The sequence below is a fragment of the Haliotis rufescens genome, unplaced genomic scaffold (genome assembly GCF_023055435.1).
Source record: "Haliotis rufescens isolate VD_foot unplaced genomic scaffold, xgHalRufe1.0.p SCAF_11, whole genome shotgun sequence".
In the NCBI taxonomy this organism is placed as follows: Eukaryota; Metazoa; Mollusca; class Gastropoda; order Lepetellida; family Haliotidae; genus Haliotis; species Haliotis rufescens.
The window spans coordinates 44,113,447-44,164,285 of record NW_025963791.1 but is presented as its reverse complement, the minus strand read 5'-3'; the positions used below and the strand labels follow the sequence as shown (position 1 = coordinate 44,164,285).

Here is a 50,839-nt window from a genome sequence, read left to right as displayed (position 1 = left end):
AAATTTGTTGAAAACTGACGACCCTTATTTATTTGGTGGCATTTCTTTTGCCCACGAGTTTATATGCTTTTCGAGCTCTTCTTGTTTGGCAATGTTATTGATGAGTGATCCCCGCTTTGTTTGCATTACCGTGTCAAGACATCGTAATTCTCTATAACCATACTCAAAAAGGATGGTGCCTGTGATATAGACTTATCAAAGGCAGCCAAGATTTCCTCAAGTCCATCCGAAGCCTCCTTGGCATGTTGTGGTATGTCTTCCAGTGATCTTTATCTATGACAGCCGCTTTTGCAACAAATTCAGTCTGCACTGTTTGAAGAACCTTAGTGGTCTTTGCAGAAAGTTTAAATCCACAGCGTAGACTGCAGGATCCATTAGGAGTCAAAGCAATTCGCCAGTCTGTTACTATACCATTCATCAGACACTTCTGTTTCATTTTCCTAATCTCAGTGCCCATAATGTCATAGTTCCAGGAACTGCTTGACTAGCTTTTACAATTAGTTTGGCTTCTACAAATGTTAACAGCGAGCTTGTACATAACATAGGCCATGCAATTGTACAGAAAACCACAATCAAAATTAATGGCAATGAGGTCTTGAGTATTGAAGACAATGATGCATAATAATCTGATATGGATCTCTGGCGAACAGCAAAACACCCGGGGAAAACTGACATTATCAAGGAATTCATACAAACATTAATCGGAATCCAAGGAGACGTGTAGGTTCTGCTAGTGATGGTAATACCATTGCAGAAGATAAGACTATAGCTGATGAATGGTTCTTTATTCCACTTGACTTTGAATGACTCGAGTCACAAGTCCTTCTACAAAGCATCAATAGGTGATAGGTAAGAATATGAACTCACTTTTAATGACTACAACAGAGTAATCAAAGCCACTGATGAAGCTAGCTATTCCAGTGACATTCATTCACTTGGTAACAGATGCCGAATGAGCAAGACAAATTCATAACCAGTATACTGGAAGCTTAGCCATTTTGTATGATCGTGTGCTTCTCAATCTCAAGATCACCAGGGAAAAAGTGGGACATCCATCTGAATGTGCCTGCTAGATCATTGAAGGGTATTTTAATGTTGTTCAAGGACCCTTCCGACCCATGCTCTAGGGAATCAGAGGCATTCTCCAACCCTAAGATTACAAAAGTAGAAGTGACTATCGATGCCTAATCAACTATTTAGTCAAGGTATGCGAGCATATCAATAATAGGATGAGGTTAAAAAAATCTCTTCCGTAAGACGTAGTCCGGAACTTTAGGCGTTTTCATAAGATCTGGCTCTTGAGGATGTATCACTGGCTGAATTCTTAACCTCTAAGTATAATGAAAGACAGAAGATGACCAACTACACAGTAGTCGTCGGAGAATAGAGAATGCTAGTGAGGGTGTCACTATACAGTTAACTTTAAGTCTGAAACAGCTGGTAAATTAAGCTTATATTTGTATGTGATTATAGATGCTTAACTTACTATGCATAATGGATGATTCTTACAAAAAGAACCTCACTGCGCTGTCATCTGCTGACAAACGGGTTGTAGTAAAACAGAATATATTCTTGATATTTTACAAGGCCACTATTACAATTTGTCACACATGTTATTATTCTGTGTCCAACTATAAACATACCTATTATGAAACTGGGTAATGAATGATCCCAAGGTTTCACAAAGTTGATCCATGTGAATATTTGCAAGACTGTTTGCGAGTGTGCCATGACAAATTCAATGGAATACCAACACTTTTCACAATAGACGACTGCAGTGAGAGTAAAGAACTTACCAAAAAGAAAGATATGCTTTCTTATTGAGCATTCTCAGGTCGATAGATGGAACATAGCGTTTGGGAGCTTACTCAAAACTACAACTCACTCCTGGAAGATCTGAGAGAGCATAAATGATGGATTGCCATGTTTCATTGCAAGGACCAAGATTCATTTGAGGAATGTCTATTTGAAAATGATGATGATATTCCTACCAAGAGTGAGCGAGATCAAGTTTGAAAACTGTAAGCTGAAACTAACCACTCTAAACTCATATTAAAAACTGATCAACCAGCTGCTTATGCAATTGCTTAGCAACTGCTTAGCAAAATGTAGAAACTGCTCAGCAACATGTAGCAACTGCTTAGCAAAATGTAGCAAAATGCAGCATATTGAACACTAACAGTCATTTGTGTATACAATAATGTGGTGGCAATTACTTATTCTTTTGCAATCAGTTTGTGTTAAGTATTATATATTTTATTATTTTAGACTTAAATATAGGCTAGTGTGTACAAGATGGAATGTGATGAACTTCTTGACCAACTGCTCCCAGATGAGACACAACCTATAGTTGATAAATCTATAGAACAACACAGGGGAAAAGTATACCACTGAAAAAATTGACATAATGACCAACAAAGAAATTAAAAAAAGGTAACAAACATTATGAGTTTAGGCTAGGAGCTACAATGGCTGAAACAATAGGTTCAGCTATGTTACAACTATACATAGCTGTAGCTAGTATGTTTCTTCCTATCTCACCAGAAATGGCCCATATCTATGAGAATACCCATTTGTCTCACATGTTTAAAGTACAGTAAACTGTGGGTTTTATCATAGATACAGAATGTTCTTAGTGCCATTTAGTACTGCTATAATAATGGCTAGGTATTGTCAATATAAACATAAGTGCCCTCCTGATAATATACAGAATGCAGTTCAAATATATAATGGAAGCTGAAACGCAACTAGTTGTGGAAACAGACACCACAAATTGTAGAGAGGGTGACTAAGAATCCCCAAAAGGTAACAGCGGCTAAAAAGGGGACTTTTGCTAGAAAGACAATACTACTACACCACAGTGAATGCAATTCAAATACTGAACAGATTAATGATTGGGCTCCATCTGCACTAGCTACTCTGGTTATAGCAGCGGTATGGTTTCTTAAAGGAGAGAAAAGACCGCCAGTTCAAGAAGAGACAAAATACCAATTACAGGTAAATCCCAATGTTATGTTATATGATAAAATGACTACTCCAGTTACAGACGTTATTGTTAATGCTCTAGCTTTTTCAGGGAGTAATTATTCATTCTCTACTATGAAAACATCAAACGTAAGAGAAATTAAAGACGAACAGAAACGTCACAATAAAGCTTGAGAACAACTTGAGGCTGCCCAGTCTCAATGGACCAGGAAAAGAACACAGAGCTTGATTTTATTAATGAACAGAATCATAAGCAAAATCTTTCAAAACAAACTTTTAATGGTGCATGAATACGATGTTATTTACGTAAAACTACTTGACCAGTTTGCCCCAGAACAGATGTGAGATAACATTAATTGTGCTGGGCTTGACAGTGACTACCCTTATCAGCTATGATCTCGTGACACACATTTAGACACATGTTCCTGGAAGTGTATGTTATGCAATGGTAAAGGGGTCAGCCACAGATCATGCCATTGGTATATATCTAGGAGGTGTGGAGATGGATATTAATTAACATGGATGTTAATGATAATAAACCCATCATATCGAGCACAACTATTGAGAAGTTAGATGATAAAATACCAGCTAACATTTAAAATGTCTTTAAGTGAAAATAACAAAGTTGATAGTGTTGAATATACTGAACCTTATTTCAGTGGCAAGCAAGTATTAACTGAATCGAGTTCTATAAGTTTATTAGATATATCATTTCAACAGATACAAGAAACTTTTGGGCGATGGACTAAGAGAGGTTCAAGTTGGGTTTTTGATAGAACTGATACTTTATGTTTAAATATAGCAAATTATATGCATTTGAAAAGTTGATCTTATATAGATTTAACCCAATATTATAAGAACAAACAAGACATTAACGTTAAAAAAAATGATAACTGTTCAAGAGTGGCAGTAAGATGTGCCTTATTTCCTGCAGATTCTAGTGCAAAAAGGCCTTCAAGCTCAATACCATTATACATGGGTAAAGAGTTTAAGTAGGCTATTATATTATCATGCAACTCCTAAGGGAAAGAAATATTTCTGTGAAAGACGTCTGCATGGATACAGCAGACAAGATCTTTAAGAAGCACATAAAGAAGACTGTCGAGGTGTCGGACAGACTGATAACAGGATCGATATGCCTAAAGATGATAACAATATATTAAAATTTGGCCATTATTGTAGTCATATGCCAGTGCCATACATAATTTAGGCCAACATTGAAGTTCATATAACACTGATTAAAAATAAGAACCTAAGGCTTGTTGATTTGGACTTATAGTTGTATATGGCGGAAAAAACAAATGCTCCTGTTATTTAAAGAGGCTCCGATGCACCAGAAAAAAGTTTCTACAATCTCTACAAAAATAAAGAGAGGATAATCAGGGAAAATTTATTGTATAACGTTATGTGTACCGCAAAGGATGATTGGAGAGCCTATAAGAAGGGAAAGAGTTGTCAAGTTTGTAATAAACCCTTGAATGGGAATTCTGTAAGAGATCACTTCCACGTCACAGGTAAACTTAGAGGAGTCGGACATAATGAGTGTTCCTTAAAATAAATGGTTGATGGTGGTTTAATATGCAAGATATATATAATTCTCTTTGACTATAACTATACATTATACAGACATGGAAGGGAAAGCGACAACAAAAAAAGTAATTGAATTAGATTCATAGATAGCGTACTATTTCTGTTATCTTCTTTGGACAGATTAGCTAATCCCCATGAATTTGCTATAACAAATCAATATACTGATCAGTTAACTCGACATTTGTTGCTGAGAAAGGGTATATATCCTAATGAATATATGGATGATTGGTCCAGATTTGATGAAACCATTCTATTGTAACTTAACAGAATCTTAAATAACTGATGCTGATTATAAACATGCTCTCAATGTAGGGATAAATTAGATTGTAAGAATTAAGGCGATTATCATGATTATCAATACTAAAAAAACTCGCCGATGTATTTGAGATATTTAGACAGACCTGTTTAAACCAATATGGTTTGGATTGACCATGGCACTATTCCAGTCCCGGACTCTTGTAAGATGCGCTGTTAAAGAGGTCTGTGCAGAACAATATTGAGAAAGGGTTAATAGGTGATGTATCAATGACAGTGTAAAGATATTCTAAGGCCAAAAATAAATTAGTAGACGGATACAATTTGTCTTTATGGGCTATGAGTCCACTGGTGGTTTTGAGTGGGTAGACAATATTGATGTGAATGATATTCCCAAAGATTCGGATGAAGAGTATATATTAGAAATTGACTGAGAATACCCCATAAATATGCACAAACACCATAATAGTTAACCGCTAGCTCCTGAAAGATTAATGATCAATGGAGATTGGATGTCTGAATATCAACATAACTTCATGGGCAATACTAAGTTAGCTAACATAGAAAAAAAAAATTGTACCAAATTTGATGGATAAGACACAATATATAGTCCACTACAGAAACATCGAGTTCTATCCTTCATTAGGCTAGAAACTAAAGAAAATACATGGAGTTTTTAAGTTGATCAAAGTCCTTGGATGGAGCTCAAAATAGGACTGAACACAGATTTAAGAAAGATGGCTACTAGTTATTTCGCAAGGAAACTACATGAGCTCATGAATAACTCAGTTCTTGGTAAAACTATGGAGAATCTAAGGAAACGTGTTGATGTTAAATTTGTCAGATCTAACGAGGAAGAAAGACTAAGGAAACTAATAGTTAGTCCAGCTTTTAACAGAAGTAAGATATTTGATAATGACTTAGTGACTGCACATATGAGGTAGAGTAATGTAAATTCAACAGACAGTATATGTTGGTGTCAGTATTCTTGATTTAATGCCTGAGTTACAATGAACTTAAGGAGCAATATGGTGATAGATGCGAGGTATTGTATACAGATACAAAGTCGTTGTTAATACAAACCGATGATGTGTATAAAGATATGGCAGAAAACATAGATTATGTTACAAGCGATTACCCGAAAGATAACCAATCCATTGCACAGCACAGTAAATAAAAAGGTATTAGGTAAGAAGGAGGATGAGTTGCTGGAACTCCTATTGCGGAGTATGTTGGATTAAGACTGATTATATATTCTATAAAGAAGTCTGATAATGTGGAGATAAGAAAAGCTAAAGGCGTTAAGAAGTATGTGGTAAGAGTGAGTGAGCTTTTAACATTATTCCAGTTATATCATGGCGTGTCAGCTTAATGTGGGAGTAAACCTAGAAGTGATGCAGGACTCAGACGTTTAGCACTTTGGTGAAACCCACAAACACGGGTATGGTGCTGACAAACCTAGAAACATAATCAGGGCGAACCGCGATTCGAACCCACAATCATATGTTTCTGGCGTGCCCAAGGGACGCAACTCTGCACAGCGAATCGCGGCGCCTTCGACGACTGGGACACCTGTGCCCCTGTATGTGGTAAGAAAACATATGAAACATGAACAATATAACAAGGCATTAGTCAATGGTAGAGGGAGTGAGTGAGTGAGTATGGTTTTACGCGCATTTAGCAATATTCCAGCAATGTCATAGCGGGGACACCAGAAATGGGCTTCACACATTGTACCAATGTCAGGAATCAAAGCCACGTCTTCAGCATGACGAGCGAACGCTTTAACCACTAGGCTACCCGACCTCCCCTTCAATGGTAGAACATTCAAACATGAGATGAATATTTTCAGAAGTGATAAGCACAAGATATATGGATAAAGAATGAATGAGACATTATTATCCAATTAGATATAAAGAGATAGATTGATAAGGATAGAATAACTACCGATGGGTTAGTCTACTTAGGGAGGCAACACAGTATCGCTTGAAACTACAAGCAACTCTTCTCGTGCAAAAACTCTGCCATGCCCATCTTTAAGATGATATAAACAAGGCTCACCTCTTTCACAACCACTCGACTAATATTATATGTCTTAGGTGACCAAACTGGATCAGTTGCATAACGTTGGCCTCCTTCGAATTCACCGGGCTGGTATAGATATCTTACACTTACCTTTCCGTTATGCTGAAGATTTGGCAGTCACAGATTCAATTTTAATAGAATCGGATGTTTTTTCCCCAATTAATCTTGTAACCTTGGGTACTATTTAGTGCTGATACAACAGCTGATAATAGTGTTACCAATTCCGTGGACCTTAATTGATCAGATTTTATTTTAATCCCATACTCATACCCATATCCAAAAAAGCGTTCTACTAATGTTCGGTTAAATCTGTCACCAATAGCTTGGCTACGGTGGCCCTCTGATTGTAACTTTATGCTTTGTTAATAGTTTAGTTACTGATCCCATAAACTCGCGTCAGGGTGTGGAGGGTTGGAGTAACAATATGTAATCTAAGGAGTAGTATACAGACTTCACAGTGTAGCAGGGTGCATCCCCTATTGGCCTACGTCCCATTTGGCCCATGTCCCATATGGCCTAAAGAAACAGAAATGACCTTTCCCATTTGGCCTACCACAGATTATTTTAAACAACCTACACCCCTATTGACACGAATGGTTTGGTTTCAACTTGATTAGCTCTTGTTATTTCACACAGGCTTCTTCTGTGAAGTTGATTAATGTAACTATCTCACAATTAATTAATCCTTTTCTTATGTCTTCTTTGCCTGTTGTGTATTTAGTCAATAGGATTAACTATTATTGGTTTTATTTCTTAGATCACATACCATTGTATACGGGTAATGATAACGAAGTTAATTTAATAACAAAACATTGTTCTTAGTATTCATAGTATAAAAGTACTAACGGTTATCTTAGGACGATAAAGCAGCTAAACTATCCCTTAAAATCCCAGAAATAAGCTTAAACTTACCCATCTCAAAATCAGAAATTAAAAACGTAAACAAGCAAAAAATCACCAAAAAATGGCATAACCTATATCTAAACTCAAATAGCCAAATCAAAAAAGTACTCAGCAAACCACTAACCAAACCAAAAATTCTCCATCCATCAAAACAAATCGACAGAGTAATCACTAAACTCCAAACAGGACACACCAACCTAAATAACCACCTAAATTTTTTAAAAAAAAACACTACAGGTAACTGCCCACACTGCAAACAACTAGAAACCCCAGAACACGCACTCGTCCACTGCACACACTACCTAACACATCGAACCGCATTACAAACCACCCTCAATCTAAGCAACCCCTAAACCCCCCTCTTGGGTTGCACAGACCACTTTCGCCCCTTTCGGAAACAAATTAAATGGTCTGGCCGGGCCAGTGTGCGAAATACGCATCAGTCGGAAAGCGCATGTTAAATCTCCAAAGTAAGTAAGTAAGTTTTAGGACTTAGGACTTAGGACTAGTGCGACTCTACAAGCAGAATGCCGACGTCAAGCAATGGGTGAGACGAGCTGCTGCTCTGCCTATTGAGGCTTTAGAACAGGCTGAGGTTGAGAATCCTGCATTTCAACTGTTAAATGATTATGTCGTGTCAAACTGGGTTGGGGATGATGCTAGATTTGTTGAAATCACCATGACAATGTTGGTCCAAGAACTAATAATAATCTGGAAGGTTGGCACAGCCACTTGAATGCCAAGATGAACTCTGCCCATCCAACAATGGTCAGCTTCCTGGATGTCTTGAAATCACTTGAAGCTAGCCACATCTAGCCCAGCTGGCCCATGGTGCAAAGCCTCCACCCCGGAAGAGAAAATATGTGTACCTCGATGGTCAGCTGTCCAGAATCCGAGACAGACACCAGCAAGTAGAAAAATCTTCCTTGGCATTAGCAGATGCAGTAGGAATCCTTATTAAATTACATTAAAAAGATTCTGTTAGTTTGTATTTCTCTGTGGTTGGACTGGTTCATTTTCATCAGTCTGGGGGAAACGGGTAATTAGTGAGTGATCAATCAACCGATAACTTACCGTAATTAAATCCTCTAAAAGCGTAGGCCAAATGGGAAGTAGGCCAATGGGGAGGACATCTGTAGCAGTAGCAGGTAGTTATAGCACTGGTCACGTGTGAACAAAGGACTTTAGGTCACGTGTTACTGTAGACCGTCCAGCCCTCGGGGGCCAATAACTCACCACTTTGATTTTCACAGAAACTTATAGAAAAACGCAATATGGACTCGGCGTTGTCAGATGGTAGTGACTAGATTAAGTTGTGACAGGTAGACCTGGTCTTACAACGTTAAGTCGTGAAGCTCTGTCTACATGTTTCACTTCCGTGAGGTCGTCCACATCACGACTGACCTTTCGTCCTGATTCTGCGCTTCTGCACAATGACAATATTTAAGAAATAAAGTTTTGCTCTGCCCCCTTGTGTAGTGTAATAAAGTATAGTTTTGACCCGAACTCTTATAGTTAAAGCATGAGGGCTTGACTTTATAATTGTTTCGAGGCAAAACTATAAATTATTACACTATACATGGGGTTGGAGCAAACTTTATTACTTTTCTTATTTTATGTTTTATTGCAGCTGGGTTTAAAATCAAATCTGTAATGACCTGTGACATTAGTTGAAAATCTTCGAACACGGCTAACTGACGGGCTCTTCCAATTATTGCCGGCAGCCCTATGTTAAAGGAGATATTTACCTTTGGAACATAATACAACACCTCTAAGATTGGTAGTTTGTTATTTGAATACGTCATATTTCTGTTCAGTGTACGGTAAGCCATAACCCCATGCAGCTATAAGTTGGATTTTTAAATGTATGTTTTATATTAATTTGCTTCAAATTCATCACGTGACTCGAAACATTCCACAAGTGCATTGTGGGGCCGAGCTAAGAAATAAACAAAGCCGAAGTTCGGTGCGGTTGGAGATTGAGTTGAGCTGTGGTACAAGTTACGACTTTACTTCCACCACTTCTGTTTGCAGACTGCAGCAACCGTAAGCCATGAAATAGTGTGCTTACCGAGTTAGTTGCACTACATGATATGGCAAACCACTTGAATCGACGGTCTGGCACGTGATATGACGTCGCCATGGGACGAACACGGCGGAAGAAGTGCAATTTAGCGGCGGTTTTGTTTGACTGGAGTATGTTGCTAAATGACGTACGCTGAGGAACAGGTGTACCTGTGGTCATGAAACTTCTCAAGGATTGCTCATTTTCTGGGGTAAATTGCAGTTGACACATTCCTTTGTCCAGAGACAGACATAATTAGGAGGTACCATTGCCTGCCTTTTGTGGCTGCAGTGGCATGGACACAATGGTTTGAATATGTTTGCGTTGCAGCATAATATTTTAATATGTCAATATTATCTTGCCGTATTTTTCCCAAAGTAATACTTTTCAAATATCAGACAAGTTTAAAGAATCTTTTTCACTGAAAATTTATGTGGATGCACCATCGTGCTTGACTGTAATGAGAGAATATGTTAACAAGTAAACGTTAGTTCACGGGGAGGTAATTTTAACAGTGCCATGACGTCGCTCTATTATGATGTAACTCAAATAGTGTACTTTGTCGCAGGATAAATGGACATTCAAACGGTACTATTAGTTGTATACAATTTATTGCATGCTTCACATTGCATCCGTGAACAGGCAAGTCGGGCCAACTTTTGACGTATGCAACTTATTTGACGTGAGTTGTACGAAATGGAACAAGCTCTATTCTTATGCGACAAGTTATACGTATCAGCCAATGATGATCGCGTGATATTTACACGTCAATTTGTAAACAAAAATGGTGACTCTGATTAGCATAGGTTACTTCTGCTTTTCGGTATCATAAGTGTCACTACTCAATAAAGGGCCTATGAAAGTAGGTACGTAGAGTAACCCTGTCACAAATTATGTATTTGACATTTGTATCAGGCTAATTCTCTAGCTTACATTTTTCATAGTGTTATTTCAAACGACAGGCTATGTGACTGTAGATACACTGCATGCAGACTTAGATGAGATCAGGTCCATCATATGTTTCTAAAACTAAAAAAAATACATCCGGCACACAAATACACGTCACAGTTTTAAAGTTTGCAGTAAAGTATCTATTATGCGATGCCATTAACATCTATTTTAGGCAAAGCATATGTACCATAATCCACATCTGAATATAATGTACAGCGCAAAATCGCCATTTTCACATTTTACCAATTCCCAATTTTCAATGTAATTATTTTTTCGAATAACGCATATCTACATGGGAAGTTCAATTAGAAATTATCGGGTGTCTGCTCTATGTCCTAATAATCATTCTGAAAAGACTCTAATAACCCTATATTCGTTTTCGAAACGTCGTTAACACTCTGAATCGAACCTCTTGTCGAGATGCCTGGCACATCACATATACTTCACACTCAACAACAATACATACATCCCTGAAGTCATCATTCCATTAACAATGAATTGACACACTGTCTAAGTTACTGATACAAACAGTCCAAATGAAATCAACCGAAACAAGTGTGAAAGCAAACCCTATGCTCTGAAACCTACCAGTGGGCCTTCTCGTCTGAAAATGTACACAAAGCAAACTTTTAGTTTTACGTGTTAACCTGTTATACTATTTCGAGAGATTCAGTCGTCAATTTGTTGCATACATTAGCTTAGATTATTGCGAATATCCAAGGGACGATAATCGTTGCAAGAATCGAGTCAACAGAAACCGTTTCACGTAACGCCATGACTGACACCAAATCATCACACTGACGACTGTATTGTTGTGCCTTTCCACGTAGTAACAAGGCTACAATGGAAATGTTGATTTTAGATTGATTCTGATTACTTAACTAACATGACTTATTATGTACAAACGTTCCATGTATCACGGAACAATGTAACTTTTAGAGGAAGCAAAACAGAAAGCATTTTTTGTCCTAATGTTTCATCGTGGGGTATAAATAATATACAACTCCATTACCTTTCAAAATCAGAGGTTGGCCCAGTACCAACATTCTCGCACAGCGTTGATTTTTTGAAAACTGTGAGTCTGAATATTAACTCGGCAACCAGGATTCCAAAGGTAATGTAGTGAATCACAAGCTTTGGGCCATGTGAATGTCGAGTTGTATACAACAGTTCGTACAAGTTACTGCCTACAACAAGTTGTACCAACTAGCTGCGCCGTGTGTATAGTACAGTCGGTGCCATTGTTCTTTCAGCAAATCGTCTTAGAAAATGTAGTTGATCAACCTCTTCAGTCTTGACAAACCCCACAGCGAAATATATGTTTCCTCTCAACATCGTACAAAAGCAAATTCTTTAGCCGGCTGAACTCTCTTTGTCATGCACTAGGTATTCCCTGTGTATTTTCCGAAACATGCTACGGATCCAGATCCGAGTGAGTTGGGCTAAACCCCACTTTGAACAGTATATCACTCACATCACATACCCTAGCTTAATCCTCATTTGTGCATATACCTACCAATTACAGCCAGTTGTCCCAGGACACATACAATCTGAAATATGTCTCCTGTAGGTCTTGTATTTCTCAAACAGATCATATGTTTCCTATTATATAAGGTATTTCAAGACAAAACATTTTAAGTGAAAATATAGGTAATAGGTGGCTAATTCTCTCTAAATCCAGCTCGACATTCAGATATCTTCTCATGGAAGCTCATTAGGTTTACCCCTGTGTAAATATCAGGAGAATTAAATCTCCCGTGTGTTGAAAACCCATGCCTAACATGTGCTTACCATTCACATTTAGATACATGGCACTTGGGTTTGACTTTAGTATTAAAACCGCTCTCCAGATCTAGAGTTATATCGCAGCATGAGGTGCTTGCCTTACCTTCACGAATCTGTTGTTATGCATCCTATTCCCATTAGGATAATTTCGTTCCCAGGTTCTCCACATCTTTGATTAACGTGTAACTATTCTACCCTTGTTGGGGCTGGTACATATTTCTTCTATATCTTCCTACATATGCTGAGGCTACGAGTAGATCAACGCTGTTTTCCTGGAGATAGTTTGCTCTTTGATCCAGACAAAGGTTATGCTGGAGACCTTCGAAGAAACTGTAGCTCAGAATTCACTCCAAAACTACTGTATAAAACTATCCTGAGTGAGAGTGAGTTTATTTCAGTAAAGGCGCCACTGGCCCATTATACAGTACAATGCCATGATTAGGTTCAACGTGTGAAGCGTCGTACAATTATTAAGACACATCACTTCATCATACCAGTGAAAACATATTCAGCTGACCAGATTTAACAAATATACTGCATGACGATTAGCAGCTGTTGAAATCTAACTTTCAGAAATACGTTGGCAGAAGGTAACAAGTCGTGATTTAAAGAACATTCGAGACAAAAATGACGGTCAGATTCGATTACTGGTATTATGGATAGTGGACAAAGACGCTTATTTCTTGGTATTCCAAACTTGTCATAAGAATATGAACACCGGAATATCGTTAATGCTATTCTATTCACAGGTATAGTCGCTGCAGCTACTTTTTATGTATATATATTTACAATGTGCATACAGATTTCCATATCTTATGCGCATAAAGAAATATAAAGTTGGAAGTTAAATTATTAAAGTAAAACCTTATCGTCTAGCACAGTCAACGTACTGACGTCACACAACAAAGTTCTATAAGATAATTAAGTGTCATTGCTTGGCCTCTCCGTCCTTGGTGACGTCCGTCATTTGTAATCAAAGATTGCCGACTAACACCCTAATCGACATGGCACCTGTCATGCATGTTAGGTCTCAGCTTTTATTATAGATAGATAAGCATAAATGTCAATCAGGAAAAGTAAATTTATTCATGTTCATACAAATAAAATTGTATAAAATTCATTGCTTTTATTGTCCAATCCGAATGTGGTACGTGCTTCTGTAAATGCATTCATTATTATGTATAGAACTGTATGTTTGTTCTGGTGTGAGGGAGGGACACGTGCGCAGTGTCAGTGGACACACGGGACTCAGGACTCACGGTGCCGGGAACCCCGTCTCATTCTTGGTCGACACCTACCACTCTCCATGTAATAAGATTCGATTACACTGAGACTTCATATTTAAATCTTACATGGGATCCGCTATCGCCAGCTGATTGTTACTCACTCAATACTTATGGATGACGATCCCCTAGCACCAATTAGGTGACGACTATAAGTAACAAGCATACGTCAGCGATACACCAATAAGTAACAATGACGTAGATAGTGACTGGGGCCCACCCAGAAGTAACACCAGAAGTAACAATCACGCTTAAGTCACAACTGGTATGAGACCCGAACTTCCCAATCACCTCTCATTTACCTGCAGAAGATAACTAGATCTCCAGAGCAATCACTGGACCTCAAGCCACCGCTCATGCAAGCAGTAAGATGATATGCATAGACAACAGCTACAACCTAAAGAATGACGACAAATCTCCCTTTTAAGAAATCTGCATGACCTAAGTTTCGGATGTATTCTTTTCGGGAAACCCAACGAAGTCACTGAACCGAGCTCTCCAACATCACGTCGAGGTCATCACGTCAACATCAAAATGTCCACCTCTCACTTGTCGCCCAGCTGATGATGGTTTCACTTTGCTCCTTTTCGCGAGACAGAGACTGTTCAGACAACCTCGATCCAAGGATGAGGATCTTCTGCTCGCTGACTTATGATACATATGTAGCAGTGTGAATGGTCATTAGGTACCAATGATGAAACTGCGTCTGACGTCTAACCGTCCTGTGAACAGTATACGACTAGAGTAGAACTACCATGAAACATGGCTGCAATCATGTGAGTAAAATGGATATTTAAAGTCCTGTGATAACTGTTTTATTCATGAAAATTGCTTTGAGATTATTTCACTTCAAATGTTTGTAAGTATTATCATTTTGAAACCTTTTTATAATAACTTATCAGTTAAATTTATGCAATCCCCTTATAATTGCAAAACAAAATATAAAAGGTTTAATCTGTTTACTGATGAAGAGTCAAAATAATTTTTATTTCAAGACATTGACGTAATACTATTTTTGTGATTCTCAGCTACGTTAAGCAGATAGCCACGTTAGATAAGCTTTCAATTTTTTAACAAAGCTAGTTCTACTTACATCAAAGAGCTACAATAACTTCACTTCCAAATTTAGTTTGCAGATCAGTAACCCCCATTTTTTATCAAGTATAAATTGCTGTTACTACTATTGCAATAGCCCACCACCGTACACTTGATAGCAGAGATTATACTGGCCAAATACTGTCTTTGTTTCAGCGAATTAGATGGTCTACTGTGGCCATTCTGTTCAATGATTGAGCACTTCTTAAAAAAAAACTGCAAGGAGGCCGTGTCAAGTAGTACAGCATTTGTCCATTAAGTTTGCAGAAACGTCGGAGGTACGAATAACAAGTAGAGTATGTTATATGGCAGTGTATTTTATTGTTGAACAAAGATTGTCACTACTTTACATTGTTTTTGATGAAGATGAGGTAGAAGTTACTACATTTTGTATGCTTGTGTGGGGTTGGGGAGGGCTGGGATTTTATTAAGATATTAGATATTATGGCGAGAATGCAATTTTAGTGGCAAACAATTTCTTTTTCTTTCACCAGTCTGGAGCATAATTTCTTTTTTCGCAAATTTTCAAGGACAATTTCTTTTTTCCGACAAAATCCAAGAAGATCAAATGGTCCGTCCCTAATCGGTCGGTCCCCTTGGTCAAGAGTGTGTGTGTTTCATAATGTAATCAAACTAGAAGTCAAATATCGTCGGAATGTTTATTTCAACAGTTTTTCAGTACTCCGGATTGTTTCCACCAGCGATCCTATCCACCCCTGAAACAAACAAGGAATGTACAAAGCTTTCATAGCACACTCAACATGGTAGGACGTCTAGGTATTGATAGGATGATGTTAACAGGCTTCTATCCTCAGCCAAAGTGACACTTTCCTCATACACTGTTGAGTTGTACACTTAAGATTGGTAGCAAGAGTGACACTGTCCGCCAATACAGTATAGGTTGTATACTTACGAGGGGTAGCCACAGTGACACTGTCCGCCAATACAGTATAGGTTGTATACTTACGAGGGGTAGCCACAGTGACACTGTCCGCCAATACTGTATAGGTTGTATACTTACGATGGGTAGCCACAGTGACACTGACCGTCAATACAGTATAGGTTGTATACTTACCAGACTTAGCCAGAGTGACACTGTCCGCCAATACTGTATAGGTTGTATACTTACGAGGGGTAGCCACAGTGACACTGTCCACCAATACAGTATAGGTTGTATACTTACGATGGGTAGCCACAGTGACACTGTCCACCAATACTGTATAGGTTGTATACTTACGAGGGGTAGCCACAGTGACACTGTCCGCCAATACAGTATAGGTTGTATACTTACGAAGGGTAGCCACAGTGACACTGTCCACCAATACTGTATAGGTTGTATACTTACGAGGGGTAGCCACAGTGACACTGTCCACCAATACAGTATGGGTGGTATACTTACGAAGGGTAGCCACAGTGACACTGTCCGCCAATACAGTATAGGTTGTATACTTACGAGGGGTAGTCACAGTGACACTGACAGTCAATACAGTGCAGGTTGTATACTTACGAGGGGTAGCCACAGTGACACTGACAGTCAATAAAGTGATGGTTGTATACTTGCGATGGATAGCCACAGTGACACTGACCGTTAATACAGTGATGGTTGTATACTTACGTTGGGTAGCCACAGTGACACTGTCCGCCAATACTGTATAAGTTGTATACTTACGAGGGGTAGCCACAGTGACACTGTCCGCCAATACTGTATAGGTTGTATACTTACGAGGGGTAGCCACAGTGACACTGTCCACCAATACAGTATAGGTTGTATACTTACGAGGGGTAGCCAGAAGTGACACTGTCCGCCAATACAGTATAGGTTGTATACTTACGAGGGGTAGCCACAGTGATACTGTCCACCAATACAGTATAGGTTGTATACTTACGAGGGGTAGCCACAGTGACACTGTCCGCCAATACTGTATAGGTTGTATACTTACGAGGGGTAGCCACAGTGACACTGTCCACCGATACAGTATAGGTTGTATACTTACGAGGGGTAGCCACAGTGACACTGTCCACCAATACAGTATAGGTTGTATACTTACGAGGGGTAGCCACAGTGACACTGTCCACCAATACAGTATAGGTTGTATACTTACGAGGGGTAGCCACAGTGACACTGTCCACCAATACAGTATAGGTTGTATACTTACGATGGGTAGCCACAGTGACACTGTCCATCAATACAGTATAGGTTGTATACTTACGAGGGGTAGCCACAGTGACACTGTCCACCAATACAGTATAGGTGGTATACTTACGAAGGGTAGCCACAGTGACACTGTCCGCCAATACAGTATAGGTTGTATACTTACTAGGGGTAGCCACAGTGACACTGACAGTCAATACAGTGCAGGTTGTATACTTACGTTGGGTAGCCACAGTGACACTGACAGTCAATAAAGTGATGGTTGTATACTTGCGATGGATAGCCACAGTGACACTGACCGTTAATACAGTGATGGTTGTATACTTACGTTGGGTAGCCACAGTGACACTGTCCGTTAATACAGTGATGGTTGTATACTGACGTTGGGTAGCCACAGTGACACTGACCGTTAATACAGTGATGGTTGTATACTTACGTTGGGTAGCCACAGTGACAATTGCCGTCAATACAGTGGAGGTCGGAGAGAGGCTGGCAGGTGCAGGCTATCTGACCATTGTTGTAATCGTTACGGCAGTCATCCTGGTTTCTGCATCTGGCTGTAGGTGTCGTGTTAGGTATAATTATGCATGATGAACACAGTTACATCAACAATCATGGGGAAGGCACACATTAATACATACAATACTCTAGTATTTATGTGCACATGATTACTTTAATGTTTGATACATGTTTAACTCCCTATGATGAAAATTATGAACACTGCATTTAGTAAATCAATAATTGTCAGAAACCCTTGTCATATCTTCAGTGATTAATATTAACATTTTTAATATCTACACTATTCCGAGAGATATGACACCCCGCCTACCTAGGTTAGGTTCCGGAGCACACAGACTGGTGCACGTGCAGGTTCCCGCCACACATGTGATAGTTCCACCAGAGCTACACTGAGTGATGGTGCAGTCACGGACATTGCTACACACTTCTCCCTGCACGGAGACCACTGCAACACAAATATCACAATTAGGTTTTGCCGAGTAAAATTTGTAGGAAGACAAATCGTGTTTGTAGAGAGGTCGTCAGAGAACAACCAACGAGAAATAATTAGTATGTCCAGAATGAATAGCTAACTGATTTAAAGCCTTCGCTGAAGAGGAGCAGATAATCTGCTTTTCCGAGTTTCAAGTAGTCTCTTGCCTGTTGTTACCTATTAAACAAACATGTGTTTAACACGGCTGATACGTACGCTGAAAATGGTTGTAAAAATTGGAATAGTAGGTTAAGGAAGACGTTTAGTAATATGGATTGAGGACACCTGTTAAACTCAACAGGTGTTATAGATAATTCTTTTGTGTGTACACAGATAGAACAATAGTGTATGAATGAGCATGCTTCCCATTGGAGCAATATGTTAAGAAAGGCAGATGGGTGAAGAGGGCTTATTACATTCAGAGTGTACCGATGTTACAAGCAAGTGTATGTAGCAGAAGACTACATTTTAAATGAGAGTCCTGGCTACAATTCGAGTGGAAACCGGTCGGTATGAAGTCATACCTGTCCAAAATACCTGTTTACACTGTACCCTCTTCTGAATGAATGCTACTAAGTCTCTGAATCTTTAAGATGAACCTGATATCGACAAATTTCATTTTATGTTCAGTGATGCCAGTGTGTTTTATGTGATTTCAGTGTCTGTCTGTCTGTCTGTCTGTCTGTCATCTTAAAAAGAAAGAAAGTGTGAAATGTCTCACCTTGGATGACAGATAACTGACGTCACTTTGTGCTAACCAATCTGATCTGAGAATCGCTCCAATGCACTTTTGGCGTATCAGAAACCTGTTACACTTCTTGAAGCCAAATGCGTAAATTTGAGACGTATTATAATGGCAAGAAGTGAGACAGGTGATGTGGAGGGTTAGAGTAACAATATGTAATCTAAGGAGTAGTATACAGACTTCACAGTGTAACAGTAGCAGGTAGTTATAACACTGGTCACGTGTGAACAAAGGACTTAAGGTCACGTGTTACTGTAAATCGTCTAGCCCTTGGGGGCCTTTAACTCACCAGTTTGATCTTCACAGAAACTTCTAGAAACACACAATATGGACTCCGTGTTCTCTGAAGGCAGTGACTAGATTAAGGTGTGACAGGCAGACCAGTGTTACAACCCTCAATGTGAAAATAACTCATGATGTAAAAAATCGTACATGAAGCGTTATGTGTTAACTCTTAATGTAATTTTTTTTACAGTAAGAGAAACAACAAAATAACTTTTTGCATTTAGGGTAAGTAAAGCAAAATATAGCCCCTTACTGTAAAAGATTCTTATGAACAAAGTTTGATTGGAAATATGTAAATAGGGTACTTTTGGCTATTTTCACATTTTTTATTGTTTCTGTCCGGTTTCTTATTATTATTCCTAAATAGAGAATACTACACTGATATGTATTGTATATGGGCCAGTGGCCTTAGTACAAATAAAAGACTTCTTCTCCTTCTTATTCAGTCTTGTTAGGTACAATTTTTACGAAACGAGTGGACTTTCAGATGCTATAGAAAGTTCCTTTGTTGACATACATACCAAGCTGAAACCGGTTGCAAAATCTGGTTGCGCATGAATATTGATATATGCCCAAATATGGACATTGTTGACATTTCTATGCATACGCATTTACAGCATGCGCCTGCAGTTGTGTTTGCAAATATAACAGCACCAGCTTATGGTTATTCAAGCGTCCGGTGTCCCGGCTGTGCAATCAAAATGGTCAGTTCCCTGATCTATCAGTTGAATTTATATCATGTCCGTACACATTTTGGATGAGGGAATCAGAGTGTTCGCCAAAAACGTTCATGTTAACTCTACCGCCTTTTACTGAATACTTGAAAATCAACAAAATCTCGGCTGTTTGCATGACAGTGACAACGGCAAGGTCACCACCGGAATAAGAAAAGACAACCGTGATCTACTCATAGCGTTTTACGCTGGAGATAGGGAATGTTATTGTTCACATTTGGGATAAATTTGGGCCACATAATCAGAAGTCAGGCACACTTCTACGGCGTTTTCGAATGATTTATATCGGAAATGTTCACTTTTAGTGATCTGGTCGTGCAGTCGTGAACAAACAACAGTGCCATTACATACGCTTTGAAGGGGACACTGATGGCACAACCGGATCATCCCAAGTAAGTCTAGATATCTGAATTGAAAGTCGAGAAAGTGGTTGGGTGCATCACGCTCATGGGGACCCCCGATCTATCAATCGGTATTGCAAATAGCTCGATTATATAAAGTCTGTAGTAGCTCTTTGCATAACTAATACAGAATGCATAGCGAAGTTGATGCGTGTGACTATCTTGTTTGGTTTAGAAAAGTGTGTGCAATTGTCTCTCGTTTTCATGAGATTGAATAGGTTTTCTTGGCAATGTTACCGAGGTATCTGATTGGTCGATATTTAGTTGTTCGATTTCGTTAAATGATGTTTACATATAATTTAAATCACAAAGCACATTTTATTACAATATCAACAGAATATCTGCTTGGTCGAAATATAGATAATTTACCCTATTTAAGACTTGGTGTGGATGATCACAAGGTTCTGTAATATAACCTTATTCAGAAATCCGGGATGGTATCACAGTCGCCATTTTGTAATTTACAGGTTTGAAACATCTAAATCAGTAAATATCTATTAATGAAGTCCTTTAGAAAACCCTGAATATCCTTTCAATCGGTTAGTTCACTGTACCCCTGCAATTGACTGATTTCAATTAAAACATTGTCTGGGTGACCACTTGAACATGTTGTTGGGCACATTGCACTTATGTTTTCATTTCGGGGGTGTTATTGACTTTTATTACTTCGTCATTTCAATTTGTCTGGACAACTTCTAAACTACTACATCGATTTTTCAGATATGTACGTAGGTGTATCTAAGGACGCTGTACGAGATGCCTTCGTTTCCATTGCCATTCTGTTACCATGGCAACAAAACATCTGGCATCTAATTGTTCGAAATTTAGAAATTGTCTGATTTCATTAAAATTTTGTATATTGACATGTTATGGGATTCCTAACTCGACCACATAGGTTTTGTTTTTACCATGTCAATGGAAAACAGGCCTCTGAATGCTCCTTTAAATACTCTACCCTATTTCATATAATCTTAAATCAAATAGACCTTGTGATTATGTCTTCCAGTGCGATTGCAGAGGGACGTTTTGATACTCACGTTAACAATATCATACGTCTGCGGGACGTTTTTCCCCATAGGACAGTTCTAGTTAGCTTAATTATTTTTCATACATACAACATGGCCGAAAGGCTTATTGGAGCTGGGTTAGAAAATAAAATCTGCAATGACTTGTCACATTAAATGTAAAATTCTAATTAACAGGTTCTTCCACCTAATTGCTGCACCTTTATGTTAAGGGAAATATTTACGTTTTGAACATAATACAACACCACAAAAACGAGTAGGTTGCAATTTAAATACATCATTTCATTATCCGGTTGCCCATATTCCCAAACAGTAATAAGTGGGGTGTTTTAATTATTGTTTTTCGATTGATTTGCTTGAAATTAATCACGTGACTCGAAACATTGCACAAGTCATTAGTGCATTGTGGGGCCGAGCTAAGAAATATAAAGAAAGTCGAAGTTCGATGTTGTTACGTGTGGATCCACTAAACATTTTCCATACATAACAAGGAGAGATCACACAACAATTTAAAAATAATTTAAGACTGGCAGTCTAATCGATCTCATATTATTCACAAACAGCAATAGCAAGTATCAATCACAATAAACTTTATGCTGTAATATCCCATCATTTCCGAACATGATCCAGTGAATGTTTCATCTAATCCATAATGTACCATAGTTCACCAATTGCCGACATGGCATACACAATTAAAGTTTCAAATCTTGCCGACATGGCATGACAGTTAACACCTGAATCCGACCTTGGAACTGACCACTTTGTCTGCCTGTCGAGCAATAGCCAAGCCACAATTGCATAACACCAGCCTTTACTTGGCTGTGAGTGAGTGAGTATGGTTGTACGCCGCTTTTAGCAATATTCCAGCAATATCACGGCGGGGAACACCAGAAATGGGCTTCACACATTGTCTTACAGGTCTTACATATAGACAAGGTGAAGTGAAGTGTGTAATTGGTCAGTGTTGATTACTGGCAATCTGTACACAAGCAACATATATATATAGAGGTATGAATATACATTTCATGAATACAAAGTGCATTTAATATGTTCTTCATGAAACAGTGTCTCTGCATACTGTGAGTTGGAATGTTTTCTGTTGTCCAAATTACAACTTTGTTTCCAAGACTTATGTCAGAAACCTGCAGCAGCTGAAAGCAATGAAATAGTGTGCTCACCGAGATGGTTGCGCTACATGATACGGTAACCGACGTGAATTGACGTCCGGAGACGTGATATGACGTCGCTGTGGGACGAACATGGCGAAAGAAGAGCAATATCGCGTCCTTTTTGTTTGACTGGAGTATGTTGCTAAATGCCGTACGTTGAGAAACAGTTTTCATGTGGTTATGAAACTTTCAAAGATAACTCATTCCTTTGGCGTAGACTGCAGTTGTCATGATAAAGGTTTGCTGCACGCATATTTGATAAAACATGTTCTCGTGATGACGCAAATTAAGGAGCGGTTGAGAGGTATACAGAAATTAGACTGTTGAAGTAAAGGGAGTATTCTGTGGACAGGACGATCAAGTGATCGATATTACGAGCAACGATCCACGCCTTTGGGATGTAACGACACACAATATATGATCACCATAGATTGCTGGGGACCTTCATCAACCAGAACCACTACGGTGTCTCTGAGTTACTATGCTTTGAAATCTGAAATATTTCTCCTGAAAGTCTTATTTTTCTCAAACAGATCATATGTTTCCTATGATAAAAGGTATTTCAAGAAAAAAGCATTTTAAGTGAAAATATAGGTAATGGGTGGCTAATTCTCTCTAAATCTTTCTCGACATTCAGGTATCTTCTCATGGAAACTTATTAGGTTTACCCCTGTGTAAATATCAGGTTAATGAATTCTCTTTTAACATGTGCTTACAATTCACATTTAGGTACATAGCACTTGGGTTTGACTTTAGTATTAAAACCGCTCTCCAGAGTTGTAAATGCTACCTCAGCATGAGGTGCTTGCCTTACCTTCACATGCCTTTTGTTATGCATCGGATTCCCAGTTTCTCCACATATTGATGTACGTGTAACTATTCTACCCTTGTTGGGGCTGGTACATATTTCTTCCTACATTGTACATTTGCTGAAACTACGAGAAGATAAACGCTGTTTTCTTAGAGATAGTTTATTATTCGATCCAGACAAAGGTGATTTTGGAGACATGTGAAGAAACTTTAGCTCGGAATTCACTCCATACATACTTATCATACTGTATGCAACTATTCTGATTGAAAGTGAGTTTATTTTAGTAAAGGCGCCACTGGCCCATTATGCAGTACATTCACAAAATAAGGTTTAACGTGTGGAGCGCTGTTCAGTTATACAGATACATCTCTTTTATACAATACTGTACATTAAAATGAAAACATATTTAGCTGAACAGTTTTAACAAATATACTGCGTGACCATAGCACCTGTTGAAATCTAACTTTCAGAAATACGTTGGCAGAAAGTAACAAGTCGTTATTTAATGAATGTACAAGACAACAATGAAACTCAGCAACAATTACTGGTATTAGTGGACAAAGCCGCTCATTTCTTGGTATACCAAGATATCTCATCTTTCCAATCATTAGAATATGAACTCCAAGACAACCGAATCTGACTAATTGCTTTTCTATTCACAGGTATAGTCGCTGCAGATATTGTCATACAGCTACTTTTTATGTATATGTATATTTACAACGATTACAGATTTCCATATCTTATGAGCATAAAGAAATATAAAGTTAGATGTTAAATAATTAAAGTAAAGCCATATCGTCTAGCACAGTTGACATTCTGACGTCACAAAATAAAAGTTCTGTTAGATAATTAAGTGTCACAGCTTGGCCTCTCCGTCCTTTGTGACCTTGTCCGTTATTTGTAATTAAAGATTGCTGACTGACGCCACAAGCGACATGCCACTTGTCTTTGCTCCATTATAGATAGATAAGCAAATGAAATTGTATAATATTCATTGCTTTTATTGTCCAATCCGAATGTAGTACGTACTTCTGTGAATGCATTCATTATCATGTATAAAACTGTATGTTAGTTTTGGTGTGAGGGAGGGACAAAGAGGGAGTGTCAGTGGACACACGGGACCCCCATCACGTTCTTGGTTGACACCTACCACTCTCCGTGCAATAAGGACTCGATTACACTGAGATTTCATATTAAATCTTACATGGGATACCCTATCGCCAGCTGATTGTTACTCATACAATACTTATGGATGACGACCCCCTTACACCAATAAGGTGGTGACTATAAGTAACAAGCATACGCCAGCGATACACCAATAAGTAACATTGACTTAGATAGTGACTGGGGCCCAACCAGAAGTAACACCAGAAGTAACATTCACCTTTAAGTAACAATCTGCGTCACTCACGCTGGTTGTATAGGTAATGGTGATTCTGCCAAAACCCCCACTGGAGCCAGATTTCTATACCTATACCGCTACTACAGATGGATTTTTTTATGTCAAAATGATGATGCGATTCAACAATCGTCATGATATGTATTAAAAGAAACATCAATAATAATTAATAATGGATAAAATCTACTATAGGCCATGAGGATATTTGAAAGGTAAAGGAGCAATACAAAAATTAGCCACTGCGGCTAAGGTATCTAAAGATGTGGCCAAGGATTGGCTGATGAAACAAGCGATGTGGCAAATATACTTACCGGCACCGCGTTATGTACCGAGGAAGAAGTTTCATATTTTTTCAACGAATGAAGTTCATCAGGCTGACCTCTTGTTTCTTCCCCATGATAAGGTAAGACGCAAAACGTTTAAATACGACTTAACCATAGTGGATGTGGCTAGTCGATACAAAGAGGCTGAGCCATTAACCTCGAAAGATTCAACAGAAGTGGCTAATGCACTGAGCCGCATATATAAACGTGGACCATTAAAATGGCCTAAGTTATTCTAAGTACATCCTGGTCGCAAGTATATGGGATCAGTAACTAAAATGTTAACAAAGCACGATGTCGACATCAGGCGTGGTGAAAAAGAGGCCCACCGTAGTCAAGTTATTGTTGAAAGATTTAACCGGACATTAGCGGAACGTTTGTTTGGCTATCAGTATGGGATTGAAATGAAATCGGAACGATTAAGATCAACCGAATGGGTGGTGACATGATTATCAGCTGTTGTATCAGCGCTAAATAATGAAGTAATGAGATTAATCGGGAAGAAACCATCTGATGCGATTAAAATGAAATCTGAGACTTCCGAATCTTCAGCACCGTGGAGAGGCAAAGAACAAAAACCTCCGGATAGAGTTAGCTTAAGATATTTATACCAGCCCGCCGAACTTGAAGGAGGCCAACGTCGTGCAACAGATCTGATTTGGTCTCTTAAGATATATAACATTAGTCGGTTGGTTATAAAAGAAGGAGAGCCTATTCTTATTATCTTAAAGATGGACCGGGCAGGGCATTTGTACGAGAAGAGTTGCTCATAGTTCCCAATGATAAAGTATTACCGCCCTAAGTAGCCATAAGCGTAGGTAGTTACACCATCCTTATCAATCAATCTCTTTGTATCTAAGGGGGATAATGATGTCTTGTTCATTCTTAATCCATACATCCTGTGATTGACACTTCTCAAATGCTTCTTTATACTGTTCGTGTTTGATATGCTTTTTTACCACATACTTCTTAACGCCTTTAACTTTTCTTATCTCCCCATTATCAGACTTCTTAATAGAATACATCTTAGGTCTTAATCCGACATACTATGCTATAGGGGTCCCAGCACATTCATCCTTCATCTTACCTAACACCTTTTTATTTACTATGCTGTGCAGTGGATTATCTTTTGTGCAATCGCTCGTGTCGTACATTTTTTCTGCCATATCTTTCTACACATCCTCGGTTTGTATTTCCATCAACAAAGAATCTGTGGCGGTATATAACACCTCACATCTATCGCCGTATTGCCTCTTAAGTTCGTTGTAATAAAAGTCATACATTATGCTTTGACAAGACAAACATACTCATACCAACGTACACCGGTCTGTTGAATTTTATATTACTTTTCTGCATATGTACAGCGGCTAAGTCGTTATCAAATATCTTTCCTGAGTCTTTCTTCCTCATTAGATCTGACCAATTTAACATCCTCACGCTTCCTTAGATTCTCCATAGTTTTACTAAATACTGAGTTATTCATGAGCTTATATAGGTTCTTTTCGAGAACGCTGGTATCCATCTTTCTTAAATCTGTGTTCAGCCTTATATAGGGCTCCATCCAAGGTCTTTGATCAAACTTTAGAACTCTGTGTATTTTCTTTAGTTTCATGCCTAATGATAGATATAACTGGAGATTTCTGTAATGAACTATATATTTTGTCTTATCCATCAAATTTGGTACCGGTTTTTCAACCTTAGCTAACCTAGTATTACCCATCAAGGAGTGTTGATATTCTGACATCCAATCTTTATTAACCATTAATCTTTCGGGAGCTAGCGGATAACTGTTATAGTCTTTATGTAACTCTGTTGGATATTCTAAGTCAACTTCTAGTATGTACCCTTTATTCACATTGATATTATGAATATCATTCACATCGATATCATTCACATCGACCCACTGAAAACTACCTGTGGGTAAAGGTTGACTCATAGCCCATCCGTACAAATTGCATCTTCCCGAGGCAAGAGAGTTAACTGACTTTAAAAGTCCAGTTTCCACCTTGCCAAACTAGGCTGGTATTTCTGGGCTCGATCGTAGTGCCACCAGTGCCTATTACCAGTTATGTCCCTTTGAAGGCTCCCCTATGGACCAATCAGATTCCACCTGTCGTATCACATGCGTTTGCTTCACACAAAATGGTGGCGCCCAGTCAGGACGATCTGATCGATAATCAAGATCTTTATTGTGTCTTACATCACGAAATGAATCAAATCACATGAGCACCTTGATTAAAAACATGAAAAGATTTGGAAAATATCTGCTGACAACGAGTTTGCGATGCACATGCTTTGCAAATTCTGCAATCGCCCGAAATCTGCATGACAGTTTACAAACCAGATTTCGATTAGGGTGCGCGATTATGATTGGACTGGGCATAGACTTGTTAGTCCAGCCAAAATGTAACTCCATAATACCAGCCTAGTTGGGCAAGGGTGGAAACTGGACTTTCATAGTCAGTTAACTCTCTTGCCTTGGGAAGATGTACAAATTGTTGGCGTCGAGATATAATATGTGCGTGTCTGGTTTACCCGGACCATATTCTTCCACTAATTTATTATTAGCCTTAGAATACCTTTTAGCCATCATCGATATACCACCTCTTAATCCTTTCTCAATAAACAAGTGCATATCATAATCGGGGAGTACTTTTAGTTTTACTCCGGTCTTTTTCAACAATGCATCCCACGAAAGTCTGGGACTGGAATAGTACCATTCCGGGTCCAAGCCTTATTGTTTTAAACATGTCTTTCTAAATATCTCGAATATACCGGCGAGTAACAGTACATCGGTTTTTAAGTACAGATCGTGATAATCGCCTAAATTCATACAACCTAATTTATCCCACACCGTCAGAGCGTGTTCATAATCGGCATTGAATTTTAGATTCTGTTAAGTTACTATAGAATGATTCAAGGGATGGTAATTTAGTTTCGTCGAATCTTGACCAATCATCCATATATTCGTAAGGATATATACCTTTTCTCAACAACAAATGTCGAGTTAACCGATCAGTATATTGATTTGTTATTGCAAAGTCATCGGGATTGTTTCACATTAGTTAAATTGTCCAAGGAAGATAAGAGAAACTGTACGGAGTCTATGAATCTAAGTCCATTACTTTGCTTTATTCTAGCTTTCCCATCCTTGTCCGTATAATGTATAGTTTTAGTCAACGAGAATGATATGTATTTTTCCATATTATTAGGAATGCACGTTAAGCCGCCGTCGGTCTTTGAGATAGCTTGCATAATGAGATGAGGATCATATACCCTAAGGTTGTGAAACACAACGGGGATGGCTATTGTTTGAGAATTCATGTTTAGTTTCAAGTTACACTCGTTATGAGCGTCTCCCCAATAATTACCCGTGACGTGGCAGTGATCTCCTACGGAATCCCCATTGAGTGGTTTATTACAAACATGACAAATCATCGACTTCTTATAGGCCCTCCAATCATCCCTCGTCATACACATGGGTTTCTTACGCGATAATTTTTTCCTAAATATCTCTCTTCGTTTTGTAGATGTTCTAGGAACTCTGTAAATTACGGGCGGGTTTGTTTTCCCATCATACTTTACAACTTTATATCCAAACCCACAAGGAATATGTTCTTGACTTTTGTATGTAAAACTACATTTAGTATTGTGTTCCGTATTTTTTATAGGTTTGATAAGTGCTTCGAAGTCAGCGTAAATTATATATGGTACTGGCATTTGATTACAATAATGTTAAAATTTTAATATATCTTTTCCCTCTTTAGGCATATCCATCCTGATAGCAGTCTGTCCAACACCTGCGGGGAACAATGAAGATCTTATCATCATTCTGAAACAGTCATCGCCTTTATTTTTTACATTAATTATGGCTTTTTTGTTTTTATAATATGAGGGTTAATCTATATAAGATCCACCTTTGAATAGCATTTAATTTGTTATAACTATATATAAACTATCTATTTTATCATCACCCCAACCTGAACCTCTTTTAGTCCAGCGTTCTAAAGTTTCTTGTACCCTTTGAATTGATGCATCTTATGATGTGCTTATAGTATCGAATTTGGTTATATTGATTGCTCTGCAAATAAGGTTCGGTATATTTGGAGTCATATTTACTCAATGACATTTTAACCGTCAGCTGGTATTTTATACTATTTAAATCATCTAATTCCTCATTAATTTTGCTCGATACGATGGGCTTAACATCATTTACATCCATGTTGGAATTAATATCCATCTTCCAACCTCTTAGATATTTACCAACGCCGGCTGTGGGTACAAATCTTAACTTATCAACTGATTGATTATTTTTATCATCGGGTTATTATTATCTAGAAAATCGATCAATTCAGCTTTTCTCATTCGAGAATAACCTCTCAGCCCACTTTTGCTTCGCTTGAGCTTTGAGTACTCTAACAGTCTGGGGTTTGTTGTATTCCAAACCGAGTAGAACAATCAATTCAGCTTTTCTCACTCGAGAATAACCACGTTTTTTTGCCAAAGCTTTCAGCTCTATGACAGCATAAGTCATTGTGATATATAACAACATGTGAACTAATCTCTAATTGGTTTGAATTGTATCCAATCTATTTATCTCATTTCGGTAAGCCTTTTTCCTCTCATAAATAATTTGAAACGGTTTCTTGTCAGCACCGTGACTCTTACATAAACAGTAACTACCTTTGACCCAAATCCCACACAGAACAAGTATAATTAATATGTCCTTTTCTAATTGCAATGGAATGGATTCCACAGAATCCTGCAATACAGCTTTTTACACAATTTTGTGATTGGCCCATGCGTATAAATTTACATCTTGATGTGCCTCTCACCATTGTGATATATATACATTTCTAGTATCATTTATCCAAATGCGTGTCAGCCTAGGTGATATGAACAGTCAGCCAGTCAGCGCTATTTATAGCTGAGTAGTCAGGGTTATTGTTAATAGCTGATGCGTAATAGATCATGGCTTATGCATAATAACATAGCTAAATATGGACACACCAGTCAATCCCAAAACTATAAACGCTATCTCTCGGTCTTTCTAAGCCTCTGATAGTGTATAAAACTGACTTATTGTTTGCCTCGGCAGTAAACAAGGACGTATTCGTGCATGGCAGATTCAACATCCTTAAACGTTTGAATTGAATGTCCTTGTTTACATAGTTCATCATTAATAAAATCTAATCTCAACATCCTATTTCTGGCCCATTGTGACTGGGCTGTTTCGAGTTGTTCTAATGCTTTATTATGTCTTTTCTGCTCCTCTCCTCTCATACTAGAAAATAAAAAATTACTCCCCGAAAAAGCTAGAGCATTAACAATAGCTCCACTGACCATCATCGCAATTGATGCCATACTATGTTTATAAAATATTTAAATGTGTGTCATCGTTCACTTGTTGTGCAATCGGGACTTGTTGTTGCGTCTCCACAATCGGTGTCACTTGAGTCTCATTTATTAGTAAGTGGGCACATAAGTTTAAATAGACAATACCTAGCCGTTATTAAAGCTGTGGTAAGTGGCTCTAAGAACATTCCGTATCTATGATAAAACTCACAGCTTACTGCGCCTATAGCATGTTCGATGAATGGGTCTTTCTCGAGAGATTCGCATAAATACATGCGATGTTCTGCCGGGATAGGAAGAAACGTACAGGCTACGGCTGTGTATAGTTGTAACATAGCCAAACCTATTGTTTTAGTCATGGTAGCTCCCAGTCTAGACTCATAATGCGTGTACAGTTTTTTAATTTCTTCATCCGTCATGTTATCAATTTTTTCAGTGGTATAATTTCCCCTCAAATATTGGGAACATTTTCCACTGGCTACCAAAGCCACGAGTCTTTCTCTATGTTTATCTTAAGATTGATCTGTAACTAATTCTGCATGTTGTAATGTTCAATTTATTGTATTTTGTGCTATATCTTGCTATATTACTATAATTTTGCTATAATTTTGCTATATTTGCTAAATTTTGCTCGGCAGTTGCTATATTTTTGCTGTATTTTTGCTAAGCAGTTGCTACATTTGCTCAGCAGTTGCTAAATTTTGCTAAACAATTGCATAAGCAGCTTGTTGATCGGTTTTTAATACGAGTTTATAAGGCTTCGTTTCCACTAACAGTTTTCTGACTTTATCTCGTTCGAGCTTTGTATAAATAACATCATTTTTCGCGTAGACATTCCTCAAATGAATCTCGGTCTTTGCAATGAAACACGGCTACCCATTTGGTCTGCTCTCTGAGATCTTTCAGGACAGAGTTGTATTTTTGAGTAAGTACCCACACGCTTTGCTGAGTATGTCGTCCAGAGAATGCTAAATATGAAAGCATATCTTTCTTTTTGGTAAGTTCTTTACTTGCACTGTAGTCATCTATTATGAAAAGGGTTGATTTTCCTTTGAATTTTTCGTGACATACTTGTAAGGTATGTTCCCTCGATAGGTATGTGTTATTAACGTTTATAGTCGGGCACAAAATAATAATATGGTCGAAAACATCCCGATAATGTCTTTGTGAAATATCTAGAATATAAGCTGTTTTTCCGCAACCCGTTTACCCACAGATGATAGCGCAGTGTGGTGCTTTAGGTAAAAGATTATTAATAGATCGCTTGCACGAATCTTCCATTCTGTATATTAAGTTGAGCGTCCATAATCCGCACAAATATATGTTTAATTTACCAGCCGCTTCCTGGAGCTTCGTTATCTGTATACTAATACCCACACTAGCATTTTCTATTCTCCACCCACTGCCGTGTAGTTGGTCCTCATCTGTGGTTCGCATGTCGATCCATAGCGCATACTTCATGGTAAGGAATTCAGCCATCAATACATCCCCGAGAGACAGATCTTTCAGGACTGCATTAACTTCCGTGTTTCGTTTTATAGTTTTTTAATCTCATCCCACTGTTGATATACTCGCATGCCCTTACTATATAGTTGATTAGGCACGCCCTCCATAGTCAATGTCGCATTAACTTCCGTGTTTCGTTTTATAGTTTTTTAATCTCATCCCACTGTTGATATACTCGCATGCCTTGACTATATAGTTGATTAGGCACGCCCTCCATAGTCAATGCTACTTTTGTAATCTTGGGATTGTAGAACTTCTCGGTATCTCTTGCAAATGCTTCAGAGGGGTCCTCGAACAACATTAAGATACCCTTTAACGATCTCGCTTGGACGTTTAGATTGATATTCCACGTTGTATCCCTTTTGTTCCTAGTGATCTTTCGGTGTCAAAGCATGCAATCGTACAAAATGGCTAAACTTCCGGTATACTGGTTACGAATTTGTCTGGCTAATTCAGGATCTGTTATCATATCGTACTCCAGTGAGATATTGTCAATATAATAGCTACCATCTTCAGTAGCTTTGATTACTCTGATATAGTCATTAAAAGTGAGTTCGTATTCTAACCTATCGCCTAGGGATGCTTGATAAAAGGGCATGTGACTATCTAGTAATTCAAAGTCGAATGGAATATAGAATTGGTTCAGCATCCACACGCAGTCTCAATGTGTTCTGATTACAAATACCTTGGTACTGTAAGTTTTCCTGTCCTTTAGCCCTTCTCCAGAGTCTACGTTGTGGGTTTAACTTGCATCCGTATTGCGAAAACATTGTTATATTGAAATTATGTAACCTTATGTTTAATATAAAAATGGATGATATTTATCTAGATAACTTTGATAACCCGAGTACAATCGAAGAGGGTTCTGATGAAACCATCTTTACGAATCTTAAGGATGAACTTTTGCAATCAACCATAAATGATTATTACGATGTCTTAAAAGAAACTCCTATTGGTTGTGATTATTCAAAGTTTACGATAGATAGTACAGGAATATTGTGACTGCGTGGCTCTCTGGATATTGATCTTATGAATTCTCATACTCGTAAGCCCCTAGCATTGTCTACGATAACCAGTAAACGTGGCATCAACATTGTTCGTAATAAATTAGGTTTTGTAGACTACTCACGAGAAAAACTTTCTGCAAAGACTACAAAGGTTCTTAAGGCTGTGCGTGCTGAACTCTGTGTCATAGATAAAGATAATTTGGAAGAAAGCTCGAAGATGGCCTCAGACAGACTCAGAGAAATCTTGGATACCTACTACGATATTTCAACGTTACAGGTACCATCCTTGGGGCTCAGTATTAGGTGAGGTGAGGTGAAATTGGGTTTAACGTCGCGTCCAAGATTATTGCACTTATATAGCGACGTGCATGCACGTGTATGTGTGTGTGTGGCTGCTTGTACTAGTCCGGACTGATGCCGATTTATAGTGCTAGCTCACTGAGATACCATGCCGCAGTTTAACATGAATACCCCACTCAGACACAGTATACTGACTCCGAGCCGACCAGTCCTTGTTTTAGCCCCTTAATGCCGAGCGCCAGACAGGGTAACAACAAGTACAATCTTTTAACGTCTTTTTGTATGACGCGGCCCGGGATCGAACCCTGGACCTTCCGCTCTCCGGGCGGACGCTCTACCACAAGACCACGGAGGCGGTCCCTCAGTATTAGGGAATAACGAGGCCTTGACAAGGCAATGCAAAAATGCGAGGAGAACTCATCAATAATATAGCCAAGCTATCTGAACTTGACAAGCATATAGATCAAGTGAGTGAGTGAGTGAGTGAGTGAGTTAAAATTTGAAGTCACATCGGCAATATTTCAGCCATATCGTGACTTTCAATAGTTAAACATAATACATATATTGAAACTTGCTTAAAAACCTGTCAACGAAGGACAGTAAATCACTAGATTTATCACAGAAAAAGATATAAAACTAGTAAGGAATTATAAAAGAGAATAGCACAATACATGACGATACAATATAAAGATTGGCTACAGATCGCCAGCAGCTGAAGGTAGATCACCATGCTAGGGTCCATGGGGACCTACAGTACTTTTGCTACCTGCATTGACCCCAGCCGGATTTACATCATCCCTTCAGCTGTTGGCGATTATTGACAAGTTGAGCCAAAGTTAAAAGAACATATATACTAAGAATAAAAACGTGGCTGAAATAAACATACTTTGATAGACGTGGTCTTACATACCCTCTCAGGGGGACAATAATTTTACACTACTTTAACCCCCTTCGAGGATATAGCTACCAACAATCTCAGTTATTGATTTATTCAACCAATTATAAAATGAATGTATTTATTTACAAAACATAACAATCAAAATTTATGAATTAATTCAATTTCCTTTAAAAAATCAAGAATAAAATGAGTTCTTACCTGTGTAAAAAGGTCTTTCTTAGTTGAAACTTTGAAATACTTATCCCTTGTGATGGAAAAATCAACACAGTCAAGCAGGACATGCTTGACCGTGATTCTTTCATCACAAGGGATGCAGAATGGAGGATCCTCACCTTTCAAAATATATTCATGAGTATAACGTGAATGTCCAATACGACATTGTCTTAAAATGACCTCTTCAAATCTGGACTGACAACCCAAGTAGGTATAACCGATATTTGCTTTTATAGCATGTAATTTATTTATACCCACTTGGGTGTCCCATTTCTTCTGCATTAGATTTCTGATGTAAGATCTAATGACAGGTTTATAATGACTGTATGGTAAAAGAAGTGGTGTCACAGATGTGTCGAGTGCTGCTTTTGCATCATCATCAGCCATTGTATTACCAATAATTCCAACATGGATTGGTATCCAACAAAAGACGATGATGTCGTATTGGCCAGTAGAAAGGTTATTATGTAGTTCTATGATGTCGAGTAAAATTGGATGCTGACACAAAGTATTTTTAATAGCCTGAAGACAGGAGAGAGAGTCTGAAAAAAGTATGAAGTCCTTATGTTTAGTCTGTTTATTAATATATTCTAAAGCAGACAAAATGGCCTTTGATTCAGCTGTGAAAATGGATGAGTTATCTGGTAATCGAGTTGATAAAGTTCTGGATCCAACGATAGTAGCGCTGGCAACAGCATCACCATCCTTGGATCCATCTGTAAAAATAGATTTGTAAGTATCATATTCACTTCTCAACTGATTATATTCTTGTTGATATTGTTGTTGGTTAGTGTCAGATTTTTTAAGTTTAGATAAGGTAAGATCCACCTGTGGCTTTACCAACTGCCAAGGAGGAGACGAAAGCTGGCAAAAAGGAGCTATATTGTCGAGATCAATATTTGCAGCATTTATAAAAGTTCTAATTCTTATTCCGAAAGGCGGAATAAGAGATGACTTCTTACTGTACAGATCCTCATAAATCCTCATTAAATACACAATTGTATGCAGGGTTAGACTGATTCGAATATAATTTTGTGATGTACTGTAGAAATTTGATACGGCGTTGTTTCAGGGATGGCTCATCGGCCTCAACATATAAACTGTCAATTGGAGAAGTTCTGAAAGATCCAAGGCAAAGCCTCAGACCCTGGTGATGTATGGGATCGGGCAATAAGGTTGCTTTTACAGGCTCCACCATAGATGATGGAGCCATAATCGAGCTCAGTGAAGGAGGGTCGTTTGATCTCCTCCCCACTTGGAATAAGAAACGACCTTCTATAAATCTAGTGCCTTCAGGCATTTAGCTTTCAAATATTTAATATGCGGTAAGAAAGTAAGGTGATGATCAAAGATTATTCCTAAAAATTTAGCTTCTTTTACAACTTTAATTTGGGTTCCAGCTAGATGTAAATCTGGGTCCTTATGCAGTTTATATTTTCGACAGAAATGAATGCAATTAGTTTTAGACTTAGAAAATTTAAAGCCGTTCTGCTCTGCCCAAACACTGATTTTATTCAAACAAAGTTGCAATTGTCTCTCACTTGGAATTAGAAACGACCTTCAATAAATCTAGTGACATTTAGCTTTCAAATATTTAATATGCGGTAAGAAAGTAAGGTGATGATCAAAGATTATTCCTAAAAAATGAAGCTTCTTTTACAACTTTAATTGGGGTTCCACCTAGATGTAAATCTGGGTCCTTATGCGGTTTATATTTTTGACAGAAATGAATGCAATTAGTTTTAGACTTAGAAAATTTAAAGCCGTTCTGCTCTGCCCAAACACTGATTTTATTCAAACAAAGTTGCAATTGTCTCTCAATCGTGTGCATATTTTTACCTCAATATGATACATTAAAATCGCCAACAAAGAAAGATCCGTTAATAGAGTCATTTAAAACCTTAGCTAAACTGTTAATTTTTATGCTAAACAACGTTACCGATAATATGCTACCTTGTGGGACACCTTGATCTTGATCGTAAAAATCAGACAAGGTGTATCCCACACGAACCAGGAAGTTATATTGCAAAATATTGCAAACGCCCTCTCAATCCCATTTCATAAAGATCTTTTAAAATTCCATGTTTCCAGGTGGTATCATACGCTTTTTCTAAATAAAAAATATTGATACCGCATGTTGCTTATTAATGACAGCATTTTTCACAAAAGTTTCCAGTCTAACCAAATGATCAATGGTACTTCTATTTTTTCTAAAACCATATTGAATATTTGTTAAAAGATTTTTGGTTTCTAAATACCATATAAGTCGGTTATTTACCATTCTTTCCATGGTCTTACATACACAGCTAGTAAGCGATATCGGCTTATAATTCGAAGGATCAGTATGATGACTAGCCAGGTTTTGGTATAGGTATTACAACAGCATTTCGCCATGATGAAGGGAAATTTCTAGTTGTCCAAATATGATCGAAAATATTTAATAATGTTTCTAAGCATGACTCCGGTAAATGTTGAGTAACTGATAATGAATATTATCAGCACCCGTGGCTGTATCATGAGCTTGCCCTAGGGCGGTATGCAGCTCATAGATGGAGAAAATTTCGTTATAATCCTCACCATTATCAGAATTAAAATTAACTGTCTTTTTTTCTTGTTGGTCTTTAAATTTTTGAAATGTTAGTGTATAATTTGATGAGGAAGAGTGTTTAGCTAAAGTTTCTCCTAATTTGTTTGCTATGTCACATTTATTGGTTAATAGAGTGTCACCCTCCTTAAGATGGTGAACACTAGATTTTGATTCTTTACCCTTTATCCTTTGCACCATATTCCAAACCTTAGATATTGGTGTACGGGAATTTATTTTAGAGACATAGCTTTGCCACGATTGGCGTTTATTTTGTTAAAATGCACGACGAGCTTTTGCATTTAACATTTTCAATTTATCCAAATTGTGGACAGTTGGGTGGCGTCGAAAATATTTCTTTGCCTTTTTCCTCGCTTTTCTAGCTGGTTTACATTCGGTGTTAAACCATGGTTTACGTATATGTAGAATTGTAGAGGATTTAGGTATACATTCGTCAGCAATTCTATTAAAAACGTCAGAAAAATCCTGAATAGGATCGGTAACAGCAGTGAAACATTCAGGTTTTATTTGATTTAAGCACATTGTTTGAAACAAAGTCCAGTTTGCCTTTGTAAAATTCCATCTAGTGGAAGGAGGAACATCAGTCGGATAAACAGTTGATAGAACAGTTGGGAAGTGGTCACTTCCACAAAGATCATTGTGGACAGACCAATGGAAATCGTTGAGAAGATTAGAATCAGTGAGGGACAAATCCAAAGAAGAGTAAGTCCCGGTTGCGGGATGCAGATAAGTATGGGAGACATCATTAAATATACATAGATCATTATAACATATAAAATCCTCAGCCTAGGGAGCTGTTCATAGAGTGTTTGAAGATCAGACTGCTGAAGAGCTGACGACGGTGGAATATACAAAGAACACAATGTAACTGCAACGTGTAAAGTAAGTCGCACTGCAACAGCTTACAGATTAGTATTATATACAACAGGACTGTGGATAACATTCTGTCGCACAATGATTGAAGATCCTCCAGTGGCCTTATCTCCTGAAGGAGAAAATGAATGATACGCACTGAACTGACGAAAGTTAAAATTGTCTGTCTGCTTTAAATATGTCTCTTGTAAGCAGAATGCTGATGGATTAAAATCTTGGACTAATAGATGTAATTCATTCAAATTAGTCTTTATCCCTCTATAATTCCACTGTACAATATTATTTGAAGACACTATCTTTAAGGGGGATTGACAGGAGATCTATCTACCCCTCACCTTCCTTGAGGGCGACAAGCTATGTGCCCTTTGATGGCTGATTTCGGACACATCCATGTCCTCAAGGGATCCATACTTATTAAAAAGATGGATCATATTCTCTGCCCCTTTTGAGGCTCTACCACTCTGATACCTTTTGGAAGATTCTGATTGTGGTTTAGACTTGTTCTTAACAATTTGTTTGATATTTGAGATGGTTGAGCTGATATAGTTGATGGCTGTTCTCGAGATAAAGTTGAATCCTTATCACAAGAAGTCTTGGACTAAGTGATTTCTTGTGACGTGTTGAGTGTTTGTGAACTAGAGTTCTCCTGTGAATGCCTCACCTGAACTGCTGCAGACAATAACATGGGACCAGATGTTTGAGTCCACGTGTAGTCAGTCTGGCAACCTGTGGAGTGACATGTAACATGTTTAGTCTTAGAAACCTGAAGAGAAGCTGAAAGAGCAGTGAGTAGGTTGGACCTGGATGTTCCTGATCAAGAACAATCTTTTTGGCATCGAAAAAAGAAATGTTGCGCTCGTGCTTGATTCGTGAAATTTTAGACTGGAGTTTCTAAGTTGGACATTCTTTGGATGAATAGGGGTGGTTGCCAGAGCAGTTGACACAGAGTGGAGGTTTGTCACAGATGGTATTGTTTTCACATGTTCCAGCACATCAATGACGTGCAGCTGGAAAATGGCATGACTTTGATCCATGGCCATACTTTTGGCAGGAGTAACATCGCAAGGGATCTACCCTTAAGTTGCAGCTTTGAGTGACAGAATGTGAATAGATAAGTGTTGGTTTGGGTAATTTCATTATTTTTCTTTGCTGTGAAACGTTTGACAGCAGTTACTCCTTGGGAGGTCAACTCTGTCACAATGTCATTTTCTGTCATGTCAGGATTTGTGGGACGTTTACGAGTATCCTCATCCTCAGAAGAGAACGAATCATCAGATTCGTGTGAGCGTTTTTTTGAGTGGGGGTGCCATGGTAGTATTAAATGTGGTTCACCCTCCTAGCTCCCCACCCACCTAGCTCCCCACCCACCTTGGAGTGTCAACGTGGACGATGCCACACATCTGTGGATCTCCATCAGACGGCACCAGGGATACCAGGAGGGTATACTCAAGCAGAAGAACCGATCTAAGATCATTAAATCCACCGGATTGGCCCATGAGCCACCACCTTCTGACACTGGCATCTAGGCAAATTTGGAATTTATCAAGTAGTGTAAAATCAATATTCATGTATATTCAAACATTTCTGTCATTAATTCAACAAATTCAAAAAGTAATTCAATTACAGATATAAATTTCCAAGCCAAATATTTCAAAGATTGAGCAAAAAAGTAAGGTGCTCAGGGTTTGGCATGACCAGCCGATTGGTAAGACTGGGCCCATCTTACCACCCGTCTTGGCGAAGTAAGGGTCGAAGTGGTGTATTGGGCAAAGGAACGCTGTTCCTGGATCCAGTGCCCTCAACCACATGACTACCGTCCTCTGCCGACACAGGGACGCAACCCACGGCAAACGGGCTGCCCACTTTGGTCGCCTTTTACGACCAGCAATAGGGTGCTGTGGAAATATTCTGCCCCGTTTCGACACGGGGGAAGAGCTATTAGCGTTACCCAGCACTCACCACAATGAGGTTGCTCTTCACGAGTGCCCATATAGATCAAGAGAAAGCAAAACTTGAAAAGGCGGGGGATGAATTCAGTAGACGCCACATTGCTAAAAGATTGCGTAACTTAGAAGACGAAAGATCGGCCCGCCTCGAAGTAGCTTCCAGTAATAGAAACGCACTTTGTTCACAAATCAGTCAAATTCCAGAAACTATCGATCAAGTCCTCAACGATGATACTACACTGGCCGATAAAATTAAAACATTGTTCAGAGAATGGGATAACCATTGACAGTTTTTTAACGCATTGGGATTTATTATATTGACTTTGACTATCGCGTTAACTGGTGGTGGTATAGGAGGTGGCACACCACCTAGTGATCAAAATGGTGTAAAAGAGTGGATAAAAAAGCATTTAAAAGCATTAGGAGAAGCACTGTTAAAGCTCGCTTGGGAAGCCGCGTCTGCACTTCTCGGTATAATAGGGAGTATTGTTTCCTGGCTCTTAAATTTATTAGCTAAGACCGGCACTTTGCTTTGTCAAAACTTGTGGGCACTGATCGTAGCAATTGCAGGGCTGTTGTACTTATCCGTTAAAGACTATTTATCCAAATCATGAGTAAACCAGCCGCGACTCAACCTACTACAAGTGCTGTTTTTTCATCGATATGTTGTTGAATTTTAGCGGCAATATGTGGCTGTGCGTAAGTAGATGCGTCAGTAGATGGCTGTTTCGATGACTGTGGCTTGACTATTCCCGTTTCGCCTGTGTTTGTTTGCGTTATTAACTTGGTATTAATATCTGAATTTATACCTGGTTTTTGTTGATCGGAAGCAATAACAATCTTATTATTATAACCGATCACTTGACCGATCTTGAGTTCCATATTTCTCGGAGACATGTATAGTCCTGGGGCATAAACGTAGTCTACTTTGGATTGGGCGTACTGTTATACATCTTGTTAATTGATTCATCGGGCCCTGGATGGCATAACCTTAGACAATGTAGTACAATTGCGCTTTCCGATCTTGGAGACACAGAAGGATTCGGTAAACCCGGTAGTGATGGCAAGATATACGCTTTACACTTACAAAATAATGTATATCAGCGGAAAGAAGTTACATTCACAGCTTATCTAGGAGATTTAAGTGATGTCGACGTTAGTAGACTCAATAAAAACCCTTTGTACAATCTTACTCGAACGATGATAATAAATGGACTATGGTCGAAGCAAAAAATCGAGTGGCTTCTGAATATCGTCATTACCCCACCATATGTGATGATGGGTAAGGCACATAATTTAACTAAGATAATAAATAGTGGGGTCGTACTCGGGGCTTAGATTCCCTCAAAACGAAAAAGGCTGTTAGTAGCTCCCCTGCCAGAAAACCTAGGTCATATGTTATTGAGTCGTCCAGCATAAACAAATGTTAGTTTAAATTTTGTTACTGAATTCAATGATATAAAAGAAGACTTGAATGCTATACCTGATCTTTCTACAATTTTTATTGAAGTCTTGTTTGGAGATGCACCAGAAGATGCCTTCAAAATATTACCAGGTCTATCAATTAAATAGCTTAAGAAACACGAGCGTCAACGTTGCAGTATTATTTATATGGGAGTATCACCTGTTGCAACCCTAGAGGGGGTCCAAGTTAATAAACGTGATAGCATTTCTCTTACTAAGATATTTATGCCGTATAATATACATTTAATAAGGTTGATGTATACTCTAAAAACATTGAAGCAAGACCAATTAAAGACTATTATATGATTTAATTATATACACTATGGGTTTATATCCAGTGCTCGATGAAGCATCTGAAAAGATGGATACTTTTGATGGATTTCGATTACATAAAAAAAACAGCATAAAAAATCTAGTAGAAAAGGAGAGGGAGTTGAGACTTGGATTGTATAAAAAGTATCGCAGAGCCGTGAATGCTCTCGACGGAGATGACACTGCATTTGTAACAGCTGGCATTGGACTCGGTGCAGCTGGTGTTGGTTTATTATCAACTATAATCGCCACGCCTATCGTTCTTGGCATGGAAGTAGCGGCCGGAGTCTAAGGACTGGCAGGAATAGCAATAACATTTATTTCTTGTAAGTTGCAAAAGAAAGCATTAAAACATGATAATATTTGGATACTCGCCAAAGCAAAGTTGAACAGCATTGAGGATCATATTTCAACAGCACTGGCTGATTGTTAGATATCCGTTTAGTGCTGTCAGAACTCACCAAATATAATGTAATGAAGCAGGAGATTCGATCAAATTCTCGTAAGACCAGTGGTATTAGCGAAGATGAGAAAAAAAAGTTCATAGAACAGGGGAGACAACAAGCGCGTCAATTATTCCGTGCCAAAACCAAAGAACTGGTTGAAGATTAAAAATAGATTATTTCCTATCGTTGGATCATACCACAATAATTTAGAAGAATGCTTACATAAGTATATAATAATGGAGAATTACAAGCCAATCAAATGGCGAGAATTACCACAGGGTATATATTATATCAGTGATGTCAAACCGACCAAATACGGTCATCAATTGTTTCTTTCCAATTTCGAAAAAGAGTATATAGTCTGGTCTCCTAGTAAAATGAAGGAAGAACTTAATGTTGAATATCACTTTGTTCAAAATAATGGTATGCGTATGAGTAAAAATAATAGAGTATTTTTTTATTACAATTTAGTTTAATCTCATGACGATTGTTGAATCACATCATCGTTTTGACATAAAAAATTCCATCTGTAGTAGCAGTATAGGTATATAAATCTGGCTCAAGTGGGGGTTGCGGCAGAATCACCATTACCTATACTACTCACACTTAAGTCACAACTGGTATGAGATCTGGACTTTCCAATCACCTCTCAACTACCTACAGAAGATAACTAGAACTACAATCTCCAGAGGAATCACCGGACCTCAAGCCATCGCTCATGCAAGCAGTAAGATGCTATGCATAGACGACAGCTACAACCTAAAGAATGACGACAAATCTCCCTTTTAAGAAATCTACATGACCCAAGTTTCAGATGTATCCTTTTCGGGAGACTCAACGAAGTCACTGAACCGTGCTCTCCAACATCACGTCGAGGTCATCACGTCAACATCACAATGTCCACCTCTCACTTGTCGCCCAGCTGATGATGGTTTCACTTCGCTGCTTTCGCGAGACAGAGACTGTTCGAACAACCTCGATCCAAGGATGATGATCTTCTGCTCGCTGACTTATGATACATATGTAGCAGTGTGAATGGTTATCAGGTACCAATGATCAAACTGCGTCTGACGTCTAACCGTCCTGTGAACAGTATACGACTCCACTATCAACTACAACATCGTCTAGAGTAGAACTACCATGAAACATGGCTGCAATCATGTGAGTAAAATGGATATTTAAAGTCCTGTGATAATTGTTTTATTCATGAAAATTGTTTTGAGATTATTTCACTTCAAAAGTTTGTAAGTATTATCATTTTGAAACCTTTTTATGATAACTTATCGGTTAAATTTATGCAATCCCCTTATAATTGCAAAACAAAATATGAAAGGCTTAATCTGTTTACTGATGAAGAGTCAAAATAATTTTTATTTCAAGACATTGACGTAATACTATTTTTGTGATTCTCAGCTACGTTAAGCAGATAGCCACGTTAGATAAGCTTTCAATTTTTGAACAAAGCTAGTTCTACTTACATCAAAGAGCTACAATAACTTCACTTCCAAATTTAGTTTGCAGATCCGTAACCCACATTTTCATTAAGTATAAATTCCTGTTACTACTATTGCAATAGCCCACCACCGTACACTTGATAGCAGATATTATACTGGCCAAATACTGTCTTTGTTTCAGCGAATTAGATGGTCTACTGTGGCCATTCTGTTCAATGATTGAGCACTTCTTAAAAAAAACTGCAAGGAGGCCGTGTCAAGTAGTACAGCATTTGTCCATTAAGTTTGCAGAAACGTCGGAGGTACGAATAACAAGTAGAGTATGTTATATGGCAGTATATTTTATTGTTGAACAAAGACTGTCACTACTTTACATTGTTTTTGATGAAGATGAGGTAGAAGTTACTACATTTTAAATGCTTGTGTGGGGTTGGGAAGGGATGGGATTTTATTAAAATATAAGATGTTATGGCGAGAATGCAATTTTAGTGGCAAACAATTTCTTTTTCTTTCACCAGTCTGGAGCATAATTTCTTTTTTCGCAAACTTTCAGGGACAATTTCTTTTTTTTCGACAATATCCAAAAAAATCAAATGGTCCGTCCCTAATCGGTCGGTCCCCTTGGCCAAGAGTGTATGTGTTTCATAATGTAATCAAACTAGAAGTCAAATATCGTCGGAATGTTTATTTCCAGAATTTTTCAGTACTCCGGATTGTTTCCACCAGCGATCCTATCCATCCCTGAAACAAACAAGAAATGTACAATGCTTTCATAGCACACTCTAGGTATTGATAGGATGATGTGTACAAGCTTCTATCCTCAGCCAAAGTGACACTTTCCTCATACACTGTTGAGTTGTACACTTAAGATTGGTAGCCAGAGTGACACTGTCCGCCAATACAGCATAGATTGTATACATACGAGGGATAGCCAGAGTGACACTGTCCGCCAATACCGTATAGATTGTATACATACGAGGGGTAGCCAGGGTGACACTGTCCGCCAATACAGTAAAGGTTGTATACTTATGATGGGTAGCCACAGTGACACTGACCGTCAATACAGTATAGATTGTATACTTACGAGGGGTAGCTACAGTGACACTGTCCGCCAATACAGTATAGGTTGTATGCTTACGAGGGGTAGCCACAGTGACACTGTCCGCCAATACAGTATAGGTTGTATACTTACGATGGGTAGCTACAGTGACACTGTCCGCCAATACAGTATAGGTTGTATACTTACGAGGGGTAGCCACAGTGACACTGTCCGCCAATACAGTATAGGTTGTATACTTACGATGGGTAGCCACAGTGACACTGACAGTAAATACAGTGATGGTTGTATACTAGCGATGGATAGCCACAGTGACACTGACCGTCAATACAGTGATGGTTGTATACTTACGTTGGGTAGTCACAGTGACACTGGCCGTCAATACAGTGATGGTTGTATACTTACGTTGGGTAGCCACAGTGACACTGACCGTCAATACAGTGATAGTTGTATACTTACGTTGGGTAGCCACAGTGACAATTGCCGTCAATACAGTGGAGGTCGGAGAGAGGCTGGCAGGTGCAGGCTATCTGACCATTGTTGTAAGAGTTACGGCAGTCATCCTGGTTTCTGCATCTGGCTGTAGGTGTCGTGTTAGGTATAATTATGCATGATGAACACAGTTACATCAACAATCATGGGGAAGGCACACATTAATACATACAATACTGTAGTATTTATGTGCACATGATTACTTAAATGTTTGATACATGTTTAACTCCCTATGATGAAAATTATGAACACTGCATTTAGTAAATCAATAATTGTCAGAAACCCTGGTAATATCTTCAGTGCGACCCAATGTCTCAAACATACTTTTACGAGACGTGTCAAAACAATTTCAAACATATTTAATATCTACATACTGACCCTTTAAATTTCGAAATATGGTCACTATTCCGAGAGATATGACACCCCGCCTACCTAGGTTAGGTTCCGGAGTACACAGACTGGTGCACGTGCAGGTTCCCGCCACACATGTGATAGTTCCACCAGAGGTACACTGAGTGATGGTGCAGTCACGGACATTGCTACACACTTCTCCCTGCACAGAGACCACTACAACACAAATATCACAATTGGGTTTTTCAGAGTAAAATTTGTAGGAAGACAAATCGTGTTTGTAGAGAGGTCGTCAGAGAGCAACCAACGAGAAATAATTAGTATGTCCAGAATGAATAGCTAACTGATTTAAAGCCTTCGCTGAAGAGGAGCAGATAATCTGCTTTTCCGAGTTTCAAGTAGTCTCTTACCTGTTGTTACCTATTAAAAAAACCAAACTATTAAGTTATACCTGTCCAAAATACCTGTTTACACTGTATTGTTTCACTGCGTATTATATGATGGTATCAGGGCAACTCTTCTGAATAAATGCTATTAAGTCTCTGAATCTTTTAGATAAACCTGACATCGACAAATTTCGTTTGATGTTCAATGATGCCAGTGTGTGTTTTATGTGATGTCAGTGTCTGACTGTCTGTCTGTCTGTCTCTCTGTCTGTCTGTCTGTCATCTTAAAAAGAAAGAAAGAGAAATGTCTCACCTTGGAAGACAGATAACTGACGTCACTTTGTGCTAACCAATCTGATCTGAGAATCGCTCCAATGCACTTTTGGCGTATCAGAAACCTGTTACACTTCTTGAAGCCAAATGCGTAAATTTGAGACGTATTATAATGGCAAGAAGTGAGACAGGTGATGTGGAGGGTTGGAGTAACAATATGTAATCTAAGGAGTTGCATACAGACTTCACAGTGTAGCAGTAGCAGGTAGTTATAACACTGGTCACGTGTGAACAAAGGACTTAAGGTCACGTGTTACTGTAAATCGTCCAGCCCCTGTGGGCCTTTAACTCACCAGTTTGATCTTCACAGAAACTTCTAGAAACACACAATATGGACTCCGTGTTCTCTGAAGGCAGTGACTAGATTAAGGTGTGACAGGTAGACCTGTGTTACAACCCTCAATGTGAAAATAACTCATGATGTAAAAAATCGTACATGAAGGGTTATGTGTTAACTCTTAATGTATTTTTTTTACAGTAAGAGAAACATCAAAATATACTTTTTTACATTTAGGGTAAATAAAGCAAAATATAGCCTCTTACTGTAAAAGATTCTTATGAACAAAGTTTGATTGGAAATATGTAAATAGGGTACTTTTGGCTATTTTCACATTTTTTATTGTTTCTGTCCGGTTTCTTATTATTATTCGTAAATAGAGAATACTACACTGATATGTATTGTATATGGGCCAGTGGCCTTAGTACAAATAAAAGACTTCTTCTTCTTCTTCTTCTTCTTATTCAGTCTTGTTAGGTACAATTTTTACGAAACGAGTGGACTTTCAGATGCTATAGAAAGTTCCTTTGTTGACATACATACCAAGCTGAAACCGGTTGCAAAATCTGGTTGCGCATGAATATTGATATATGCCCAAATATGGACATTGTTGACATTTCTATGCATACGCATTTACAGCATGCGCCTGCAGTTGTGTTTGCAAATATAACAGCACCAGCTTATGGTAATACAAGCGTCCGGTGTCCCGGCTGTGCAATCAAAATGGTCAGTTCCCTGATCTATCAGTTGAATTTATATCATGTCCGTACACATTTTGGATGAGGGAATCAGAGTGTTCGCCAAAAACGTTCATGTTAACTGTACCGCCTTTTACTGAATACTTGAAAATCAACAAAATCACGGCTGTTTGCATGTCAGTGACAACGGCAAGGTCACCACCGGAATAAGAAAAGACAACCGTGATCTACTCATAGCGTTTTACGCTGGAGATAGGGAATGTTATTGTTCACATTTGGGATAAATTTGGGCCACATAATCAGAAGTCAGGCACACTTCTACGGCGTTTTCGAATGATTTATATCGGAAATGTTCACTTTGAGTGATCTGGTCGTGCAGTCGTGAACAAACAACAGTGCCATTACATACGCTTCGAAGGGGACACTGATGGCACAACCGGATCATCATCCAAGTTGATGCGTGTGATTATCTTGCTTGGTTTAGAAAAGTGTGTGCAAATATCTCTCGTTTTCATGAGATTGAATAAGTTTTCTTGGCAATGTTACCGAGGTATCTGATTGGTTGATATTTAGTTGTTCGATTTCGTTAAATGATGTTTACATATAATTTAAATCACAAAGCACATTTTATTACACTATCAACAGAATATCTGCTTGGTCGAAATATAGATAATTTACCCTATTTAAGACTTGGTGTGGATGATCACAAGGTTCTGTAATATAACCTTATTCAGAAATCCAGGATAATATCACAGTCGCCATTTTGTAATTTACAGGTTTGAAACATCTAAATCAGTAAATATCTATTAATGAAGTCCTTTAGAAAACCGTGAATATCCTTTTAATTGGTTATTAGTTCACTGTAACCCTGCAATTGACTGATTTCAATTAAAACATTGTCTGGGTGACCACTTCAACATGTAGTTGGGCACATTGCAATTATGTTTTCATTTCGGGGGTGTTATTGACTTTTATTACTTCGTCATTTCAATTTGTCTGGACAACTTCTAAACTACTATATCGATTTCTTTCAGATATGTACGTAGGTGTATCTAAGGACGCTGTACGAGATGCCTTCGTTTCCATTGCCATTCTGTTACCATGGCAACAAAACATCTGGCATCTGATTGTTCAAAATTTAGAAATTGTCTGATTTCATTTAAATTTTGTATATTGACATGTTATGGGATTCCTAACTCGACCACATAGATTTTGTTTTTACCATGTCAATGGAAAACAGGCCTCTGACTGCTCCTTTAAATACTCTACCCTATTTCATATAATCTTAAATCAAATAGACGTTGTGATTATGTCTTCCAGTGCGATTGCAGAGGGACGTTTGGATACTCACGTTAACATTATCATACATCTGCGGGACGTTTTTCCCCATAGGACAGTTCTAGTTAGCTAAAATCTGCAATGACTTGTCACATTAAATGTAAAATTTTAATTAACAGGTTCTTCCACCTAATTGCTTCACCTTTATGTTAAGGGAATATTTCCGTTTTGAACATAATACAACACCACAAAAACGAGTAGGTTGCAATTTAAATACATCATTTCATTATCCGGTTGCCCATATTCCCAAACAGTAATAAGTGGGGTGTTTTAATTATTGTTTTTCGATTAATTTGCTTGAAATTAATCACGTGACTCGAAACATTGCACAAGTCATTAGTGCATTGTGGGGCCGAGCTAAGAAATATAAAGAAAGTCGAAGTTCGATGTTGTTACGTGTGGATCCACTAAACAGTTTCCATACATAACAAGGAGAGATCACACAACAATTTAAAAATAATTTAAGACTGGCAGTCTAATCGATTTCATATTGTTCACAAACAGCAATAGCAAGAATCAATCACAATAAACTTTATGCTGTAATATCCCATCATTTCCGAACAAGATCCAGTGAATGTTTCATCTAATCCATAATGTACCATAGTTCACCAATTGCCGACATGGCATACACAATTAAAGTTTCAAATCTTGCCGACATGGCATGACAGTTAACACCTGAATCTGACCTTGGAACTGACCACTTTGTCTGCCTGTCGAGCAATAGCCAAGCCACAATTGCATAACACCAGCCTTTACTTGGCTGTGAGTGAGTGAGTATGGTTGTACGCCGCTTTTAGCAATATTCCAGCAATATCACGGCGGGGAACACCAGAAATGGGCTTCACACATTGTACCCATGTCGGGAGTCGAACCCGGGTCTTTGGCGTGACGAGCGAACGCTTTAACCACTAGGCTACCCGACCGCCCCTTACTTGGCTGTGAGCTTATCAGGGCTTACATATAGACAATGTGAAGTGAAGTGTGTAATTGGTCAGTGTTGATCACTGGCAATCTGTACACAATCTGTACACAAGCAACATATATATGAGGTATGAATATACATTTCATGAATACAAAGTGCATTTAATATATTCTTCATGAAACAGTGTCTCTGGATACTGTGATTTGGAATGTTTTCTGTTGTCCAAATTACAACTTTGTTTCCAAGACTAATGTCAGAAACCTGCAGCAGCTGAAAGCAATGAAATAGTGTGCTCACCGAGATGGTTGCGCTACATGATACGGTAACCGACGTGAATTGACGTCCGAAGACGTGATATGACGTCGCTGTGGGACGAACATGGCGAAAGAAGAGCCTTTTTGTTTGACTGGAGTATGTTGCTAAATGCCGTACGTTGAGAAACAGTTTTCATGTGGTTATGAAACTTTCAAAGATAACTCATTCCTTTGGCGTAGACTGCAGTTGTTCAATACATTTCTCCAGAGACAGACATCATTTGGAGGTACCATCGCCCGCCACAGACAATTTTGTGACTGCTGTGGCACGGCCGCACTGATTTGAATGTTTGTGATAAGCCAGCGGTGCGGCATGAGAGAAGGTTGACATCATGTTGCCGTATTTTTTTCTAACGTGATAATATTCAGATATTTGACGAGTTTAAAAAAACTATTTCACAGAAAACTGATGTGAATGTGGAATGTTACTTGATGGTGATGAAAAACGATGTTACCAACGATTCGTTAGATTACGGGGGAGGTAATTTGAACAACACAATGACGTCAGTCCATAATGACGTAACTCAAAAAGTGAACATTGTAGCATGATACAGTTTAGTCGGAGCTTTTCATCTATTAGTAAATTATCTTAGAAAACTTGTTGATCAACCTCTTCTGTCTTGACTAACCCAACAGGGAAACATATTTGTTTCCTGTCAATATCGTATCAAAGATAAAGGCTCGAATGATGCAGGTCTTTGACGGTTACCACTTGGGTTAAGCTGGAAATGGCGCTGACAAACCGAGAAATGCAATCACGATGAACCTGGATTCGAACACATAAGGGACACAACTCTACACGACGAATTGGAGATCAGAGACGAGATATCTAGCTCATTTGTGTGTATACCTACCAATTACAGCCAGTAGTCCCAGGACACATAGAGTCTTCATGATGTTTACCTCTCTAAATCTGAGCGCATGCCCACTTCTCACAAACTTTTATACGTTAAAGCTTATCTAAGTATTTAAAAAAGAAAATATATTTCAGTGGAAAATCATGTCATGATAAACGTTTGCTGCACGCATATTTGACAAAACATGTTCTCGTGATCATGCAAATTAAGGAGCGGTTGAGAGGTATACAGAAATTATACTGTTGAAGTAAAGGGAGTATTCTGTGGACAGGACGATCAAGTGATCGATATTTCTAGAAACGTTCCACGCCTTTGGGATGTAACGACACACAATATACGACCACCATAGATTGCTGGGTACCTTCCTCAACCAGAACCACTATGGGGTCTCTGAGTTACTATG

General features: G+C 38.4%; 1 protein-coding gene across 2 annotated transcripts; it reads right to left on the bottom strand.

The window, feature by feature from the left end:
• Positions 1-15,642: 15,642 nt before the first annotated feature.
• On the bottom strand, positions 15,643-50,533 carry LOC124120412 (multiple epidermal growth factor-like domains protein 11). 2 transcript variants are annotated; one of them, XM_048392812.1, is made up of 4 exons: positions 50,434-50,533; positions 17,979-18,113; positions 17,586-17,706; positions 15,643-15,713 (listed from the first exon to the last, which is right to left on the bottom strand). In XM_048392812.1, exons 1-4 carry the CDS (start codon positions 50,471-50,473, stop codon positions 15,704-15,706), a joined length of 306 nt encoding a protein of 101 aa, XP_048248769.1. In that variant the 5' UTR covers positions 50,474-50,533; the 3' UTR covers positions 15,643-15,703. The 2 variants fall into 2 exon arrangements, with proteins under 2 accessions (XP_048248769.1, XP_046339184.1); XM_046483228.2 differs by lacking the exons at positions 15,643-15,713; positions 17,586-17,706; positions 17,979-18,113 and adding exons at positions 44,082-44,152; positions 44,928-45,048; positions 45,393-45,527.
• Between the last annotated feature and the right edge of the window lie 306 nt (positions 50,534-50,839).

Coding starts and splice junctions, on each gene's coding strand:
- LOC124120412 (XM_048392812.1), bottom strand. CDS start 50,473: ATGAAGACTCTATGTGTCCTGGGACTACTGGCTGTAATTG. Junction 18,114..50,433: donor GGGACTACTGGCTGTAATTG/GTAGGTATACAC, acceptor TTTGTGTTGCAG/TGGTCTCCGTGCAGGGAGAA. Junction 17,707..17,978: donor TGCTCCGGAACCTAACCTAG/GTAGGCGGGGTG, acceptor CGACACCTACAG/CCAGATGCAGAAACCAGGAT.